The sequence below is a fragment of the Anser cygnoides genome, chromosome 3 (assembly GCF_040182565.1).
Source record: "Anser cygnoides isolate HZ-2024a breed goose chromosome 3, Taihu_goose_T2T_genome, whole genome shotgun sequence".
NCBI classification, from domain to species: Eukaryota; Metazoa; Chordata; class Aves; order Anseriformes; family Anatidae; genus Anser; species Anser cygnoides.
Genome location: NC_089875.1, coordinates 86,971,439 through 87,043,527, shown reverse-complemented (window position 1 = coordinate 87,043,527; position 72,089 = coordinate 86,971,439). Strand labels below are relative to the sequence as shown.

Genomic DNA, 72,089 nt, shown 5'->3' with positions numbered 1-72,089 from the left:
AGTCTCAGCATTTCGAAGTGTACATAATACCCAGCTTTGTTATTTGTCGGCCTTTTAAGTTGGAATTGAAATACAATTAAAATAGCACTTGAGAGAGCCATACATTTTAATTAACGGCCTGCATTGCTGAGAAGTTGGAAAACAAAGAGAGTATTGCCCACTCATAATGAGTAAATCAAGACAGATGCGTTCCCGGCTGTTCATACATCAATATGACGACATAATCTAGTAAACCGAGAAACCCATCCCTGCCGTAGTATCACTTGTTTTGCTTCAGAAATTCAGCCCAAAGGGTGTATATGATAAGTTGAGTGCCATTTGAGCAGGCTTCAGTTTTTAACAATGGGACAAAATGTATCTGAGGGAATGGGGTTCACCTGCGGCTCACCAAAACCAAAAGGGGAGCCCCTGAGAGACGTGGCCCTTCCGGCTCCCCTCCTTGCCCTGCTGCCTCTCCTGCTCATTTCCAGCTCCAGCAGCAGCTTTGCACCAGGACACAAGTGGAGAAGAGCTGCTGTTAGACCTGCTCTGAGTGCACAGAGCACTCGGAAGCCACCATCCTGCAGTAGAGGTGCTGGTAACACCCACACCTCTCAGAGCTCTTGTCTTGAGGTGCTGAATGGTTGGCTCAGACATGTCCATCATGGACTGCGGTGATGCCTACAAGCAATGCGAAAAAGGCTCATGGCATCTTCTACATGAATATTAAGGATGGACATGCAGTAGATGTAAGCAAGATGACCCAAATTAATTTCAAGATGGAAGAGAGATGTGTGAGCCCTGCCAAGTGAAGTCTGGAGTTTGATCCAGTTCAACAGGCTTGTTGGAGCCTGGGCCAGGTAGCACGGACACTGCTTGGGAAACGGCCTGGCTAATCCCTGCTGATCCCAGAAGACAGCTTGGATACAGCATCCCTCTTCCAGAGGGTAGCTGGGTTATATGATATGTATCTATGTGTATATATATATATGTGTGTGTGTGTGTGTCAAAGCCAGGTACCAGGCAGGTTTGCAAGCACAGCTGTGGCCTTTTGTTTATCCTCGAAAGAACAACTGAACTAGGCTGTAGACAGTTGTCCTGTGTCGCGGTGGGCTGCGAGTCCCAAATGGACCTGCCAATCCTATTGCAGAGGTACATTGTCCCCCTGGCAGTCTGCTGGGGGAGGCGCCAACACAGAGCCGCCGTGGCCGGGGACAGCAAGGCTCTGCTTTCAGCTTTTGGTAGAAACCAGCTCAGAGAAGAAACCGCAATGCCCTGGGTGCAAGAAAATGGCCAAAATCTACCAAGAGCAACTACATAGTCCTTGTTTCATAGCCACTGGTTGAGATGCATGAATTCAGAGACACAGAGGCCTATGTGTCCAAACCAAGGAAGTCTTCAGCATGTGTGTGTGCAGTAGGAGATTTGCATGTGCATGGTGGGGGAGGTTGGATCCGACAAAGAGAAATTTGCAGCCTGGATCCTATCACCTTTGTCTTTTCATTAAATATGGCTGTAAAATATTTCTCATCTGGAAAATAATCATTTACCTATTTTATTTTATTTTATTTTATTTTATTTTATTTTATTTTATTTTATTTTATTTTATTTTATTTTATTTTATTTTATTTTATTTTATTTTATTTTCAGCATTTAATAGCTCTTTTTAAATGCATCAGCCAAGGTTTTCCAGCAACTGGCAGCCATAGTAACACGCACCCACTTCAGGGTGCATAATTTATTCTGGAGAGCAGAAGAAGGTGGGTGGCCTTTAATCCACACCTGCATATTCACTGGGGAACCAGCAAAGCTAAAGCACTTATCTTCTGGGAAGTCTGTTTTAGAGTGCAGGTCTCCTCCTGGTTTCATCTCAGCAGAAGCTGGAATATCGTATTGTCACTCGTGCTTGTGCAGTGAAGCCCAAGCAGACCCGTTCCCAGTTTGTTTTCTGAAGTACCTAAAAGCTGGGAGGGGGCAGGTGCACATGAAAGGTTACTAGTGGCTGGATCAAAGGCACCTAATTAGAGGCCTAGAAAGTGTGCTGAAGTGAGGGCAGGGGATTTGGTTGAAACAAAAAGACACTGTGGAATTATTAAAATAACCAACATGCTGTTTTATAAACCATGACGAACCATGTGTTTGCAGTTATGCTGCGCTCTGAACTTTGATTTACTTACTCAGTTGTGGTTTAACTGGGACCTTTTATAGCAAGACAAAGCAAACATAGTGGATCTAGCCCCCATATCTATGATCTATCATTGATGCCAAGGAGAAAATCCCCTTCTCTAATGATCAATGGATCAAGGGAATCTTGAACTTTCCAAGAACCTGAGGTGGAGCTTTAATAAAAATTCAGAATGAAAATAACTTGAGCTTTTGGATCAGGTACATAAGGTAACACACTAAACATATTAAAAATAATAATAATAATTAAAAAAAAATCCCGATCTTTTGTCTTGTCTCCATAGCACTGTGGACACTCAGACCTGACTGCTCCCCACCTCAGAGCACCATCCCAAGGGCCACCTTCAGCACATCAACTGCGTTTATTCTGCCTGTTCTATAGGTGAAAAACAAGAAAAGGAGATGGTATAACTGGTGAAGGAATGGTGAATTCACCCAGCTGGTGCATTAGAGAAGTGGGAAAACTGCATTATCCCAAACTGAAAGGGAATAAATTATTTTCACATGCAGTTACCCTTAACCAAATCTGTTCCTTATCCTGTATTTTTGAACCCAGTCTGCAGGAATATTTGAGGAGGACATTTGTAATGGGACATTACTTGGAACAAGCTAAACATGGAAAAAATAAAAAGCCTTCCCAGAGAAGCTACTGGAGGATCTTCAATGTCAGCATTTTTGGGTTTGAGAACTCTCCTTAAGATCCACACCACATCTTCTAGCAGCAAGTACTTATCGTGCTCCCTTGTCTGTGCTCATAATCAATGTTGGTTATTTTTGCCACCATTATCTCCAGTCCTCTGATGTGTTCTCCCCAGTGGTGTACTCCTTGCAGGAGACTCCAACAACAATATAGCCCATGTACTGGAAATGGAACTCCTACCTGTGAGCAGGAATAAGCTTCAGGCAGGGTCTCTTTTAGGCAGGTGATGTATGAGTGCCAGTGCCTCCCAGGACAGCAGGTGTTGCTGGATTGCTTGAGTGCCTACCACTTAAAGATAAGCTTTTAGGGGGAAAAAAAAAAAAAAAAAAGAGCTTTTCAAGGTTTGAGATCTGGTACAAGATAGAAAGCCAAAGCTAGACCCAAATGGGAGGGTAGTGACCCAAAATATTTAAAAAGACACTCCGTGAAGGAGTGGTGGAGACGAAGCGTCAGGGACTGACCGCAGCCCCCATTCCTGTTCCTCTGCGCTGCTCGGGGGGAGGAGGTGAAAGAGGGCGGATGGGGGAAAGGTGTTTTTAGTTTTGTTTGTTTGTTTGTTTTTGTTTTGTTTCTCACTGCTCTAGTTTGTTAGTAATAGGTAATAAATTTCTCTAATCTCCCTATGCTGAGTCTGTTTTGCCCATCACAATAATTATTGAGTGACCTCCCTGCCCTTATCTCAACCCTTGAGCCCTTTCCATTGTATTTTCTTCCCCTTTCCCATTGAGGACGGGGAGTGTGAAAGCAGTTGTGGTGGAGCTCTGCTGCTCAGCTGAGTAAAAGCACCACACCTCAGCATGCCCTCTTTGATACACCTTCCCTACAGAGCAACTGTCTCCAGGGCTCTGAGCTAGGTGGGCCTTCCACTGGTCTTTCCTAGGGCACCCTGTGGTGTGGCGGTTCCTGTGTTGCTGCAATAAACCTCAGATTTTCTTCTTGCAGTCTCCAAATATGACACCTCTTTTCCTAGATGTTGCATGCCAGTTTGTGTTTATCTCACTTTTGGCTTCCTTTTTACTTCTTGCTAAAAAGGATTTTGGGGTGCCAGTAAGCTTCCTGTCATCCTCTAGGACCTTTGGTCATGGTGCCCACTGTTCTCTGTCTTGGGCGGATGTGATCACACACTTCTGCACACTGTGGGTTAATGGCTAGGACAACAAGGCTCAAGCCACTCCAGGGAAATGGGGACATCCAGGGAAACAAGAAAAAAAGGACTCCAGGATGGCTACAGTGACATCCTCGCGCTGCAAGCCTGGCCTACAGGTCCCATTGCGGGACCATGAACAGCACATAACACCTGAGGTTTCCCCATCGTGGGCCAACTCAAGGAGGGCCTGTCAGCCCAGGTGGCAAACCACTGCCCCCAAAGGCTGTTCGGAACCCCACAACAGACCCTAACGTGAGACCTGACTTCAAGGCATTGGACAGAACAGGTTAAGTGAGAAAAATGCCATTAGATCTTTAAAAACAGTATTGGTGAGCAGCCCTGAGCTGTGTAACAGAAAGAAAACCCAGCACACGGCTCCGATAATCCTGTGATATTTTGAAGAAATCGTGCCCCCTGCTGATTTAATTAGGTTTTTTGTAGCTTCGGCTCTAAACCTGGTGAGAACATTCAAACATACTGATTAGCGTTCAAGGTCAATAACTCAGATGTCCTGCTGGATAGTAAAAATCTTCTCTTTCAACCCTGAAATAAGATGCTTATTATTGATTTTTTGAAAGTAGAAGGCAAAAGATGAATGGCATATCCTTTCAGGGACAGCTTTTTCGAGACCATTCCTAGCATTTTACATGCCCTTTGTAGCATTTAATGGGGAAATAAAAGCCTGGAATAATAATATGAACAGAAATTCATGACTAGGGAATTCTTCAGGTTTATAAAGCCTCCGTGGATGTATGTGACTTAGCTGCATGTTAAAATCACCTCATTTTCTAGGCTGCCTACAAAGGACATTCATCAGTCGTCCATTTAAAATAATCACGAATGATTAGCACAATAAAAATAGATTGCCCATGGAACAGTGATCACTGTTGTTTTATGAGAGGGTTGCTTATACTCCAACATCAACCGTCTCAATGGCCAGCAGTATAAAAAATGCATGTTTTTAGAAAACCTTAGCTGTGTCAAACCTTCTGGCACCGAGGTCACCCCCAAAGCTTCTCCTCTTGAAGGTCAGACAGTGAAAGTGGGAAAAAAAGGGGAAAAAAAAAACCAGTGGTGTACTGTCTGTCATGAGTGACTTGGGGCCCCAACCCCGGCCAGCCCTGACATGCAGCGGGACTGGACGCCAGCTCCTGCTCTGGGGAAGGGGCCACCAAAACCCACCGGGAATATAAATTGTCCCGTTTCCATCTGTCGGCTTGGAGAGGTGGTACAGAGATGTTCGTGCTGGATTTGAGATAGTCCAACGCTTCTGTCACCTCAGATCCTGCCTGCGGGTACCGTGCTGTTTGTTCCCTGCTATTGTTAATGCAACTGTCAGTGACATTTTCTTTCGGCTCTCCTCCTGCAGCCGCTGGAATACAAACCTCCCTTCACTGGAAGGTCATTGAGTACCCTCTAGTGGATATTTTTGGAAAATATATCTCAGCCCTTTATTGGTCTCTCGAGAGTTAGCAGCAGCTCTCTGGAAAACCTTGTATTTATAGTTAAGATACACAGGGGATGGATTACAGTAAGTACAGCGCATACTAAAAGTTGCAAAGACAAGAGCTCCTTCTCTTTAGTGAAATCAAATATGAAGGGCAAACAAGATTAAAAATCAATACTTAGAGAGAAACTGCTTGTTTTTTGAACTGGTAGATATGGTAACACACAAGGGGAAAATACCTGTAAGGCAAGATCAGTCTGCCACTAGCATCCATCTTCAGGTTTTGGAGTAGCTTGGGCTGGCACTGGGCCCTTGACTTACAGTTGCCAAGGACAGGCTGGAAATTATGGCGCCTGGGAGGAGCAGGGACACATCCTCCTCACTCTTTATAAATTGGTGTTATTAATCACCTCTTTTTCTTATTAGCTAATGCATTCAAGCTCTTTGCCTCCCACAAACTGTACGTGGGAGCCTTCACAAACAGCCCAGCTCCCTCCCAGCCGCTCCCTTGCTTCCCCTCCTCAGCAAGACAGGGGGTGAAAACGGGATGAAAAAACACTTGTGTCAAGAGAAAGACAGGGCGATAAGGTAACTTACCAGTCACCATCAGAGGCAAAACCGACTTGACCTGGGGAAAAATAATTTCTTACCACCTAAAATAGATTTAGGAAATGACATTAAAACATTAAAACGTCAACTTTCCTTTCCCCGTTTTCCAGACTCAGCTTCACTACCAAGTGCTCTTCATCTTCCCCCAGAGCAGCGCAGGGGAACAGGGAATGGGGGCTGCGGTCAATCCCTGACGCTTCGTCTCCGCTGCTCCTTCACGGTCCCTCTCTGCCCCTGCTCCACGTGGGGTCCCTCCCACAGGACGCCGTCCTTCAGGAAAACCCTGGGCACACACACAGTCTGCAGTGGGTATCTGCAGCACCCAGCATGCCTCTTCCTTCCAGCGTCCTCCTCCTTCTCTGACCTTGGTTCTCCCTCCATTATTACTCACCCTTCCCATCCTCCTCTGCCCATCCAGTGCTTTCTGCCCTTCCTTAATTACGATGCTGCTGAGGTGCCGCTAGCCTGGTGGATGGGCCTAGCTGTGTGCAGCACAGGGTAGCCCCTGTGGCACTGCCAGCACCCAGACGTCGGGGTCAGCAGCGATTCCAGATTTTCTCCCAGGCCACAGAAGGAAACAGTGACCAGCAGGGACTAGCAGCCACCTGAGGAGGGGCCTTGCACCAGTGATACCCCTCCTGACACAGCCACTTCTTCAGCTCTGCCAGCCGCCGGCCCGTTAAGGCAGCCGTCTCTGACACGCCTCACCGATAATGTTTTTGCTGAAGTGTTGCATGGTGCTGAGCCAGCAGATTTGTGGAAGAACCAATATCTGTCTACACCGAGTGCAGACCTGCAGTCAAGAATCCCATGCCTTGCTCCTCTCCATCCCATCGAGCAGCATCCGTTTCTGTTCCTGCCATTTATGAGCCGAATCCCCCTATCAGCAGTCTCATCATTTTGCCTCGGGTTGATGTCAGACTACACGTCTCACAATTACCAGGCTCATCTTTATGCCCTTTTAACAGTGGCCTGGTGTTAATACTCTGTAAGGCTTCAAGAATTTTCCTTGTACACCTGGATGTATTCTCAATGAAGATAAGTGGGCCGATTATCTCCTAGGCAGACCTTCCAGATCTCCTGAGTATGTAGCAAGAATTAAACATGCTTATGTGATAAATAGTTTTAATATCTTCACTAAAAATTTCTATTATGTCACATATATGATTTTTCTCTCATTTTGCTTGAATTGAATATACCATCCTGCTTCTTTCTAAATATATCACAGAAACATTTAAACATTTACCTTTCTTTACCTCTTCTCCTCCGTCTCCTTCATAGGGTGTTCCTGTGGCTGCTGCCCACTGATTTTCGGGGAAGTCCATCAGATTTTGCCCTTTTGCAAATTCTCATTTCTCTCCTGGAGTACAGGACTTGGTGGCCTGCTGGATATTTAGTAATGATACAGTGCCTCTGATAGTTTAAGAGGTTTCTGGATCCCTCCTGGTCATATATCACTGGTTCACCTCCCTTTTTAATGATGTCTTTTCTTAGGGAGGTTTTGGTTGTGGTTTCTGAGGCTGGACCTCTGACGTTATTCTTATGCCAATCGTTGGTCACCTCTGAAGCTTCAGTTTCTGAATCACACAGTGGTTTTGCTTTCACTGGGAATCACCAGTATTTCCTGCCAGCCGCTCACTGTCCATCATGATTCAACACTGAATATACATTATAGGTACAAGAAGGGCCAGTTGAGCCCCAGATCCTCTGTGTAACCTCCTACCTCTGCTCCTCCACAGCCTGCCCTGTCTAACAGGAGCTGGCACACCTCCTGCCTCCCCGGCCCTGTCCCTGCTTTGCCCAGGCTTCCCAGGGGTGAGCATTAGGTGAGGACACATCTTCAGGAATGGGTAGGGGTTATCTGAGGAGCTTTGCTTTCATTTGGAATCGGCCCCGATCTGAGCAGAAGGCTCCAGAAGGACCTCTCGAGCCAAGTCGTCCCTGACCCTGTGCAAAAATTAGGTATATTAAGTGGGAAGATAGGTGGAAGTATGAAAAAGAGGCTAGAATGGGCTACAGGATGAGATACAAGACATAATTATATTATTGCAAAAAATAATGTTTTTGTTTTGTTTTGTTTTGTTTTTTCCTTTGTTGCAAAAGCCCAGCTGGGTGGTGCCACGGCTTGCTCTCCCCTGTCCCGAGTCAGGGTGCTGCTCTTGCTCGCATGGCAGGGCGCACGGGCAAGTTTCACCTTAGAAAACACGGGGACTTAAAAAGAAAATGCTGAAAGATGGGTGCAAGAGAGGATATGTGATAGAAGTTACTCTTGCAAGGAACAGATTTAATTTCCCAAAGTAAAAGTCTCCAGAAAGTGTGTGACCAGTTTTAGTCTTATATTCCCTAATCCGAGGATTTTCTAGCTGCTTAGAAGCTTCTCCATTAATGCCGCGCTGCAGTGCTACTGCTCAAGGAGTAGCCTGATGACTTTCCTTCTTAGCCCCTTTGATACAAAGGATCTTGAGCTCCCCGGTGAAGTAAGAAGTGATAATACTGCTATTTTAAAAGTGATGAGTCACCTCAGTTTACTAATGATGTGTTCAAAATCTGGATCATTTCTGGATGGTTTTTGGCCAGCGCTCGGAAACACCTACAAGACAGCGTGGGACTGCAGGAAGACTTTTCCTAACCGTCAGCAAATGCTGAAAGTGGTTTCCTAGTGAGCCAATTCACACATAGCCATGGCTTTTCAGACACCTTCTAGGAGTATTTATCTACACTATAGGATTCTTGCGTGGCCTCTCCAGAGAGCAAGCAAGTCCCTGGTTCTGGTGGATCAGAGGACTTTTTTTCCCCTTTGCTTACTCAACAGACTTCATAGAGTTTCCCATGGCATCAACTAACAGGGATGTGCCGGCTGCAGTGATGGACAGGCCGTCTGCTTTATGGAACAAGCAGAAATGTTCATTTCTGCATGATCTCAAGCACAAACTATAGCAAAAATAAATTAATTAATTAAAAAAAAAAAGGCTTAGCCAGCACTTCAAAGAGAGTGAGCTACCACCCAAGGTCGTTTTCATGAGATACCTGCCGCCTTCTTTTGCAAAAGGCTGCTCGAGTGACTCATGTTCTCGTCTACTGACATGCCGGACTTGTTAATAGCGTATCGCTCGCTCTTTGCCTTGGATCCACAGCTTTAAAAGGGCTATTTGGTGAGGGTGGGGGGCATCTGTGGAGCCTTCTTTCGAAAGAGAGGCGTTGGCACCCCATGTCCTGAGCAGTCAGGCTGGCAGTGGGACATCGCCCTCCTCCCTGGCGTTACTCATCGCGCTCGGGCTGGCTTTTCCTGGTGCCTGCTCCCTACGGAGGGCTGGAGTCACGTCCTCCCTCCCCACGGGCGAGAGGTGAGATGCCCAGCCCTCAGCAAGCTGTCAGTTTCCCGGGCGCTTTTGCTGTTTTCCAGTTAGGATGCAAAGATTTAGCGCTGCTCCCAAGGCAGGCTGCAGATTTACCACCCTGGCCGTGGAGGACCTCCAGGTGTAGGCACCCATTTCGTGGCCATGCAGGGAGCTGCAGAAGCACCTATCTTCCATGCCCTCTGCCTTCCCACGCTGCTTCCCTGCTGCCAAATCAGTCACTCACCCTTTGGAGAACCTTTAGGCTCTTCTCCAAAAAGCATTACCTTTTTTTTTTTTTTTTTTTTTTTTAAGTTAGCACAGACGCCTCAAGCCACCGATGCATTCAGCGAAGCTGCTCTGCTGGTTAAGTTCACGTCACGGCTCTTTCATTCCTTTTCCTCTCTTTCCAGAAGTGACAACTTTTCTGTTTGTACTTCCATTGCGTCACTCCCCCCTCCACATCTGCCCTGCATTTTTTTGCCTAACAGCATGTAATTAATCAGCTCAGGTTTGTAATAAAATACGACGCCCATTTAATAGACTGAGTCACCAGCGGAGCAACGCAAAATTAGAACATGGGAAGGATGGTGGAGGAGATAAGGCTCATCTGTCAGCAGGTGAGGGGCCGGCCTGGGTTGCACGATGCTCTCCAGAGGGAACCTGTGTGACACCAAGACCGGATCTGTTTGTGTTTCCTCGTCGCTCGGTGATGCTTTGGCAGGTCTTCCTGCAGGTTGGCCAAGCCCTTCCATAAGCAATGGGAGCGAGTGGAGGATGAGGCTGGGATGTGGGAATCAAGTAAGCAACCCCACTGTAAAAACAGCTGATGGCCAGTGCCGGACTTGACGTGCCTTGAAGTCACACATCAGTATAAACATTTCCCTCGCATGGCTTAGAGATGGTCAAAGCTAACAAGGAGTCATCCTTGTGTGGCCAACAAAGGCTTCACAGCCTACACACCAATAACTAAAGTGATGTATCTGGAAATGCTCCTTGGTAAGACCAGGAAGATTTTGGTTTCTGTACAACGCAGGAGCTGCAGAACAATGCGGGAACAACACAGCAGCAGATTAAGTTCATTTTAACATCAGAAATACATAAAATAGCCTGTATATATGCACCCTAAAGTGTGGTATGTTTCAAAACAAAAGGATTGGCAAAACAAAAAGTGCAATGTAATAGTTTCAAGAATGTGAGTGTCTGGGTGTGTATATATAGATACACATAAAGAAAGTAAACACTTCTCATTTTAAGGTCAACCCAACTGCAGTGTAAATTAAAAGCTTTTTGGGCAAAATCATTTTAGCTCTATTTCATGCAGTTCTGAATATTTCCACGACTGCTCTTCAGCTGTTTGTTAGAAGAAGCTTACCAAGAAACTTTTATGATGCAACCTAATTACATCCCAAATTAAAAAAGCTTTTTTTTTTTTTCTTTTTCTTCTTTTTCCTGTAAGAATTTATTAATAATGAACAAGATGGTGGGCTTTGGGGTTTTCAATCAGTTACATTCCTGTTTCATGCTGCAGAAACTGATTAGGTCTCTTGTTGAAGAGCAGAAACTGCAAAAGCCTTAACGGTGCAAGCCATGGAGCTTCACAGGTATGCTGTGCTGGGTTTGTTCTCTGTGGCTGCAGAAGGAACAAGATCAAAAGGCAGAGTCATCGCCACCCAAGTCCTTGCAAGTCTTATTTCTGGTTGCACACCGAGTATTTCAACCACTTTGTAAATGGTTGGTGTTTTTTTTTTAAATTATAATAAAATTTAATGAAGAGCTAACACAAATTATCTACCCCACTTTTTATTGTTTAATAAATCTCCTCACTTTATAGAGCTGCCAAGAGGGATAACGCTATTGTTAAGACATGACACTACGCTGCAGAGAGGGTGTCTGCTCAAAACTTGTTCAGTCCGCTCATCCTTGCCTGTAGCTGCTGGAAAACACGCACAGCTCCTGCTACTACACAGCACGATAGCCACCCCAGATAAACTATAGGGCTTGTCTTTCAGTCTTCTTTCTCTTAAGGTAAAAACAAAGAAAATCAAAACAACAAACTAAACCAAACACTTGAAAGAGGTCTTCGACTGATGTAGAGAAGCTTTTCGTGATAGGTGGGCACTAGAAAAGTCACTCTAAGGCTGCCCATCAGTTAAATTTTTAAAGCCAAGGAGGTGGAGCTGCAGAAACGCCCTGTCTGTTGATGCCAGAACATTATTTAGCTCTTCCTTAGAAAACACCAGCAGTTGGGAAAGGCTCCAAATTTTCCTAAGAAAACACTGCAGTGATATTCATCATCAAGCTGGGTGTACCTCCACTAAGATATGTCTGTCCCCACATGGCGCAATCTGTTAATAGTTCACAGACTGTACAAAACCTGCCACCTAGAAAATATTTTGCAAGTCAACTGAGTCTCCAGCTGTTGCGATTTTCTCTTTCCCTATGAAATCACCCATAATGGAAATTCAGCACCTGTTATTTTTATTTATTCACTTATTTAAATTGTTGTTCAGTCATTCCAATAAGACCAAAAGTAGCTAGACCTAAGGATGAGACCAGTGGTGAGAATGTCATCATTTTATAAGTGGGTCAAGGTCAAAGACTTTTATGATGTTTAATTCTTTTACCTTCTGCTGGACACAATGACAACTCTGCTGGGTATTTTATCTAAACAATAAAGAGAAACAAGTGCCATCTGGGGCTTTAAAACCCAAGACACTGTTTTTTTTAGAATAAAGAGTATTAGTGAGCAATAATTAAGAAATCTCTTTATTTGGCCACTTCTGCTACTAAAGTAGCAGAGGGCATAAAGAAAACAGTAAGTACCAAGCTCAGTGAGCACAGTTCATGGACTTACCTTGTTCCTCAATACTGAAGAAAGAGATGACACAGTTGTGTTGAGTGTAATGATATTTTGCTTTTTGTGATTATTACCTTTTAAATCAAGAACTTTGGCCACAGGAAAGAGCTGTGTTTTATCCTGAATTCAGATCCAGAATGCACTGCTTATCAGGGCATAAATTTTGCTGGGTAACTTTTGTGTCAAGCACTCTGCTTACAAATAGAGCTTTTCTCAGCAGGGAAGGCACTGTGCAACACAAACTAACAAACTAACAAACAAAATAAGAAGCCCATGGCTTCAAGGTGCTGTGCTGCCAGAATTACTACACCAAAATTTAAATTGAGATCAGAGCCCTAAGTCATCTATCAGGCCAAACCAATGCATTATTTTCAGCGTCCTTGCTTTGTGCATCTGTTCACAACTCAGCACAAGCTCCTGCCCTCCATGGATAGTATGCATCAAGATACGATGTGAAGAAAATAGAAGCAATATTTTCAGCAGATTAAAATACCTACACAAGCCCCAGACAGCTGCTAAAATACCGGACAGAACACCTTACAAGTAAGTAAACAAATTCCTTTTATTTAATGTGTATTGAGCAATGACATGTTGATATTTGCAATGAAGGTCGAGATCCCAGTGCTGCTCCCTGGTAGCTGATGGACAGACCACACGCTCAAAAAGCCAAGGACTCAAGGTGTTGAGAGGATGAGAAATTGTCTGAAGTAGGTGCTAAAAATGATCTAACCCTGCTGTTGCAAGGTAACGTGAGTCTAAATATAAAAAATACAGGCTTGCACCATTTAGCATTCAAACTGTTGTCCAAATGGTTCAGTTACTGACAGTGCAAGGGATTTCATACATCAGCACCTCTCCAGCACTCAGTGGGCTTTAGATGAGGCCTTCCAATTCCAGAAGAGCTGGAGACCTGTGAGACAGATGATTTATGCCAACTGCTTCTTCTTGCTGTGCCGCAGTTGTATTCTGCAGGTCTGGCGCAGCCACAGCCACTGAAGAGAGTCTGAGCTGCAAGTCATGCACATACAATCTCCTACCTGAGCCCTTATCAAAACCATATTTAATAAAATGGTAGAAATCAAGAAATAAAATAAAAATCTTTGCAGTCATTGCAGCACAAAGCAGATTTTTGCTCAGTAAGGAATCTGCCACAGCCAACACTGCACAAGTTCAGAATACACTGCCATCAGGTGTCCTGGGGGCTTACTGAAGTGATTACACCATTATTGCAAAGTCTTTAAAAATACATATATATGTATTAGAAAAAATGAAAGCTTTCAGCTCTGATTTTTCTATTCTTCTCTGAATTTCTAAGTGCAAAGTGAGGTCTACACAGTAAGTGAACTGTTAAGGACTCTGTAACACCAGGGAGTGTCCTTAGCTAGTGAAAATTCTCACTGAACTAAGGGAAAATGTGCCTAGAAAAAAACTGTTGTTTGTGCAAGAAAATATTTGTACTTCTTACCTGAATTTGAAATAAAAAACAAAAGCCAGATTTATATAAAAATCCTTTATTTTTTATTTATTTATTTATTATTAAACTCTGGTCACAGAAAAGAATAGCTCAGTATAAAACCTAACAAAGTTATTTTATAACAGTAAATTCTCCATCTCTCACAGCCACAAGCTCTGGTTAGGAATGCACAGTACACATTGTATGTATCATAAAATACAAAACTGGAGTTTCTCCTTGTATTTTTATTATTAAGCTGGAGGAAAAAGTTAATGAGAGCTAATCCTTTCAGCATACTGAAAACAACTTCTACATCTTACTGTAACCAGAACATCCAGTTTTGCAGTGATGCTCTGAGAGCATTATATGTGAAGCACTGCCACTGCTGAGCCTGCTAAGAGTTATTAGGCTGCTATTAGGCATGTCAGACTGTAAGATAAATCAATTCAAATGCCCCAGTGACATCTCACAGCAGGAAATTATTTCCTGAATACATGCAGCATTCTTCATTCAGTGAGAGAATCACGCAGCAGCAGCACAGAGGCATGCACAGTTGTTCAAGACAGCTAAGGGGGGAAAAGGGAAGCTTTCAGTACAGCAACTACCTGCTACATAAAGCCTCGCTTTCTGAAGAAATCCAACGAGAGGATTTTTTTTTGTTTGTTTGTTTAACTGGAATATTTCCAACACTCTTGGTTTATGTAAGCAACCAAGAACTGGATGGAAAAAAAAAAAAAAAAAAAAAAAAAACTTCACAAGTACTGAATCCAGAACCTCATTTTCTTTAAGCTCTCTTAAGTTGCTAGTAGAAAATATTCAAACACCCCCTGCCAAAGTTGGTGTCTTGAGAGAATGCAGAACTGCCAGAATTTCCTCTTTGGCCCAAAGATTCCTGCTGTCCCTTCTGCCAAATGTGCAGAAACCAGGCTTCTTAGTGGGCTGGATGGACCCAGGTGCTGCTCCCCTCACCCAAGTGATGGAGGCAGTGCATGAAGTGAGGCTGTGGACTTGAATCCCTTCGCTATACAACACCCTGGAACCTATTGTAACATTTTACTCACTTGCAACTATCACACAGTCTTTCTGTGAAGTACACCCCACCTTGGAGTAACTCAAGACATTTATAGAAAAGCAAGCAAGCCATAACAGGAGCTCTGCAAAACTGTTCTTCAGCAGTTACACTGCAATTTTCAACTTCTCAGAGCTTTGTGTTGTTTTAAGGTCTTCAGAAGTTCTGAAAATACTATTGATCAGAGAATCCAGAGTAATATTTATCATTTGTCATGACTTCCAGCACAAGCATTTGTGGTTAAAGATTGCAGTCCCTTATTTTTATTTTTATTTTTATTTTTTATTGTAATTTAAGAGAGCATTTTTTTTAAAGTACTTCAGAATGTACTTATGAACAAGTACACTACTTGCATACTGTTACAGCATCCATAAATAATAAATACGTAGCAGTAAGAGCTGGACAGTAGTCACCGTACTCCTGCAGTACCTAGAGGCAAGGTCAAAGATCAGAGGAGCCACCACTCCACATCCCCTAGCCTTTGTCCTAAGTTAGTTCTTGTATTTGTTAATTTTTCTCTTACAAATATACTCCAAAGAATACCAGCATAAAAGCAGTTTGCTGATGAAATAAATGTACAAGGATACCATCACAGACAGCAGTTCTCAATCTAAAGGTAAGGACAGCCAGCATTTATCTTTGAATCACTTAAAGAACCAAAGATTTCTTCTCATTTAGCAGACTGAAACCTATCTGATAGGGATTTGGCAGGCAGCAGTGAATCCATACCGGCTTGTATTGAAAGGTAAATAGCTTCTTACCTCAAATATCCTCTCTATCGGTCAGTAATTGGTGGCAGTGTTTTAAAACCACGAGGGCAGCACGCACTGACCAGGCTCTGTACAACAGGTACTGCAGCAGTCAAAGCAGCCGCGATCTTGCCCATCAATAAGCAACTTGGTCATCAAGTAAAATGGGATGTCGCACCATGCAAGTACCAGAGGAGTGTGTGTGTGCGTGTTCACTAGGCTATTTGAAATCTTAAGCCTAAAAAGATGTGGAAAGGCATTAGTCCATAGAGAGAAAGTCCTGCCTGGGAGTAAATACCTCACTGGCATTTAAATCTCCAGCATGTGCTCACCCAGCGTCTGTTGTGATGGCGCCGATGACTGGAGCTGAGCAAGCAAGCAATAAAGCCCTTCCCCTAAACCCAAATTTCCTGAAAGAAGCAAATGACACAGTAAAGAAAGCCTAACATGAAAAACGAAAGGTCCAGTCTATCCTATTGAATCACCTGATGAATCTAACTTAATCACACATGCTTATTTTCAATTACTGGTACGGAACAAGTATCATGGAAAAGATGCCTGGGCAGAGTGCCTACCGCCAGCACGTTAATCATCTGATGAGCAAGTCCTGCTCTGTACGCTTTGTACATTTGCTGGGAGGATGCCAGCACAGAATTGAAGCAACAGTTGCAAATGATGTAAAGAACAATTGACCACACCACATCTTGCTATGATGGCAGACTTGCTCCTCTACTACCTGACATGCAGTGTCTGTTTACACTTGGGTGCTAGGAGCGCAACGTGGGTGCAACTCGCTATAAGCTTGATTACAGAGGTGGTAGTTTATGGACTGGCTATGAAGGAACATCGTACACAGCAACACGTAATTGTGAACTCCACCTCCAGTCAAAAGCACTTGAGGTTCCCTGGGATGAGAAGAGACATGGCATTAACACAATGCGGTGTCCAGCAAAAGCTAAACCACGTGGCTTTGTTGTGTCCCTAAGTGTCAATACTTCCGAGACCAACAGATCAGTAGCCTTAAACGCAGGCTGCAGCTTCACTTACCACCACCTTCTTAAAACAGGAGATGGAAGACTGGCTGAGGTTTCACAGCCAGAACCACTATATTCAGGCATTACATCTGCCTCGCGCTTTGCTGACCCTTCCCTCCCTCCTCTCCTGTGTATCCAAAGGAGCCCCAGCGATGCGTTGTGCTGGGAGAGCAGTCGAGGTCCTTTCCAGCCATAACTTCGTTTCTCCCAAACTGGAGATGGCATATAGACCAAAGCTGATGCAGATATATGCACTCTACAGCCAGAATATATTCCAGAAGACTTGTAGGCTAATCAGACATCCTATATTCAGTTAGTCCTGCAAGGGTACTTCAAAGCCACTACACTGATTTGGGGGCAATACCCAAAATTACAAAGTCCCCCAAACCTGAAACTAGGAGGACATACCAGAAAAATGTCTGAAAGTTTTGGGCTATGTGAGAGCCTACACCAACACAACCTGAGCGACGTTGTAAATGAGCAAGTAATTCAAAGATGGGACATTCCATGGGATGCATAAAACCAAACTCAAAACAGCATGAAAAAAGTAACGTTTATTTTTGTTGTTTACAAAAGCATTAACACTTTATGCAAAAGAAGCATCCTGACCCATACATTTCCCTCATCCTCACAGGATATTGGCAGAAAGCAAGATTTTTTCTGTTCTTTAGGGTTAAACATACTCTGCTCATGTAAATTGGAACCAACCACCCCACTGACTGCCATGGAGCTCTGACTGCTCACATTAGCAAAGAGGCCACCTCGTCAGAGCACAACACAAAAAGATGTCCCAGCAGCAACTTGCTCCAAGTACCAAATTTTCATAATCTGTGCTGCTAAGATGAATACACCATCCAGATATTTCATAATCACCCCGCCCTCTTCAGTTTCAGCTGAAACAGATCTGATTTTAAATACTTCACACATTATGACTGAACCCATGCTAACATGATGCAAGGCTCAACTTTATGCACCATGAACAATTTTACTCAAAATTTTATTATTATTTTTTAAAAAGACAGCAAGTGTGCTCAGAAGCTGGTTTAGGAATGAGGTCTTTCAGCACCATAGCTATTTGCTCCTTTCTTACCTGTCTCCCCAGCATCTGAATGTCAAATGCTTACTCTAAAGAAACACAGTCAACCTGAAAAAAATGTGCAGTATTTTTATTTTGCCTTCATATTTTTTCCTGTTCTGGAACTGGAAGTAGGTAATGATCATATAATCCAATAGACCATGCTTTTGAACCTACAGAGAAACTGTTATTTATTTATTTTTAAATAACTGTTCTCTTAAAGTATGTGATTGCAATGACTTCAAAGACTTACCTGGAGAAGATTAGTCACACTGTTTCCCCCAAATGATCCCTACTCGACCACAGCATCATTCCTCAGCTCCTCTGAGTTGAGCTTCCTCCCCTCAGGATCCACACCTGACACCTCAAAATATTTATTACAGTGATAGAAATAGCTGTGGCTTGTCCATCATCCTATGCCTAAAATGACTGACAAGTACTATTAATGTGTGCAAGACCGATACTGAATCTATGGATCAATGAAAATGGCTTCGTTCTGCTGTTCGAGCTGTAGGAACTATTAGCTCCGGCCAACTTCACATCAAGGAAACATCATTTACCTCACACATTGAAAGAGCCTGTTAAGAACCCATATGTGCGTGTATATATATACACACACAGACACATAAACACACATACAATGTATGTAGGCATGTATGTGTATATATACAGAATTTCTATTTATTTTATGCTGAGAAAAGTGCTAAAAGACTCCAACAACTGCCACTGCTAGAGGTGAGGCGAAATGAAATGGTATCACTTATATGGCATCAAATGATTGTATGATTGGTCCAAGAGCTTCAGAACTGTTAGCAAATAACTATTTTTCAACAGCTAAACCCCAAAAGTTCCCAATGGATTGGATTTAACTTTTAAATAATTTTGAAGCATCTAGAAAAAAAAAATCACTCTGAAAAATAGTTTTTTTTATATAATTTAAATTTCAATTCTGTGTACAGCAAAAACATTTTTACACATACACTCTTACTTTTGTGGGAAAATTCTGAAGAGCTTTGGACTAAATGATGACTTTAATGAATCTGGCAGCATCTCACATATGCATCATTACCTCAAATTTTGAAAAAGAAAAAGCTGCATAGTCATAAACAGAAGTATTGCACTCTTGACCATGCCTATAAAAATGCACATTTAGTAAGGCCATTATATTCAAGATTAGAATGGGACTCAAGTCATGAACAATCCAATATATTATAAATAGACCTAGGAAAGCCATATAGCAGAAGATCGACTCAAAAGAGCAGCATTGCAGCAACTGAATACGTGATTTCTTTTTCCCATTAAACTGCTAATCTCAAGCTAGTTTTATCCACATGTCCAGACAACATGATGTGTACCTATGCATGCATTCTCACAATGCATTGTTTAATGTTTCTTTTTAAATTTTTAAAAGGTACCAAGTGACCCAGAATTTGGGGATAGGATTCTACTCAAGTTCTGTCAATAAAGTTCAAGTTTTATCAACTTTAAGCAGCTTCCATGCACGCTAAGGGGGAGAGAAGATTTGACTTCCAATTATTTTAAATATTTGCCAACATGCAAGATATAATTCTTACTTTACAAAATGTAGCAAAGGATATAGTTGAACACGTACTAGAATACTTCTCGGTATGCTCTCTTGGAGCTGGATCACATTAAGATTATGAGTTTATCCAATCTGGTTTACAGCAATAAAGACAGAGCAAACAACCAATTTAAACACAAAACAAGAAATGATACAGGTTTACAAGTTAGCTGCCCACATCCCATGGCAAATAGAGAGAAGCTACCCTTTGATCACAGTGGGGTAAGCTACCCTGAATTTACAGAAGGGTAAGAATCTCCACACCAGACATTACCTCGGAGTAGCGGGTGTGCTGTAAATCTGTTGTCTAACTTGCTTTGTAGCTATTTGCTCCTTTAGCCATTCCAGAGTAACACAGCCAGCCAACATTTTGGCTTGGTTAAATGCAGTGGCATCTGTCCAAAAAAGAAGGATAGACCATGTTCCCTCTTCCCCATGCCACATTAAATAAACAGTTACACAAATGCAAAAAAGCATCATTACAAAGGCTGGAAGAATCACAAGACACAACAGATAGGAAAATTAATGGTCACATGCATTACAGTTCAGCAGAGACATTCTCTAACAATCTTATATTCTGCCACAAAATCCACGTTCATGGATATTACCGATGAACCACTCTTGTAGTTGAATCAACTCCAACAGAACAGAACAGATCACAACCAACCTTTTTCCCTATGACCTGCATTTTAGGTTTAGATAGTTTTCATTACAGTGACAAGAGACAAACCCAAGACACAAAAGATGTTTGTAATGTGCAAAACAGGTCACAACAGGTGAATGGATATTTGAGATGCAAAATCTTAGATGTGCCACACACTTTAATCTCTATACCTAGAGCTCCACGTACATTCTTCCTGCAGTAATGGTATCACTTGCATCGAGCAATGAATGTTTCTGACCAGAGCTGGGAAGAACGCATTTCCACAGCAACAATTCAGCTCCTACAGTGATGAGCAAGGACCCAGAGCTCAGGACATGGTTTCTAATTCAACCTGTCTTTTACTCATTGCATCCTCAGCACCTCAAAACTTCTTAGTTAGATCACATTTCCCTTTCATAAAACTCTTTTTATATTTTCTTCACAAAAGGAGTTAGCCCATTAACGTACCAAGTAAGATGAAAAGCTGTCTAGAAGAGGCTTCTACTTTGTGTAGCAGTTATGACTGAAAAATGATTAGCAGGATCACTTTGTCAATTAGGTTGAGAAGAGCCAAGAATATTTTGGAACTAGAGTTTCAGCAGCTCATCTCTGATATTCACATTAAAATGGTGGCCTATTAGCGATACTTTGTCTGCAAGTGTCTAAACAAATAGAGTATTGATGGGCATCAAGTAGTAGCAGCATTTTCAGCATTTTGTTTGCTGTCTTTTGTACTGTATTACTAAATTCTCTCTCCCCTGGTAAAGTGACTGTCCTCTTAGTATGACTAGCCATACACACTGCACTTCTAAACAGAATTACACGTTGTTTTCTCCCCACCAAATGTCATCTGACAATTTTCAGCATCAGCACTACAGGTTTAATGCAGGTCACAGACAACAAGCAACAGGCCTACTTTAATTGCTTGCTTCACACAATGTATTGTTTCATATTTATAAAATCTTAAAATGTCATCTTCACTTAGCCATACTAGAAATACCACTCCAAAATTTAAGTTTATTTAAGTTTACATTAAATTAGAATATTGATGATTTGACCAAAAAATACCTGAAAAAAAAGTCCCTTTTACTCCCACAGGAAATTAATTTTTCTGCTAAATTCTTAACAGATATGTATATTAGAGGACTCCATATTTCAGAAATCAGTTATTTAATGCTCAATATTCCTTTCAGCTGATGAAGAGGTAGGTATATTTCCACACAAGGAAAAAAAAAAAACAACCAAAAAAACTGTAACAGACACTAAATTAAATCAAGTAATGTCTGAAAAAGTCAAACACTGTTCTGACAGCACATAAACATGATGTGTCTGAAGATACTTTCCAAGGAAGACAAGAAAAGTTGCACATTCTGATTAGATAATACATCATAATTTGAAATTTAATAATTTTCTGGAAAGAAAACACAAGTATCCAAATGCTACTTCCTCTCTCCCTCCCTCCCTCCCCCAAAGAAACGTGGGTGCCAACAAAACTGGTTGTGTCACTGATTGTTTTGACTTTTGGACTGCTAAACATGGAATTAACTGCAATTCTTCCTTACTTTCACCAACACCAGCAGTCTACAAGTTTACACAGAGACCATGTGTGTGATAATTACATAATTACAATAGAAATTCAACTTTAAGTTTTGTTCTTAAAACAATCTTCATAAATAATGAAAATATCTGTGTTCTAGCTCTTCAGTAACCTAAGGTTAATTGGTACAGATAGTGTTTTTTTCTTCCTTTTATAAACCAAACTGTAGGTTCCTCACTGCCAACAACGGTTAAGGCCTGGATCGAGTTACTCTCCTTTTGCTTTTCCCTTTTTCTGCTTTTTTCCATTTTCCACCACTGGATTATTTTCCGCTTTGCTTACTCCATTTGCAACAGCACCATTTGCTATTTTGCCATTCTTTACAGGTTCCTTGGGCAGCTTATATGTCCGATAGTAGAAGTTACCAAACAGGAAAATGAAGGTGACAGCATAGAAAATTACACCCCAGTGCATCCATTTAGGGAAAGGACAATCAATATAAATAGACAAGGCTGTGTGGCCAATAGTCACATGGAACTGCACCTGAAAGACAGAAAATACACAATCAAAAAGGGTTGGATGTATTTTGTGGGTCTGACTGCGCTGATGTATACCAGGGCGTTAAGTTATGAAAACTGATGAAGAGGGAGGTAGGGGGAAACTGTATTTGGCTGTCCTATCATGCATCCCCAGATAGACAGAGACGCTTTCAATTGCAACTAGATTTTCCTATATCAGGTTACTGCTGTACAACAAAGCAGATCTCAAGCTTGTCCTTTAAACTACGGTGGCAATTTCATGGGATTTAGAATAGGATAGCCAGATGTAGTATTACTGCCTGGTAACTGACCGCTTCCATATGTGGGTGTGGAGGAACGGAGTCAATGCCAGCCTAAGGTTGAACTGAAGTCATCTTTAGCACTTTTCCAATGCAATAATAATTTTTAATATGTCACTAAATAATAGTGTTCATTTTGTCAAAATAAAAATCTTTTAAAGCTTACACATGCCGCTGTGCAGTAATAAGAATTTAAGAACTTTTCCCACAACAATGGTTGTATAATTAGGCAATTATTTTAACTGCTTAATTTCACTTAAGAATATACTAATTTTAACTTGAGCTGCGAGTATCAGACAACTAAGAACTTTTGAAAAGGACAACATCTGTTCCAAAGCTCTGCAGAAAGAAATCGACTTAGAGACAATAATTTGAGGTAAATGGAGAAATTTCACTTACCAATTGCAATATGGTCAAGTATCGTTTCCACCACAGGTATTTCTGAAATTTAGGGCCACAGGCAGCTAATCCATAATACATGTACATAATGACATGAATAAATGCATTCATCTGAGCTCCAAAAAAAGCTGTCCAGAAACAGAAGGAAGATTTTCATGTAATTTTGCAAAAAGAAAAAATATCTGTTCTAGTATTTGTGTGATAGCAAACATTATAAAACATAGGGCATGTCCGGCTTCCATCCTTGAAATATTCAATTGTAGAGCATAGACCTGATAGCTGACATGTACTGACACAAACAGCTGTTCGTGCAATTAGTGTGTCACTACTTTCATGGAACTTCTTATGCAAAAGCTTTTCATAAGATTTTGTTGAACAGACATAAGTCACACGGATTACACATTAGTTATTGTAGTATAAATATGATGGCTTTGCTAAGGGAGTATTCAACAGTGTAAAGTATAAAGCAGTTTCAGGTTCTGAACTCAAATCTGTTAAGCTGTAATTAGATGTGTAAGGCTCACAACTCAGCAAGAAATCAAGAAACTCACGTGGCAGTCTGATTAAAGAGGCCAAAAAATAATACAAAACAGTATTTCACTTATGGTTGTAAGATGTTTAAGAGCATTGTAAAATGAGTTTGTCTAAATAGCTCATCTTTAGTTTCTTTATTTATGACTTACAATATCCAGCATTCTTAAACCAATGTATAGCACTTTTACCAGAATGATCGATGCTGGAAACAAAGGCATTTGCTTTCCTTCGCATTAAGATCTCTTTGCTCTCTGTCAAGATTAGCAGCCATTTAACAGGGATAAACTATATCATTGTAAGGTTTTCCTTTTACTACAGAGAGGCTCAAAAGGGTAGTGACGTATATAATGTTAGGAGAAGGTAGACATTAGCTGCTGAAATCATACAACTCAAGATTCCCATGTGGTAAATTATGTGTAGACTCTGTTAGTTAATTTATAATAGATCTGCCTATGTAACCAATATGCTACCTGCTAGTACAAGATATCTATAGTAACTGAGAGCATAAAACCCACATACATTAAGTATCAGTGTGGTTTGACAAAAAAAGTTTGGTGTTTACTGTATGTTACTTTCAGTGCTGTAAGCCTACAAAACATTTTACAAACAGAACAGTTTGTTTTGTTTTTGTTTGTATTGTTTGTTTTTGAGATAAACAGGGCAAAAGATACAATGCAGGAAAGGGGGGATGTAGCAAGAACAATGGAATAAAGTTCTTTGATGCTGGTCTTAAAAATGAAACAGGAAAAAATAGACTGAAATTGAATTATAGACTGGTGTCATTAATAAGTTTTAAAAGTTAATTGACAGATTTATTGGCTCGTCTTCAAAGGAAGGTTTCAGAATTTATATATGTCTCTTTACACAAAAAAGAAAGCAAACCCTAAACTCAGATATAATGCCAAAACAATGTCTCCGTTAACTTCATTACATTCGCACACAGATTGTTGCCCATAATTAGATTTTGCAGTTCTCTGTATCTGCAAAAGTTAAAGTTAAGCAAGACACATTCATCTGCTTCATACAGAACAAGGATAATTTTGAAGACAGAACTTCAGGCTTGCAATTGATGCCCATGAGGAAAAAAATGTTTTGCAATTCATTAGACTATGGGCCCTGGTATCTATCTTTTCCTCCCCCACATTTCTCACAAAGGAAGATTATACATGTTAAAGCCACTGCACTGCTTCAGTACTATTTAAACAACCTTCTGTATGATAATGTTAAGTCTAACAAAACTTTTTTCCATTGATCCTAAACAATTATAATAAGTGTCCCTTACGTTCACTCAAAAGGGTATGGGAGGAAGGGAACTCACCTTGTCCACCTGCAACCCACTTAATACCAATCCACCACAAAGTGAACATGGTGAAATGGTGATAGACATGAAGGAAACTAATTTGGTTAAATTTCTTCCTCAGGATGAAGAATACTGTATCCAAGTATTCAATTCCTTTGGAGACATAATACCACCATAAAGCAGCAGCTATCTGTAATTAAAGAAGAAAAAAAGGTTTTAGTGATTCCAATTTGAATGGAATAAAGTTATCTCCATCCAGCTGCTGCAAGAGAAGAACATCTCTTCCTTCCCCAGCTCCTGGTAAATGTTGAGGTGGAGTCAAACATCTAATGGTATTAGAGTAACAACTAAAACAATACTTCATTCATCTACTCTGAATGTAGTGGAAGTAGTATTCTGAGTATACTGCTCACAAATCACTGCTATAAAAGAGAGTTAACAGAACTAAAAGCTTTATTATCTCTGAACAGTTTACTCATTAAACATAAGGAATGTGTGTCTTCATCCTGTATCTCAGCTTTGCGGCAGCAGACTACCACAGGGCTTCCCATACTAATGAAGCAACGCTTTGATGTGGTCAGAACAATGAGGCAGAAACATTGCCATAAAATGAAAATGCAAAGGCTGAAACTTTACATAAGATTCCTTCACTATCACAGGCATATTGGTATGAAGATAACAAATCAAGACTATAAGCTAGGTAAGGGAAAGATTTCACATCTGTTAGGGCAGTGTTCAGCCTGGAGAAGAGAAGGCTCCAGGGAGACCTCATTGCGGCCTTTCGGTACTTAATGGATGCCTGCAGGAAAGATGGGGAGGGACGCAGTCAGGGAGTGTAGTAACAGGACAACAGGTAACGGATTTAAGCTAAAAGAGGGTAGGTTTATATTAGATATAAGGAGGAAATTTTTTACTCAGAGGGTGGTGAGGCACTGGCACAGGTTGCCCAGAGAAGCTGTGGATGCCCCATCCCTGGAGGTGCTCAAGGCCAGGCTGGATGGGGCTTTGGGCAACCTGGGCTGGTGGGAGGTGTCCCTGCCCATGGCAGGGGGTTGGAACAGATTGTCTTTAAAGGCCCTTCCAACCCAAACCATTCTGTGATTCCACGAATATTCTCTGCAGCTTCTTCCAGTCTACCCAGTCACCCTCTCTGGAAACCAGCACTACCCCAGTGGCTATGCTCCATTCAGGGAACAGAAGAAGTGAGATCAAGGGAGCCACACAAGCTGCAGATATAACCCACCTATCCAACAAAGCAGTGCTACACACCCAAGCATTTTTTCCCTAATCCACCAATTACAGTAGATCTTGCCCAAGATGCAACGTGAACAAGGCTTCCTGCTGAAACCAGAATATTGCTGTACCAGGTTAAGCCCAGAAGCTCTGTGCAGTAATTTGCTAATACTGTGCTACCGGGATAGGTTGTTAGTGGGGATTCCCTTCCAGATCCCAAAGCACAGCAATGAATGTAGTTGCTGGCATTGTAAGTCAACTAGCTTGTTATGCAGGGTGGGACCAGGACATATCCCAGATGGTGACTCACATGTAGAATAAATAACAATAAAAGGCAGGGGGAATGAAAACAGCACCACCAGCAAGGAAAGCAGGCAATGTCACAACACATGCCTATTTGTAAGTTGTTCACTTCATCTTTTCAGACTCATCTGAAGGCAAATCAGACTTTCTTACCTTAACATTATGTGAAGTAACTCTACCACCCCCATGGTCCCCGGGGAAGACAGAAGAGAAAAATTAAGAGAGCAGCAGCTTCCCTTCCCAAATATACACGTTCTGTGAGATTTATGAGTATGGGTGAGCGAGAGAAAGGGGGATCAGGAGACCAAGCAGTACAGAGCAATGCTACAGCCCTGCACGGAGTTTTCCTCCATATCTCCAAAATAGCTAGAAAGGAACATGTCTCTCCTCAAAGTAAGCTTGTCACAGCCATAATTGGAGTGGCAGAAGTTTTAAAAAGCGATTACAGTAGAAGAAAACAACAACAACAAAAACCAACAGCAGCACAGGAGCAGAAGAGTGCCGCAGCTCTGCATTGCAGACTCTGCAGTTTCCCAAAGGGACTGCACAGCTTACTGATGCCAAACCGCAGACTTCTGTATACCCATTACTCAGTACCCTTCTCCCTCGACAGACATAACATAGCCTACTTCAGGTCTCAGGGAGAAGACGCAAATGTTGTCAGTTTTATATAAAAAAAAAAAGATATTGAGTATCTGCCAAAGTTGGAGAGGTGCTTGATGAAAGAGAAGGGACCCCCACAGACCTCGGAGTTCCCAGCCACGCAGCGCAAGCTGCAGGAGCTGTCAGTACACAAGTTATCCAATATCCAGTGCAGCTCTGCTCCTGGGAGAGGGAGCCCTGTGTGTAACACCCACACCAAGGCTTCGTCTCACACCCATGGATTAGCATAACAGTTCGGCATCTTTCACAGATCTTTGCTAAAGCTGCATCTTTTAAATAAATTAAGATAAGCATCTCTTCATCTCATCAGTTGACAGTAGACACTTTGGACTGTGTCCATAAAATGACAAGCCAGGTACAACACTCAGGTTCTTTAGAGGCCCTGCCTGCCGAGAAACTTGCAAAGAATCAATAGGTCAGTTACAAGCAAACTGCCAGAAAAGCTCTAACCAAGCTGCTGTGTATTTTGTTAAAGGAACAGTGGAATAATAAGCCGTACTTGCAAATTTACAGTATGACAGAGCAAAACGTAAGTGGAGAAAAATCCAACAGAACACTTAGATTTTATGCCCAGGATGCTACAGGTTCACTATACGCTTCTGGGAAGTCATTCAATGCACTTTATTCCTCCTCTTTTGAGTTCTGCCTGCCTTGCAGAAAAAAACAATTAGAGCCCAGGGATCAAGATCAACTGAACTTTTGATCAAAATGCTTCCTGTCACTTAAGAATAAAAATAGCCTCCATTTTCTTTTTTTTCCTCTTTCAGGATTATACCTGCCAATTTGTGTTTATATAGATCTTTTGCCTAAAAGCTCTTTTGCCTTCCTCCTTCCTATCATGAAGTTTTACTATCATTTATTCTCACGACTGACGGACTTCAGGTACTGAACTATCTCAGAGCTCCCAATGACTTATGCAGGCATTCTGATCATTAACTTACAGATGCAGAAAAAAATTGAAGCAGGTATTACCTCCTTTGCCCCAAGCCATTTATGCAATCAGCGATGGGGGTAAAAAGAAAGCAGAACAATACACAAACTTCTCCATTAAAGCATCAGAAGTTACGACCTAACCTGTGGTCTTTCGTTGGACACAGCAAGAAAGAAAGATGCAGCTTAAAAGAAAATATGCATTAAAACAGGTGAATTCCTGAAATGAATAATTCTAGTCATGACCATACAATTTCTGGCAGTTTTCATGTCCATCAGCCTAAGTCTGTTAAAACACCAGATGGCACAGAAAGATTACATTACAGCCTAGGATTAAGGGGGTCAAAAAGAGGTCCAATCCCATGACCTCTGCCTGCTGCAGGCTTTTTAAACAGAGGGCTGTTTTAACACGGGGCTCTGTTCCTGCACCCTCCTTCCTCACTTGAGGTTGGAGATGGTTATCCATTAAGGAGTTTGAAGAGACAGGTGCTTTTCAGCAGTTAACAATAACATGAAAAGTTGGGGGTTTTGTTTGCTTCTTAAGAGAACTCACTTTCCCCCCATCCCACTTCACTTATAGAATTTTGTTTATAGGACAACAAGGTTTATTTTATTAATTCAAGTTCCCTTTTCATAGAAATTTTTTATTTTCATAGTAAATTGATATTATTTCATCTGAGGAAACCATTCAAGCTATGGACATACATACAAACAATGCGAGTAAAAGCAGAGCATAATTACAACCACAGCTCAGCTTCGCAATTACAACTGGTACACTTAAAGCTAGGAAGGACTTCACCCCAACTCCTAATTCTCAGCTCTCCAGAAATGCTAATAAAATAGATGAACCTTGTTCCGGGAAACCAGAACACACAAACATAAGCAGATGTGAAAGTGACTATTTACGAATGATAACACGTCTTAATTTAGACAAAGGTGGGAAAGTGTTCACCCTAAATACTGGAGCTTCCAAAGGAGCACTCCGGAGCACGGATTTAAACCTCACCTCTGCACCTATATTATTTTGGCTCTCTAACTATAAACTTAAAACTTCCTCCAAGATGCAGCTCCAGTTCCTTCAAAATCCCTTGTTGGGGATTTTTCCCCGTTTTTCTTTCTTCTCTAGTATGAACAATTATTTTTTTAAAATAACCAATTACAGAACGAACTCCCCAACTTCCTGTCAGCAGCCAGTAAGGCTACCTACTACACCCAGAAGGTAAACAAATTTGAAAGGAGTAAGGTCTTTTTGCAATTGCAGAATCTAATTTTTACCACTTGCTTGCTCCAGTTGTCCATTGCCTATTGTAAGGGAAACCTTGATGGGATTAACAGGTGTAGGTAGGTTTAAAACACTAAGTAAGGGGACGAACTTCTTCACACTGTATTTATTAACTGTCAGTGAATACCAGAAGCTTGACAAAGAAAACATACAGACGAATTCATGGATGGATATCCCCTTTAGAACCAGCACAACAAGTAGACCGTCTCCGACTCAAGAGATCTGTGAGCTGCAGATTGCTGGTGTTGCACTATACAAGGGAAGTGCCACCACATGCCCGGTCTTATACTGCTCCCTTGAAATCATTTGGCTAAGGCCCTGAGACAAGATCTAGGTTGGAGAGGAAAGACTTGCTGCCACCCAGGATAGCTAAGCCTTTGCTTTGTGACTGTTTACCAGGTCTTCGTACTGCCTTCAGGAAAAGAGGATGGTTTCTTGCCCCTCATTTTGAGCAGGACCTTAGGTCAAATGTGGCCGCTACATAACAACTTTGTAGTGGCAGTTTCTGCATAACAGGAAAAGATACGAATGGAAGTTTTGCCAGAACTTCTAAATTTCCATTCAGATCACCATATACAGTTAGTTTTTGCAATTTTCAGTATTTGCTCCAGCTTTCCAACCCCTGCAATGGAGTCATATATGAAGCTGCTGCTCTCCAGACCGTTTTCTACAATGTTTTCTGGGCTCAGTACTGTTTACAATTTCCTTTATCTGACTAATACAAGGCTCATTTACTCACTTTCTACCAAATAAAGTGACTGCATCTGTAACTAAGTCCGTTATTGCAGCATTCCCCTTCTGAGAAACCCTGGTTTCTAAATACTAGACATTTAGTATCTGTATCTATTAAAAGAGTATTCAGGGATGTGATACAAGGTTTATCAATTGTAAACTTGAAACTGCAGGAAGTTGCCCACACTTTGATATTTTAAAATTACTTTTGCAGGTTTATATTAAGAAAAAAACATTGCAAAAGGTATCTTGATTTTTTGTTTGCTGACAACGTATGACAAGCAACACGACCATACCGTCTAAACGCAAAGCATGATACACTGTAAAGCAGGCCAAAAACTTATCCTAGACTCCTCAAAGTACACTTGTAGTACTCCTATTTTCCTGAAGTGAGAATTTACTCAGAGCTACCAGATAATAATTATCAAGATATGGGTCTTGACTGACAACGTACTAAACAGTTACTGCAACACTTGAGAGAACTCAATTTTCCGTGCTTTCCCAACTCTATCAGTTGCAAATTGAGTGTTACAAGTCAGAACTTTAGAAATAAAGATTATTCAGATCCATAAGTTTCCAAAATCTTAAAAAGCTGGGAAGCACGAAGAACATATATTGATAGAGCAACCTATCTTTTCCAGAAAAAAAAAATACAAAAGCCCCATAACCTATGAAGCAGTTGTTATACTTTTATAATTTTTGTTTAAAAAAAAAATCATTAACAGAAGTATTCTAGTGAATGATACAGTAGGTGCACCGTATTGGCAAAGAAGAAAGACAGGTGACTACCGCTGGGTAAATAAAAAAAAAATCTACAGAGCTGTTCTGCAATATCAGCCATCATACAGAAGTTGTAAAAATCAAACCTGCTCTTCTCACTACCAGCCCTGACACTTGCACAGGCTTTTGAGTACCTGTGAACAGCCCCCTTATTGAGAAGTATTTTTAAAAAACGCGTTATAAACATTTGATGTATTTAGACCATAACATGCTTTCGTTGCATTTTCAGGAACGTGTCCTAATCTGTCGAGGATGAAACTTGCAAGGACAGCTGCAAGATTCTCAAGTGTCAGCTCTGCCGGAAGATAAGGTTTAGCACATGAGCTAGTCAACAGCATGACAGAAGTTAACAAGCATCTGCACTTTGATTTTAACTTGAATGCTTTCCAAAAAACACACATTTGAAATCCAAGCTTCTGCAATGAAGTATACTGATAATACATTTGCCAGAAGTCAGCAAGAGTTCATGAAGCCAAACGGGTAAAGGATACAAGAAGTTGCCTTACCAGTATGAGTGAAGTGCAACTTCAGTACCTGCTGACAAATCTTGCTCGCTTTGATCTAGAACTACACCTTTACTGCGGTTACCCTGTATCATAAACTGCAGCATAGGCTTGCAACCTAAGTATGTGTATAAAGCTTATCCTGTAACATACAACCATGGATGAAGTCAAGGATGGTATCTTCAAGACTATCCTCATTTGTAGCAGTCAAATGAAAGTTAATGCAGATATGCTGATGCGTTGTGATTAACTCTGCTATGTGCAAAGCAGTCAAGCCTGAAGCGGTCTGAGAGAATATAACGGGATACTGCCATGGCAGACAGCACAGCTTTGGGAACACCGTTTTCAGACAAGACTTTAAACATCATGTAGTGTCACATATTACATCCACCCACACACAAATACAAAAAAAAAAAATACTCACCCTAACTTCATATACATTATCTGAATAATCCACAGTCTGGCAGACATAGCTGTATCCTCGAGCTCTTGATGACAAAAACAGCTGAAAATATTAAAGTTACACATGAGGAGAAAGGTACTATATGAACCATGTTCAAAGCAGTTATCAGCACGTTTCTTGTTACTTCAAACTTACCTGAACAGAAATACTTAAGTGTCCTTATTAGTCCTGAGAATACTATTGAAGAAAGCCAATATTTAGTTTTATCAACCTGTTAACACAGTGTCTGTTTTCTTGTATAGTAAAAAGAGTACCCATTTTTCCTTGCATACCTTTGACCAGATAATTAGAGCCCTGTACGAATTAGTAAGATTTCCAACATGACCTTAAGCTATTCAAACATGAAGCTTCCCTTAGAGGGCTCTAGATTCAGAGGAAGAAAATACCTAATTGCTTTCACTATGAATGATAGAGATGCAAAAGCCACAATGGATTAGAGTAGAAAGAACTCTCCAATAGACAGGGATTAGATAATTTGGATCTACCATTCTTAGAACAATGTATCTATCAAAATCCAGAAAGGAAAAAAATAAAATCAGAAAAGCTGAACAAACGATGCTGAGCACCCATAAAACATACTGAGAGACACTGCATGAAGAGAAGAGCCCCAGTTTGTGCCAACAGGAATGGCCTAAAGCACACCACGTGCTCCTGTAGGGACGCTCCAAACAAGGCGTGGTGCAAAAACAGGAGAAGATAAACTTGACATTTAAGCAAGCTCCCATTGGAAAAAAGAATGCATGCCTACAGCCGTACAAGGTTCAAATAAGACTTTTGATCTTGACGTTCATAAATGTTATGATCCAAGATTGTTTAAAGCTAGGTAACCCACTCTGTTATGGATCAAAAAGATAGCAGCGGAGCAGGCATAACTCGAAAATTGGGAAGTAAAAGTAAAGAAGGGTGACACAAGACTTCCAAAATAAACATGGGCAGCCACTGACTATTCTTATCCCTAACCTGACTTCCATCTCATTTAGACTGAACTTGAAACTCACACAGAAACTAATAAGTTTCTACTTCAGTCTACTGGGTAATTTCACCAAGGATTTTGCTTGGCAAAGACAATAAATTGACTTCAGGCTGAAGCTACTCCTTCAAAATGAAGAAATACAAGATTTTGTGGTAAAACAGAAGCTATATGCATCTGGGACTTCTGCATGTACTGAGATAAATTTGTTCCTAATCTGAAGTTGAGTCCAATATGTGAGAGTCTTGGATTAAACAACCTGGCAGTGCTTTGTGCAGTTTTTTGTTGTTGTTTTTTAAATTTTAATGCATGTTATCGAAGATGACCAATGCAGTTTGCAATCAGGATGAATATTTAAATATCATTTAAATTTAAAACAAGACCTATGGATCTTATCAAAAGCATTTCAAGTCCAAATTCTGTTCTCAGCAATACCTGGAAACTCTAGCCACGCACAAAAACCAAAGTGTATCATTTTACTCATACCAACCATGTTACTCATGGGAATTACAACAGTGGCACACGGGTACTGTAAACCTCATACAGACTGAAGTAGAATTTCCTTGGCTTAAAGACAACAATTGAACAGTTTCATCAGTCTCGAGAAGAGACGGAGACAAGTCACCTTCTATTACAAGTGTCATATCAATAGCCTGGTTCAAAATCCACTGGATAGGATACCAGAAAATTAGAACCTGTCTGTACCTAAAATTAAGAGCTTTCAGACTATCAGCAGCAAACACATTCAAACACACATTCATTTTATTTTTTTTTTTTTATGAGAACTCAGTAGTTTGGAAATGCTATGCAAATGCATGTATTATCTGACATGCAACAGAGGTATGAACACAAACTGACCCCAAGCCTGGTGTAATTCAGCTTATGGATAATGCATACTGATTTAAATTAAAAAAAAAAAAGTGAAAGAGACAGAAATAGCAAAACCAGCACAGAACTCATTTCAGAGTTTCCGTTTTAATCTGCCAAGATTATATCCATTTCCACAATTATCCTTGGGTGTAGGCATTGAATTGTTTTATCTGTAGCATTTTATTACTTAGTTGATTAGCACAAGGAGACAACTTAGAGAAAATGATGATTAAGATGTGGTGGCTAGGATGAGTTTTACTGAACCGTGTCTTAAAAACAGCGTGAAGCCAGTTAATGATTTTATTACAGCTCTGGGAAGGGTCAATATACAGAAGATTGCCACTTCCCTGGCAAAATACAGGACCACCCAGAAAAGAGTTTTGCCATGCTGTAATTTAAACTGCGTTATCTGTTTGCTTACTCCTGGAAACGGATCTTGCAAATTCATGATCTGAGGCCTTCAAGGAAGAAGACCTTCAACCCATGTGAGCAAAGTCACAGTAACATAAACTACTCCTTATGATGAGCTACATTCTGAACAACTATCCTGGAATAATGATTTCTAAACTGTTAAGTAATCCCACTTAGCTTCTGCTGAAGAGAAGTTTCCACTGCATTGTTACTAACCACTTCTTCTGTACAGACAATCTAACAAAGAAGAAATGCAGCAACACTGAACTTTATTAGAAGTAACATTCAGAACTCTGCAAACAAAATGCTAGAAAACTCAATACTTTTATTTTTAAATAAAGATACAATTCATTTTATTTTTATTCTAAAAATCTAACTTACAAACAAGATACTTTTCTTCAATACAATATACATCTGGGTTTTTAAAAGCGATCAACACATTCAAGAAACTAACAGAGAGCGTGACTTTTATTATAAGTCTGACACCTTTTAAGATCATTAAAAAGAACAGACAAAAAAACAGTTATAAATGTCAAATCCCTATGGATTTCAGGGAGTCTCTCTAGTACTTACACTAATATAAAACTAAAAAATACTATCCTGGACTAGACAGTGCGCAAGTTTTTTTACATACACCCATCCAGTACATTTATTCACAAACACATTGTGCCCAACTACAGAAATATTCATGTCAGAGGCAAATAAAGTGTCAAAAATCTGGGCCAAATCTTCAACAGACACCATAAACACACAAGATTATTTTCCTCTTGCAATCTACAGACACTCAGACTGTAATAGGAATTCCCTCCTGTGAGAGTGCATACACACCTCTTTGAAAATGAAGAAGTTGAGTAGAACCATTCCAAAGTTGTAAACAACCAACAGGAAACGTAACTGGAAGGGCTCTCTTGTCTTCATCCATTTGGGGCCCAGCCAAACAGTGAGGAGATAAATAGTGCTTATAGTCAGTGTTGGAAATGGAGACTGCATCAAGGGCCAATCATCAACACGCTTGTCTGGGGAGGGTGAAGCAAACAGAAGGAGTCAAAAGCCTGAACAAAATAAATTTCATCATCATTTTAGGCATTGCATTTGTTAAATATTCTTTTCTCCTAGAATAGCTGCATCAGCTATTCATATCAGCTACATAACAAAAACACAACATGCTCATTCTTTCTGAGAAGGTCAGAGAAAAATAATTTAAAAGAAAAAATAATCACATTACCTCACAGAGAGATTCACTATGTCAAGCAAGTTCTACAATCCAAAACAATAAAAAAAACTGAATCAAGTGAGCCCAAACCCAGCTCAACCCAGTCATACCCCCAAAAACAATTTTGCTTGCAATGGTCAGAGACTGCAGCAGCAACATAACCAAGTATTCAACACCACTGCAAACGGAAGAAACATAGATTTGGCTAAATACTGATAAAATTAAAAGCTTTTGTTAATTTAAAATTAGGCATTAAAAAGTCTTCAATAGTTTTATGCAGGCTGTATGATGCCAAATACCTTTGCTATTTGATGCATGTCAGTCTGATGTGTTTCAGACAAAACAGTAGCAATGTTACTGAAGAACTACAAGATAAAACAGTTCAGAGGGATGCTTCCAGTTATCCTAAGCTACTATACTTGAGACATAGGTCTTTTTTTTTTTTTTTTAAACAGTCTTCTCAAGTCACTCATTGGATCTAGAGTTACATGTACTCTAGAGCCCAAAATTTGCTATATTAGGTCCTGGATCTATAACCAGAAAGCACTCCTAGCCTGAGCAACCAGAGACGTATAGAGTTAGAAGATGGCTCTGCTACAGTGGAAGGCTGGAAAAGACTGTAGTGATGTCTTCTAACTCAGTGTTTCATTCTGCCCATGGTATGAAGGCTTTACCTATTGCTATAACTAGAGATTAAAGCAACTATTCCGTAACTAGCAAGCCTGCAGACCCCAAGGTCAGTGCAGCAGGAGGGCAGGAGGTGCTCCAGGCAGGCAGCAGCAGTTCCCCTGCGGGCTGTGGAGAGGCCCCTGGTGGAGCAGGCTGTCCCCCTGCAGCCCACGGGTCCCACACGGAGCAGATCTCCACGCTGCAGCCCGTGGAGGAGCCCCCGGTGGAGCAGGTGGATGTGGCCTGGAGGAGGCTGCGGCCCATGGAGAGCCCCCGCAGGAGCAGGCCCCGGGCCGGAGCTGCAGCCCGTGGAGAGGAGCCCACGCAGGAGCAGGGGGTCTGGGGGGAGCTGCCGCCCGTGGGGGACCCGTGCTGGAGCAGTTTGCTCCTGGGGGATGGACCCCGTGGTACGGAGCCGTGTGGGAGCAGTTGTTGAAGAGCTGCTGCCTGTGGGCAGCCCCCGCAGGCTCAGTTCGGGCAGGACGGCATCCCGTGGGAGGGACCCCGCGTGGAGCACGGGCATGAGGTAAGCCGTGAGGTAAGCACAGAACAGCACTGCCATTCCTCCTTCCCTACCTTTTTCTCATTGCCCTGGTTGCTGTTAAGATTGTGAATTAGAACCTTATTTTAGGTGCAGATTTCATGAGACCTCCTGTATTTCTAATAAATCTCACATACTGTGTTCTACAGAAAGACAGCATGCGTGACACTGACTCATCTTGCTTCCTCTTGATTTTACAATACTTAACCTGCAAACAAGATGCCATCAGGCCTAAAAAGAAGTGGAAAAGAAATAAAAAACAGTCTAGCTGCTTCTATTATGACTTAACAGCAGAAGCAAAAAAAACAAGAGAGAGGCAGTGTCCTCTTCATGTGTGGAAACGCAGGCAGTGAAACAGAACTGAAGGAAATGAGAAGAGTCACCTTTTACTCTTCAACAAGTCCCTGAGACTGATACTTCCATCACAATATAACGTACTGTGCATAAAACATGAGAACTGCCGTACAGCATAGCACAGAGTATTGAGACACAGAAGAGCTGTCCCATTTTCCAGACCTCATGGAATACTACTTACAGAAATTGAAATCGCACTGCTGCACTGCAATTAGTACACAGCCCTCTCCCTTATGCTTTAGTTTCCACTTGCTCGTCCAATCGCTCAACAAATCTGAACTTAAAAATAACAGGTAACACCACTTAAAAGACAAAAGCAAAGGAAGAGATCCTTGTCTTCCACTCGGTGTAAAACAGTGGGCAGAAATTCATCTCTGCCGAGCAAGAACAAAGGCGTCACTTCTTAATTAAGAGGCAGCTCTGGGAAAAGCCAAGGTATGACATGCTTTAATCAAACCTGCATCTCATTTCAGACACTGCAGTGCACAAAGTGTTAAGGGCAAGGAAAGCAAGAGGCCCGGTTGCTTTCCTGGCCTCTTTGCACTGCATAAGCAATATAAAAAGGTAGGGACACATCCATGAACCTGGCTTCTGTTTTCTAGCCAGGTGCTGCGTGGGATCCTGGCTACTAAAGCAACAATACTACAGATGTGAAACTGGAAGGAGATTTAAATTCTACCCAGGAGATGAACACTACCACCCACCGCTGAAAACAGGAAAGCGTGACCTATTTCAGATGTCTTTGTATGTCAGGAGACAAAGATTTCACTTATAGGTGAAAGGACAGAGAAGGGAACAATTTTTATTTATTTATTTATTTAAATGAAATCTCTCTTGCAAGTGGGCTTCTTCTGGTGCTTCATCAAAACTGTCAACAGTTATTTCACCTATTTTCCTGGAGAATGCCAGAAGAAATATTTAATTCTCTCACAACATCAGAACAGCTGGCGCTGCACTTCTGTACCTGTATCATAGTTTCAGCCTGTTCCCTTCCCTCCGCACAGGGTTTCTGGTCCATGACCCACTACCAATCAGACACTAGCCTTCTCAACGTATCTGCACGAAAAGCACAGCTTACCGATACAGACTGCACACCTCACTGCCCAGAGAATCCACATGACTGGCATTTTGGTGACTATAATAACTAATAAGGATAATTATAACACTTTGAACGTAAAACACCTGTATGACTACCGTAGGCTTGAGCATTCCCTCGGAATTCGGTTCTGGAGTGTAACCTGATCAAGCAAAACAGAAGCATCACATTTATTTTAAGGGCATTTAGGGCAACCCTGTATCTGATTACCTTTCACTAATAATGTGAAATCAGAAAACATGGAAGTATTCATCCCAGAGGCTGCTAGATTTGGGAAAACAACCAAAAAAAAAAATCGTTTATTATAAGATCCTGCCTGGACAATACAAAGTAGCTTGCTAAGTTTTAGATCAGCTCGGTACATCATTCCTGTTGCACAGAGGGCGTTACAAAAATGAGTGAATTTCAGTTACTGGGTAAGCCTGCTGTTCCACACAGAAAACACATGGTTACACGTGCATCCTTGTTCCAATTTTCTTTTCAGGTAAGCAAGATAAACTCTTTCAAACCAAGACAAATTAAAGCAACCATTTAAGTGACAAGCCTTCCAAGCCACTGAAAAGAATAACTAAAAAAAACATTTGTTTTCACAAAAACAGTGGAATTTTGTGTACTATTATTCACTGGTGCTGATGTCCACAAATGATTTCTGCAAATGACAAGAGAACTGCGATAGCTTAAGGAGACATATAAGTGTATTAAATCCTGCATTATTTTATATACCATCAGTGCATTATTATCTAAAAACAAAACAAGCACGAAATAAAAAGGCCATCTCCCCGAATTAAAAGAATCCCTCCAACCGCTTTGAAGCAAAACAACCAATGCCTTCACCTGATTAGAATTGACAGAGAGTGACTGAATCTTTCAGGGGATTAATGCGTTTGTCTTTCAAATCCTAAGACCCAGATTCTAATTCGATCACAAAATGATTGTTGTCATGGCACAGCCTGTAGTACAGTGCTTTCTTGTAAGGTGGTACTAGTTTTGGACCAAACATATAAAGCAGCACCCAGTTGTAAAGTGAATTCAAAGTAATTTAAGGTGTCTTTTAGTGGCAGAGTCCCAGCAGGAACACGTTATGTAAGGCAAGAACATGAAATCTTTGCATTTTGCCTACCTACGTTTTTGAGTCTCACATTGCAAAGCCAAGACAAGAAGCAGAAGAACATATAAATTTGAAATTGCCCCGAGGCACCTAATCTTGCAGGATTTAATTTTTTATTATGTGGGGCAATTAATGGGGAATATATACAGGAAGTGCTCCAGTTTCTTCCTCCGGTGCAAGGGCAAGAGTAGAACCAGTAAAAAGGACTGAATATCCTTGGTAATGTCTAAAGAGAATACAATGAAGCCCTATTAAAATATGGAAGGCAAAACGATGATGATCTTCAATATGTAAGACTGCACTGATAGTGATCTAGAATGAAAATCATTAAAAACTTCTTTGAAACTCACTAAGTGTTTTTATATGCAAATGCTTCTGTTATACATGATTCAGCATTTCCTTGCCGATAGACAGGAGTTTAGATGGTTACATTCTCTGTTTATTACAGAGCCTACAATTTTTTTTTTCCTTTTATCAAGAAGTACAAGTTTTAAAAATAAGCAAAAAAATGCATCAGACATCCATCGGGAGAAATCCTGAACTGGTGCAATGATGACTATCTCTGCATTTAATATTAGCTTTAAAAGAAATTAATTGAAATACACGACTTTTGAAATTCCATGCATTCACATTTGATTTACAAAAATAGTAAAAAAAAAAATCCATGCAAGTTTTTAGCTTAACATCACACATACTCATTAGCTATAAGGTCACTACTCACTAATTTATCTGGAGAGCCTTTCAAAGTTATTAATAGCTATTGATACTATTCTCAGCGCAAAGACACTTAGAGTGCCAATCCAGCACACCCATCTGTCCAATTACATTCCTAAGGACACTGCAGAAGTGACGGTGACTGTTTAAAAGTGGTTCTCAGCAGTGAGAGTTCTCTGCAGATCACGCTGTTTATTTTAAACAAGAGGCACTCCCAAAGCCCAGTTGCAACTTTAAGAAAGATTTCCTTAAAGAAGCGGAATTTAAACTCTGCGGTATAAGGAAGGCAAACCAGTAGTATCTAATTATTGTCCTACGAACTACACTGTTTTATTAATCTAACTATTTCACTTATCTTGTTAGCTCCAGGAGCACTACAACTGAGAGGTATTACAAAACGAAGACATGCATCATGTAAGAAAACATGCAAGAAACAACTCTGTGCATCTTGTAACGAAACATTTACAAAGCTTTTGTATTTCTTTACAGTATTTTAGTGTTCTCCCCCCATTTTTTTCCCTTTCTGGTTAGCAGTTAATATTCTGTACAGTTTATTTTTCTTTTTGCATATGTGCTACACATCCTGGCTCAGTGCCACAAATAATTACAAGCGAATAGAACTTCACTGTGGCTCTACAGCCACTGCAGACTAGTTCAGTTGAAACTCAAGCATCTACATGGTTCGACCCTAAGCTTTTAAATTAAATGGAGTAAGGTGTCTGAATCACTTAGCAGTACGTTCACTGTTACTGGCTGTAGAGATTCCAAGAGGAGAAGGAAGAAAACAAAAAACAACAAAACCAAACCCACACACCCCAGTCTGCCACAAACCAAAGCCTCAGAGCATACAAATACGATCTTGCAGGTCTTTTCCAACCTTAACAATTCTATGATGCGATACATGGAACAGCCGAGGCTGTAGATGTAAGCTTTAAAATGGCACACAGCTAGCTACCCGGGCTGCACAACCTGGGGCTGGAGGCTCTCAGACATGGACCCCTGCAGAGTTAAAATGAGAAGTGAATCTAATACCAACAGAACTAAAAGTCGTATCTTAATTTATTACAACTTTAATAGAGCATCCATGTGGCTTGAGATGAATTATTCTTTTAAAAGTTCTCCAGTGCTTGAATTAACTTGTCTGTTTTAATACTGATTATTCATTGCACGCATTGCAGTGTAGTCCTCAACCTTCTTTATGGGAAATCCACAATAAAGGATTAAAGCCAGTGCCCAAACAGTACTCCTGTAGCCTGTCTGAATCAGCAAAACGTCTGTATGGGCTCTGAGGAGGGACAGCGCAGGAAAGCAGAAGGACTGGGACACAAGGAGTGTCCAGTCCGTGCTTATTTCTCACCCATTTATCCCTTTATCTCACCCATCATACTTGGCGATGTCTGCAGTTTTGGGGCACTACAGGTATTTCTAAGGAGGCTGGCAGCATCAAAGATACCTGTACTTATCACAGCAACCTAGTATAACCTACAGAACAGAGGCCAATAACCCTCCCTTAACTCATTTGTGTTTTAGCCAAGATACCTTCCTCAGAAGAGTTTCTCACTTGACTACCCAGCAAGTATTCCCAGAAGCAGCGAATCCAGCAGGACACTTATGCTGTAAAATGTTAATTACACCCACTGCATAAATTTGCTCCCTAAGTCCAAAGGCATTGGAATTAAGCAGCCAATTAATCACACTCTTCTCTGGTAGGCTGATGACTCATCTTTTATCATTTCCCCCCCCTCTCCCCCTCATTTGGGTACTTGTAAGCAGCTGTCACTCACTTTTTTTGTTCACTTGAAGGTGTATCTTGCAATCCTTTAATCATTTTCATGGCTCATCTCCGGATCGCCTCCAAACATTTAAGCCTTGCGCCTGTTTGACAGAGGAAACTACCGCCTGCACCAGCCAAGTGCCTGCCGCTATCCCTCTCAGAAGAATTTGGTACTACGGCTACCGGCAAAGCTACGGATCACACGTGCACGATGCTGTACGGACCACGGTTCCAACAAGGCAGCAGAACCTGATTTAAGTCGCTTTTTAGCACAGAACAGTACGAAATTGTTGTATTCACTTTGATCTTTGAGAAGGAACGGGAATATTCGAGTCGAGTATTTTGTCTATACTCAAGCTTTAACCAGCCAAGAACAGACTAATTTGTTTGGGCTGAGAACAAGATGCATCAAAATTTTATGGCAAAGCATTACTGTTTTAGTTTGTTGTTTAATAGCTGTTAAGTTTAAGTTAAGTTTAATAGTTGTTAAGATGTAAGAATTAATAATAATAAAATGAAATTCTCACACACAACAAATAATGAAAGCAATTATTTTGAAACAAAACAAAGCCAACCCCCCCCAGAAAAACAAAACAATTAAAAAGTTTGCAGACGAAGCTGTACAAATCCTGGCCCATCCAGAAACGAGAGGTGCCTGCCCCAAACCAAAAGGGCTACAGACAGGACTGACGGGTACTGCCTACAACCAGCTGTGGCTTTGCCTTTACTTTCGTGGCTTTGTAATTGACTATTTAGCCTTATGTAAAGCTATATACAGCAACATGGGAACCTAACATAAAATCAGAATACCACACAGTTATGAAGAACGTCTCCTGCAGCTATTAAACAGCTGTGTAATATGTGTGTATTTCATAAACTCCCATTAAAGTAACAGGGATGCCTAATCCCAATTTGTTGTTAAAAGGTCAGGTGCATTGTAACAAGCATTTCAGCCTTCTTGGGACTCCCGTAATTCAGCCACTAATATCATATTATCTTTCAAGCCTGTACACAGCAATTACAGGATACACTTGTCTCAAGACAAGGATAGTAATGAAATCAAGCTCAGAAATATGAATTTACTATCAACTCCCAGGGTTTTCAACTCTAAGAAACTGCCTTGTTCAAACTACTTTTTACTTACCTCCTCTGCTGATTACGATTATTTGTGGGGACAGCACAAACACTCTGCTTCAAGGAATAATAGCAACACAAACCTTGCTGAAGCTTACACAAGATGTGCAAGATTATAAGCCCTCAAGGCATGGTGTATTCTTTTGTTTATCAAATCTGACTTTTCCAAACATCACAAAAGCCAGACGGGTGCCCAATAGAGAGATACCTGCGTGCCTTTTCTTAAAGGTTACAAGTTACAGAGCAAACAGATGCAAAGAAAAAAAAAAAAAGGCAAAAAACACGATGTCTCCATATTCCTACGGAAATAAATGTGCTGTGTAAAACACACTTGGAGCAGTTCTCCTTCTGCAGTGTTTTCTTCATTGAAACTTCTACACAAGCTTGAAGTCTTAGCCAGAACTGTATTTCTGAGAGCTCAGACTGAAAGTGTCATTAATTCACAAGAAAATGGTGTCTTTTGGTACCATGAGTATACCTTTAGGAGTAATGGTGAGCAGCAATACAAACACAAGACACATGCAGGTTCAATGTCACAACAACAAATTAGAGCATTGGCCCTTCTAGTACAATTCAGGGCTTTTATAATGCCAAAGGGAATGACCACAGAATTGGTTTTGTCCATAGACAGATTTTTAATCAAATTCCCTCAGCTAGAAGCTAGCATCCTCGTGAAACGTAAAGGATTATTAATAGCCGTTTATTAAAATCTCTGCAAGGCCTTATCCACCGTAGAGAGATGTTACACACTCAGCACTCGCAGGACATGGAGCGCAGCACTGAAATACCTTGCTAAGGTGCTAACACAGCAGAAGGATACCAGCGCTTAACTACACAGCGAGTGTAAACAACCAGTGACATTGTTCTCAAAATACAGAATGATTTGGGACTGCAGATGAATATTTAGAGACACCTAGATGCAGTGACTGGACAGGTACAAAAAATCAGCAATGGCAAACTAAATCTACCTAAAAAATAATACCAGAAAGATACCAGAAAACATTTGCAAGGAGCTGCACATAAATCCCTCTGATAAACTGCCTGCTTTTTTTTCCTGTTTGCACCACCACGAGGACGCTGCTCACCAACTTTGTTTTACAGCAGGATGAACAAGGTCAAAAGCTTGTTTTGAATAAACCTACAAGAGGAGTTATTGAAATGTATTAGCTCTTATCTTCCAAGTTGAGGGGCAGAAGCAAAGTTTACAGTAGCGAGGTACATTAGGTCTTCTGTTAGGCTAAGAAAAGTACATCAGCCTCCAAAGAAAAATAACACTGCAAACCACTTAAAACTTGCTTCCTCAACATGCCTTTGGTATCAGCAAGAATAGCAAATCTAGGGAAAAAAGCCTTCAGATGTTGTTTTTCAAAACACAAACGGAACAAAGTGCTCTCATATCCAAAGATGGCCAGAACAATCACAAACATCTGAATCTTGCACCAAAAATACCAGGCACAAAATCAATTTGGCTGCTAGATAATGCCATATCCAAACAACTGCCACAACTAAGCCTCTGCTTCTACAGTCGTGTTACCTTTCATGGCAGCATATGGCCCCCAAACCTAGGCTTCCCTAATGGTTTCTGAAATAGTTTCTCACTCTTGGTCAAAAATTCATAAATGACATACTGTGATTAGACAAAGTAAAAGAAAATCTGGACTTGGTAGCAAAGCACTTTGGGGCACTCTACGTGTAAGTATTTCTATTGAACACATCTGTTCCAGTAAACTACTAAATGCAGAATGCAAACCCAGAAATACGGTTATGCAGCCTCCTGTTTGCAGCCCAGCTATTCAACTTCGTACCTGTATTTCCTTTTTTTTTTCCTCCCCTCTAGCGTGGTATCTTAAGCCATTTAAAAAGAAGGTATTACAATGCTAATACAGGAATAGAAGGACATCAAGTTGTGTGTAAAGGAATAAGACCTACTGGCTCAACTGACAGGTGAAAGGAACAGGCTATAAGCACCCTCTTCCAGCAATATTCTATGAGCGTTTAGAAAGTAATAGAGCAATCTCCCGTATTTGCTAAAACTAGCAGAGGCAAATGGTTTTGTCATGTGGAAAAAAAAGATAAGAAACTACCATGGTCAATCATGACATCTGAAGCGAAATGTATACAAGAGAGAGTAAAAGACTTTTGAGAGACTGCAGAAAGAGGTGAGAGGAAGAGGAACATGAGATGGAAATAAACCAAGTCGTCAGAACACAAGGGGATGCTGACACGGAGAAGCGTGTGCGGGAGGTGGATGGATGGAGAGGAACCAGTAAGAGTCTCACGGCACAAGCAGACAACGCCACAAAGCAGAGAACTCTCCGGGGCAGGAGTTAAGGATCAAGCCACTGAAGGCAAGTACATGGAGAAAGGAGCTGAGTGGTAGGCACACAAGTGAGTTAATCTGACAAAACCAGGAGCAGTTAATGCCCCAGGCATACCGTTATCTTGCAACGAACGCAAGCCGAATTGAGGCAGCTTAATCCCCCTCGCCTTCCATAAAAGAAAGGTAAACTACCTCACGTTTATCACGAAATCCAAGCACACTGAACGGGAGCTAATACGAAGCACATGGTGCACTCAGTCTACCTCTGGGCTTGCCCTGCAGACACTTATTGCTTTACCTGCTGCCTTGGCTGCAGTCCTCACAACCCCCACAGGGCTGCCGCAAATGCTCAGCAGGCCTGACTTCACACCTTCATTTACATCCCTTAAAATGCCACAAGACCTCGAAGGCCATATGCTCAGAAGCACTCCAGTCTTGACAAAGTTGAGCACAGCTGTACCCATGTCACACCTGAGATCCTGAAACTACGTACCCCCACCCACATCTTCCTAAAGCTCACACACAAAACAGAAGCGAGTCCCTTATGAAGTGCTGTGGTAGCTTCGACTCTGATTTAAAATACAGCCCCAAAGCCCTGCTTGCTGTCAGAGTCCTTGCAAGCACGCTGTCCCAGCTTCTGCGCTCCAGGTACACACCGCACACACTGAGACCCTTTAAAAGTATAGCCAGTTCCTTTTAGCTAAACGAACTGTTATTTAGCCCCCTTTTCTCATACCACTCACATTTAACCCCCTTTACCCCAGCCCAAAAGCTCTTCAGCACACACCACCACCTTTCCCCCCTTATTCTTGCATCCTTGCAAGTTCTTCCCAAAGTTTTCTCAATGCCTGCTTGCAGCCTTTTCAGTCATCCACCTTTCATCTAAGTGCTTCCTTAATCCTTTCCATGTGAATCCAGTAACTCCAAAAACCTGTCTGGACTGGCAAAAAGTGGAGTCTTGCCTCACCCATGTCTCATGGCTCCTGGTCTACAAGCCCTTAAAAGGAACCACAAACCACATTTCCCACCTCTTCCTCTACTGGTTGTCCTTAAGTTTCCTTTGCCAGCCTTTCGTGGTTACACAGGACAGTTTATCTGCGTTCAGTACAACCTCTTCTGGACTGCCACAGCTTTACCCACACCCCTGATACATCCCCTTCAGCCCTGAGCGCAGCATAAACCCAGAACGATTGCCACAGTCCACTCCTGCTCAAGTTTCTCCAGCTAGAGACAGCCACCTGCAAACAACAGTTTGATTCCCAGGCTCGATCAATAGATGTTACCCCGCAATGAACGGCTGTACTTCATGCCACGGGTATTGCAACTGCTCAAGAGCTTTTCCCCTCCTGTTGCAGTATGTGGCTCCTGGACCACCTGCTGATTTGCTCCTCACTAATGGCACATAGCTTCAGCTGGGAAATGTGATCTGCCAAGAACTCCACAACAGTAATTTACGGTGTGCTGCAATTTTAAATATCCAGTCACTCGGATCAGCTGCAGTGGGTGCTACAGCTATGCAATCAGCTTGGTTAAATTATGTAGAAAGCAGTTTCCCCAACCTTTTTCAAGAAAACTGCTTTAATAGTATCCATAACATCCTACTTCCTTCAGAGATTTCGAGACATGATATCTACACATGAAAAGGGATCTTCTTCTCCTACCCAGTTTTCACGATCGGATCATCCCTGCCTTTTTCCATTTTGTCCTTGCCTTTCTTTTTGCTTCAAGAATATGCTAATGAATGTTCAAACAGAAGTTTGTATCACTCTTGCTGGTGCTGAAGGCTTTTTTCTTGTTTCACCCCTTTGCTGGAGCTGAGAGTTGCAGGTTACCCACAACTCTTCCTTCCTCGTTTAGGAAAGGGATGTCTGTCACTTGCACCTCAGCTTTGCTGTGGCTTTCACGGTGTCAGCTTTGCTTCTGGCTATGTCCTCAGGCTCCAGCTCTTGAGGCTTGGTGATCCAAGATCTCTAAACAGAGACTTCCACTTCAGGAATGCACTTTTCTGAAATACATTTCCTAAACGTCTTTTAAAGACCTCCAGGGATGGTGACTCCACCACCTCCCTGGGCAGCCCGTTCCAATGCTTAATAACCCTTTCGGTAAAGAAGTACTTCCTAACATCCAACCTAAAACTCCCCTGTCGCAACTTTAGCCCATTCCCCCTCGTCCTGTCACTAGGCACGTGGGAGAATAGACCAACCCCCACCTCTCTACAGCCTCCTTTCAGGTAACTGTAGAGAGCGATGAGGTCGCCCCTGAGCCTCCTCTTCTCCAGGCTGAACAAGCCCAGCTCCCTCAGCCGCTCCTCGTAAGACTTGTTCTCCAGACCCCTCACCAGCTTGGTCGCCCTTCTCTGGACTCGCTCGAGCACGTCCATGTCCTTCCTGTAGCGAGGGGCCCAAAACTGAACACAGTACTCGAGGTGCGGCCTCACCAGAGCCGAGTACAGGGGCACAATCACTTCCCTCGACCTGCTGGCCACACTGCTTCTTATACAGGCCAGGATGCCGTTGGCCTCCACTAGCTGTCTTTTGAGTTCTGCAATCTGATATCTTCTGATGATGAAACGTTGATAGAACTTCCTTCAAACACCCAGCAAATTATCTTTGATACCAACAGCTGTTTTTTCTACACCAAGAAAGTCCCTCCTCTGAGAGGCAGGGAAGTAGGATGCTTAATGAAATACGCTAAGCAAATCGGGATGCTCCTATTCCTTGGTTTGCTTGGCAGTACACTCACATGTTCTAGCCTTTAACATTCTTTACTTCTGCAATCAATTTCTCCAAGTGCTGCTTCTGCCACAAGACAGCCAAACCCAATTACACCAGCCTCTCCAGTTTCTGGTGTGGGTCTTCCTGTCTAATCCTTACCTTTTACACGTTCACAGATTGAATGAAAAAAAAAAATTATTCCCTTGAAAAGAAAACCGTATCTGCAAATCAAGTATTGCCCCAAATCACTGAGTCTGATGCTCAGCCAGCACTCCAAAAACTTAAGAGTGGATTCTGCTTTACAAACAGACTCAAGAGTCTTCATCTCACCCTTCATTCTCTCTCTCCCTCTTCGGCTTCTGAAGATTTTTCATTGGGATACTTTTTGCTTCCAGCTTTGGCACGAATCTTCCAACGCTACAAGGCAGTGCTTGCGCTAACATAATCCCACTGTCTGCCAACCACACCAATCACTTTTCTCCAAGTATAAAAATTCAGGATCCTTTGGCCATGTTCAGTTTCTCCACAATGTGAAGAATGAGGGAAGATGAAGAAATGTGTTTTCTTCCAGTTCTGTTCCCTGGGCTGAAAAAAGAAACTAAGCTTGAACTTCCTGAGCATTCCTAACATAAATGGGTAGTCCCAAGATCTTTCTGGCAAAGATTGTTATGGCAATTTGAGTTCCCGTGGAAGCTGCTCCACCTGATCACCATTAATGCAAGCAGCTGTTAAGTTTTCCCCATTTCCCATCCTCATTGCCTTGCACTTCAGACCCAACTTGACGTCATTCCTGCACAAGATGCTACTTAGAGGACTATTCTACTGCTGAAGTGAAAGTTTGCATCTTCTGCCTCTCCTTCTTGATGGAAAACGCCCGTAACCTTACTGACTGCAACAGCTGTAAATAGGTGCTGTCCCAAAGCAGTCCCACACAGCCAGGGACAGCCCTGCCTCCTTTTCACTTTCAGCTCCAAGAACAATCATTCTCGCCCAAAGTCTATAAATCCTGTTCTTCAGCTCAATCCGTTCACAGTAGTTCTTCTGTCTTCTTGATAAAGGGTTTCACGCATCTCCCTTTCAGGCAGTCTCCTACTCCTCTCCCTAAATGTCAGTGGTCTCTTCACCCACGTTTTGAGGATGTCCACATTCTGGACTTTGTCCTGAGTTATTCACCTTAATAGTTCTCTTGGACTCAGCCTGGAACCTCCCTCTAAGTCATCTGCTCACTCATCTAATCATACCTTTAATCCTTCCTGCCCAGGTCTAACCCCAACCAGCGAGCTGAGCCAAAAGAAAGAAGATGCCCTGCCCTATCCTTTACACGTTGCTGCTCCCATGCCCTTACCTATAATGGTATGGAATTTCCTAGATCATCTTTCCTGATAATAATTGTTCCCCCAACCACCTTTTTTGCCTCTTGATAACTGCCAAAACCATGTTTTTGCCCTTTCGACCTCTCTTTGAAGTTTATGGCTTCCCAACCCATCTTCAGCCTTCTCAGGCAAATATACAGCGACGATGGATTTTAGGCTTTCATGACGGGGGTCTAAAAAGACAGTCAAGGAAGGAGAGGAGAGGGGAAAAAAAGTATTTCAAACAAATTAACAGGGAAAAACACATATTAAGCATTGCTAAGGCTGAAAATATATATTAATAATATATATGGGGAAAAAAGAGTATCGTTACCATTTCCAAATGCAAGACTGAAAAAACTGACCACAGAAAAACAAACAAACAGCATCTTCTTTGGACAGCATGCTTAGTATTAAAAGTTGTGACATCATTCAAAAAAAATCCAGTTAGGCTTATCAAATATCTAGCCTTTTGGGGTACTTTTTGACCTCAGAAAGGGTTGGTTGCTTTCTAAATGTCATAAAGCAGGGGGGGAAAGACCAAGTCTATAATGCATAAAAATAAAGTGGCACAAGACTGGGTGGGACACTCTGGCACAGTTGCATGCAGTCCCATCACAGGAGTCTGGGATAACAGAAGAAAACACCTGCTGGCAGGACAATCCAGCTGCACACTGACAACAGGGCTGAAGACAGACCTGGGCATCCAACAGAAAGTGGAAGCAAAAACTGGAGAATAAATAACTTTGGTTTTATATGAATGGGAAGTTTTTGTGTAGGAGTAGTAGTGGGAATAAAATTTCTTCACATTTTATTGTGTAATTTTGCTGTGTAGTAGTGTTTCAGTATGATTTATTGTGTAATGGTATTGCATGGCATCATTTGTTGAGCAACTTTGCTGCGTGGTATAGTTTTTTATTTAATGATATTGAAAGTTAAGCAATGGTCTTGCATGCCATAATTTGTGTTGTCTGTTGAGCAACATCACTGCTGTTCTTGACACAAAGGTGAATTGCATGAATTCACACAACAGTGATGAATTCATGACTTTAACATATATTCACTCAAAGATGACAAATAGAGACAATGTCTTGTTCTGAATGAAGACACGTGCAGAAAAGCAGCAACCTGAGCAAGTATAGAAGCCGAACTTTGGGCATTAAAATGTGATTTTACTACACGGTATTGCAGCATTGCCTCGTAATGGCACTTTTTTATCTGGAGCTACATTGTAACTACGTTGTGTGGATATTGCCTTTCATATATCCATACCTGACCAAAAGAACTACAGGAGGACCTTGTTTCTACACAAGACTGGGCATAAACAAGAATGGTAACACAAGTATGATGTGACTTAGCCTCTGTTCAAAACTGTCCTTGCAGGGAGTCACTGAAATTCGGAACCTGAAACTCTCAGCACCTTACGCAAAAGGTGATTGATGCACTTCATAGCGGAACCCTACGTTAACAGCAACACCACTGAACTTGGAGCAATAGTTTAGCACAGGATCAGCAAGGACTTGAGCATATTCTAGATACCATCACAATGGCATCCTATTGGCTTAAGGCTCTCCAAAGCAGTGGAAGATGAAACAAAAGTTCACTCAGTGTATAGTATTAATGTAAGCTACTTATCTTTACATTCCTTACATAAATTTCCTTTTTCAACCCTCGTTCTTGGATTTTTTTTGGGGGGGGGTTGTTGGTTTTTTTTTTGGGGGGGGGGTGTTTTTGTTGACAACAAACGTAGTCTGTAGCTGAACTTAAATAACACACTTGAAGTTCAGAAAACACAACAAAAACTTGAAATCTTTTTCAGACAAAGCAAGTAATCTATAAGGATGTCAACTTTGGACCGACATCTATTTCTATACCCATCAAAAACTGCTACTGCCTGGCTGAGCAGCATCTCTCCTGCATTACCTGGGAACCTCCAAACAGCTGTATGCAACACGAGGCAAAGAGAGAGAGCAGGCACGGGCAGATTACAGCGTACTGCTGCTGCAAGCACTTTCATTTGATCTTACAGCCTGGCAGGCTGCACACTGAGAAGGAGATAGATGCACGTAGGCTTAATAATTTTTAAAATACAGCAAAACTCAGAGGATAGCTGGGAAGGCTTTTCATGGGGAAAAAAAAAAAAAAAAGAAAAGTGAGCCCCTCCATCTATAACATAAGATTAATTTCTTATCTGACAGATGGCAGAACGGAGGGGGGCGGGAAAGCAAGGACTGCTGGTGCAGTAGCAAGCTTCCAGCCTGAATCTAGGCCCCACGTTTTCGGTTATCAGACTGCCACAAGACACGTCCATAGCTGCATTCACTCCAGAGTGCTCCACGTATGCCTAGGTTTAAACGAAATAGCCCTCATCACTGCGCAGCCAGCTATAAAACGATGGAAACATCCCGAGATGCGCTATTGTTCTTCTGTCAGCTGCCCAGGCCTGCTCACAGCTGTGACTGTGACAGCAGAGGCTCTACCCCACTCGTTTTATTTGGCCAACTAGGATAGCTGCTGGCACACACCGACACTTCCGCGGCTACTGGTCAGTGCAGCAGATTGCTATCGCATTTGCCGTCCCAGCACCACCAGCCGCTTCTCACACCGCTCCACATCCCGAGACCATTTTCTCTTCCTTCAGCATCCTCCGTGTCGGGTGTCAGCGCAAAACCCGAGCGTATCGAGACCGGCAGACCTCGGACCGAGCCCCGGCGCGCTTAATATTTGACATTCACCCATCCGCATCGCCGCTAGCAGCCATCTCCTCGCGCAGCTCGCCGAACTCCACCATTTGCCAAACGCCAGGCCGCTGCCAGCGGGCTCAGGGCCCGGCTCGCCCCCGCCAGCCGGCTCCCCACCGGCTGTGGCGACCGAGGGGAGCCGGGCGACGCTCCGGGAACGCGGCAGTGCAGGGGGCAGAAGCGGCACCCTGCACCCCGGGGGTCCGCCGGTGCCCCCCACACAGCGAGGAGGGGTCCCCCCCCCGGCCCGCCCGCCCGCCCGCCCGGCGTCGCCCTGGCAACGGAGCCATTTTGAGCGCGGCGCCGCTGCCCCCGCGGCCGGGGGGCGCCGGGCACGGTGATGGCGACGGGGCTCGGGGGGGCGGCCGGTGCCCGGGGCCGCCCGGTGGCGTTACCTCGGATGCTCCAGGTCCAGCGGTAGAACTCGAGGGTGTCGTTCAGCACGCTGGACACCAGGCCGGCGGCGCGGGGGGGCTCGGCGGCGGCGGCACCCATGGCGAGCAGCGGAGCCGGCAGAACCTCTCTCGGTTGCGTGCGTCCGTGGCTTTGCGCCGGGGCTGCTGCGGCCGCTGCCCTTGTAGAGCCGGGGATGTGATTTAAATCTCTATCTCTCGGTATCTTCCCTCCAGACTCCGCCTCGCTCCCGTCAGCGGCTCCCGCGCCCCGCGGGCAGGGAGGAGGGCGAGGAGGCGGGCGGCGGGCGGGGGGGCGCAGGCGCGGGGCCGGCAGCGGCGGCCTCCCGCTGACGGGAGCAGGTGCGGGCCGTGTGCGGGTTCGAGGAGAAGCGCCCGAATTCCTCCTTTTGCCTTTTATGTTATCATATAAATAAAAAAAAATAACGTAATAGGGAAGAAATATTTCAGTCTCCTGTTATTTTCTCTCTCGTGGCTTTCCCTTGTCGCACGGTGCCCACAGACGGGCTGAGGCACTCACGTATTCGCTTCACCTCAGGTATTTTATACTGAGGCGGCAGCCCTTCGGCTGTCTTCCCCAAGAAACCTCATCTCCCGCTGCCTCCCCTCCCAGCACTGATAAAAGCAGACCCCTCCGCCTTCCTCTCCCGCTGCTGGCAGTCTTTCCCTGACCAGCAGCACATCCACTCTTCTCCATCCACCAATAACGTGTATCTCGCACCTGCATGCCCTCGTCCATCACCTCAAGAGATTTTATGGTAATTTCGTGGCACAGAGGGGTTTCCCCACCCAGGCTGTCGCTGAAGGCTGCAGGAGAAGGAGCCTCCATGGCAAAGGCAGCAATAGGTGAGGCTGCATGTGCTGTGGGTGAAATCCTGCTTCATCAGGATCAACCCAAACAAGCCCTCTGCCTGATGTGGGTGCGCCAGCTGTTCCTGACACCCTTTGCTTCTTTTCTCCTCCTCCTAGCTTGCCTCTTTCTCCCCTATGATCCACACAGTGTGGATAGCTGAAATACACATTTGGGGATGGTTTCCTCACAGGGACAGGAGGGGAGCCTGTCTGCCCGTCTTGCGAGCTTTCCTTCTGGCACACAGCAGATGAGATGTATCCACCTCTCCCTCCCCCAGCACACTGGTACCATGCGTTAGTTGTCACTTGGTCCTCGTGAGCACAGCTAGCACTCCTCCTGCTGGGTGAGTCACTTGCCACTTGGCTCCTGGACTGCCTTGGCAGCTCTGATCCCAGCCCTACAGACAAGAGAGGCACACTGGCCATTGCTGGTTACTCTGCGGCGAGCAGAGCCGCCGTACCTGCAGCTTGGAAACCAGCCGTTTGGGAGCAGGGATTACCAACACCGGGAAAAGAAGGAGGAGCCACCTCATCCTCTGGAGGTCTGGATGGAGAGGGTGGTCCAGTTTATCCCAATGCTGCAGAAAAGCTGGAGCCGAAGCAAGGTTGCCATATGCTAATGGATGGATGGGTACTTGTTCTCTCATGTGGGAAGAGTCAATCAAAACTCTGCATTAATCGTACTGACTTCGATTGCATTCTGTTCTGATGACGCTGATCATTGCAGAAGGTCTGGTGAGAGCCCTGCACTGGATCTGTCACCAAGTAGGGCGCAGTGAACACCAACCTGCTTCCCGAGTTGCAGGCAGACAGCACAGTGTTAGTTGTGGTTCCTGTGCCTCCTTCAGGTGAAACCACTGCAGCGTGTCATTGTGCAGTTAGAAACTTCATGTGTGTGTTTGGCATCATCTAAAGCAAGGATTTTGATTTTTGTTAATGTTATCTCTTAAATTGAAAGGAAACCAGAAAAACAAGCTATACACTTCAGATTGGTGTATAGCCATTTGTCTTAGCCAAATCCAGACAGGCTTGATTGAACATGACAAAAGATCACAGTCCCTTACCATTCCTGGTGTCAGGCAAGATGTGGAATAAGCAGAGCACCACTAACACACAGAATAAAGATCCACAGCCTAACAAGGAACAAAAAGGAATAAAACAGCAATATACATAAGCCAAATAAGATAAGCAATATTAATACGTATTCATAATAATTATTATTTATACTATAGCATAGATATGCTTAATTCTTTATTAGAATGATTATATACTTATTCCATGGAAGACTTTTTTGCACAGTTAACACCAATAATAATTATTGTATATGAAATATCTATATGATCCATTTTAATGTTTCATCTATTTCAGTTTAAATACCTTTTCTTTGACCTCAATAAATTCCTTTATATTGGTAATGTGGTTGTACATACATAACTTTACAGAGCAATTAAGCCTTGAAAAGCCTTGAAAAGAGCAGCAGAGTTGCAGAGTATGGACAACAGGGAGGAGATGAGCAGTCTAAGAGCAACTTCTCTTGTTCTTGAAGAATTGACATTGTCTTAAAAAATGTGATTAAATTTATGATAAACTATTATCAATTTAACTTTCAACCTGCAAACAAACAGAAATGGTTTTTAAATTAGGTGTAGGTCTACGGGCTTCCAAACACATCCCAGCTAGTTTCCTGTCTTTGTGCACCCAGCAGGATGTGCTGGCTCTAAGAAAATTGAGAACCAAGTCTTCTACTTAAAGAGAGGAGAAGGAGGAAGGCATCCAAAATAAAAGCATCCAAAAGCATCCAAGGAAATCTGCAAAAAGGTAGTCAGAAAAAGATGACTTTTAAATATCATTAATTACCAAGATCTGAAATCTACTACTTTTTAACCTAGGTAATCCACATGCTCCTAAATCCTGACATCTCAGATGGGCAAATTTATTCTCAGAAAAGGCAGGCCCATTGCAGGTAACCCCAGAGGAATGCAGGAAATCCCAGCTAAGCTCTGGCCACTTGTCCAGTGCTGCAGGGTGCTTGTGCTGGCAGCGGGTGAGCCAGAGTGCTTCAGGAAAGGTGCAAAAGGTAACAGGAAGTTGTGGGATATCTAGCCCCAAGGAAGGTCTCCTCCCAGCTCCTATTAGAGGTTTTCTTATACCCCATGACACAAACAATTTGTCTTCCTTCCAGACCTGTTTGTAAAAAAACAATGTGGTATCTCATCTCAGAACTTTCAAGCCATTTTCTCATTCTTCATGACCAAAATAAATAGCAGTATAAATGTTCCCTGGGGAGAAACACCAAGAACATCTGAGGAGGAACAACCCCAGAAAGCAGTTCATGCTGGGGGCCACCCAGCTGGAAAGCAGCTCTGCAGAAAAGGACCTGGGAGTCCTGATGGACACCAAGTTGAACATGAGCCAGCTATGTGCCCTTGCCACAAAGAAAGCTAATGGCATCCTGGGCTGCATTAGGGAAAGTATTTCCCGCAGGTCAAGGGAGGTGCTACTTACTCTCTACTCATTGCTGGTAAGGTCAGACCTGCAGTGCTGGGTCCAGTTCTGGGCTCCCCAGTATGAGAGAATACCACGGAAGAAATATGGACAGACTGGAGACAGTCCAGCAAAGGGCCACGAAGATGATGAAGGGACTGGAGCACCTCTGCTGTGAGGAGAGGCTGAGAGCTGGGACTGTTCAGCCTGGAGAAGAGGAGGCTCAGGGGGGACATACGTACCTGAAGGGAAGCTGTAAAGAGGATGGAGCCAGGATCTTTTCAGTGTTGCCCAGTGCCAGGGAAAGAGGCAGTAGGCACAGACTGAAACATGAGAGGTTCCCTCTGGACATCAGGAAGCACTTCTGTGCTGTGCGGATGATGGAGCACTGGCACAGGTTGCCCAGAGAGCCTGTGGTGCCTCCTGCCTTGGAGATGTTCAGAAGCCACCTGGATGTAGTCCTGGGCAGCCTGCTCTGGGTGTCCCTGCTTGAGCAGGGGCTGGAGCAGGTGGCCTCCAGAGGGGCCTGCCAACCCCAGCCATTCTGGGATTCTGTTACAAAGTCCAGGTGATCAGTGCAGTTAGCAATGCACGTGAAAAGCATTTACTCATGAATTTCAGTAAAGTGTGTTCTACTATAATATTTGATGAATGAGACAATGCTTCTGCAATTACTGAAAACACTTGGGGTTTGCTTCAGGCTAGTAATGAGACTGCTGTGAGGGGAAAGTGACATTTAGGGTATGCGGAATAACATTTGTGAGGTGTATTAGGGAGAAAGCAGCTGGAGCTTTGTATATTGCCACTAGCGATCTCCTCCGGACAGCTCATCAAAAGATATAAATAGGAGTAAAGGAACTTTGCTCACCTACAAAGAGCATTATGACAACCAAGAACTTTCCTGGTGGGGAAGCCATTAGAGGACTTGAATCAATTTTGACAGATCTACATATTAGGGCATGTGGTAAGAGACAACCAACTCACTTATTAATAAAAAGGGGTAAAAATTATTGTATATGTTAAGCATGACCAACTTAAAATTGTTCAGAAGACCTTAATTTTAGAAAATATGTGTTTTAAATATTTTAGATACTGAACTAGCATATTTTTCATTTGATTTCATATATGCTTTAAGAGGGAAAATGCTGAAATAAATCAGCAAACTAGTTCCTAGCATATGAAATTTCTTTACACAGCCCATCAAATTTGTATGGTCCTTGCATCAAAGCTTTCTAGCTGATACGCATTATGAAGATGGCTAGTTGTGCCAAAATAGCTTGTCTGATCTTTGAATCAACAAGTACAGGCTTAAGTATGTGCATATGCAATAGTAAAACTGCTACCTGCTTCAGTGCAGAGGCTGGTTTAATGCACTTTTATGCTATACAAGCTTAAAAGAGTCTGTTTTCAAACAACCATATTTTTTTAAAAAAGCATTAATACCAACAATGTGTCTTTCAGCACTAATTAATTTTTTTTATTACGTAACATATTGTTACATCTGTAATTTGAGGTGGGGTAACTAAGGGATTACACAGCTCTGTCACAGAGAGTCTTCAGTAGGACCTGAAACAGATCCAGCTCTTTGTCTTCTGAACAGTCTGCTAGATGCCATCTGTCCTCCCATACGTTTTACTGCATCAAAACAGATTTTTCCAAAACAAGTATTTTGGAGCGAAGTATCAGAAAGTATCCAGAGATGTCAGTCCTCAGTGACGACTGTGGCCAAAATGAACCTTTAATGTAAGTTCCCACTAGGTTTGACATAACTTGAATATACCTGCAGCAGTGTTGCATTTTATTTCCAGTCCGTACCAACTGCAAGTTTTAAACCTCAACCATTTTTGCTGGAGCTCTATCTAAACTCAGAATTTAAATATATTTAATATCATGGCTTAAATACTGAAGGGCCAGATCCAACAGAGGGAATTCCTAGTGATGTAAATACAACTTTTGTTTCCAGAGGATTTTAGTTACATATGGACATTTCTTCTCCACCTTTCTGCACAGAGAGGAGGAGACCAGGGAAGCAGTAAACAGCTTCCTCCCAAGTTACATCAGGTTGTGTTCCCAAGTAAACGTAGCTACAGCTCAATTCCAGATCATCATGTTTACAGGTTTTAAATCGTAGAGCTAACCCTGTTTTCTGCAAGTCTGGTCAGTGAGCAGAAGTATCGGCCCGCAGTGCTGAGCTGCATTCTACCCCAGCTGCTGCTGTGCCTACTGGTCCCGAAAAGGAGCCATTAGCCTGGTGTTTCCCATTCCGAAAGATTTATTTATAATGATTTCCTTTGTGGGAGATTTCACCCTAACCAAAGCTAATTTGTAATGCACAGTGTATCAGATTTGCTGTATACTTGGCAGGTGCAAGTTCATAGCTTTATCTGCATTTCAGCTTCCTTTTAAAAATAAGTGTTCCACGGGCACAAGGATGATAAAAACCTGTATGCGTACCATCTCCTATTCACCCTACTGATACTTTTCGTACATGGTTTCTCATACTTTTACACAGCTAAGATTTTTATCTGCAGTGATATCTGTCACAGCTTCTATCATTTGCGAGGTGTGGCAAGCACGCTTTTGCAATGAGGGATTCGTATGTGTACATGCCGGAGAGTGGCAATGCCAAACTATCAGCTGATGTTTTGAGGGCACGGTGTTGAAACGACACCAACATGTATAGTCAGATCTGCAGCACCTTGCTAACTACCAAATCCAACCTTTTCCATAGGTGTGTGTCACTGCTGCTGCACCCACTTCACTGGGTGTGTCAGCCACCTGAAGGCGGGTGGCTGTTTGTAGGGATGATTTTGCATCTTTGCTTCTGTGCTAGTAGTGGCCTGAAATGTAGGGCATAGTCCCCTGCAGAAGCCGCTTACAGCGATGTCGTTAGGTGGAGGGGTGCTGGTTGCTCAAGCTGTGCGCTATTTCACAGTCTCTGCTGTAACTATGTGAGCATAGGTGGCAGCGAGGGTGCTGGGCATACCTTTATCTGTGTGATGCGAGGGGAACAAAGCTGTGGTAAAGGAGTTACATAAAGGATGTGTCAGCCTCTGGGCCTCTGAACCTGTGCAACCTGGCGCACATTCAACCTTTCACTCTGCCACTGGGATATTCTGCAGATCCGTATGATCTTGATGGAGAGCCCGACTGCCAGTCCTCATTAGAGGCTTGCTGTGCCCTATCCCCAGAAGATCATGCGGAAGTATTCGCCACAGGGTTATAAATTTTATAAACAATAGTTTAGTCATATAACACCCTAGTGAGATAAGTGGGGATTATTATTAACTTCAGTTTATGTATAGTGCAATCAAGCCTCGAGAAAAGCAATGCCAGCTCTTTGGAATGGAATTAAAAAAAAAATATGTTGGGATCTCCCTGATGTTAGCTCAATGCTGTTCGGTCACTCATATAAACTCACGGGCCTTTCCAGTGCCTTATTCAGGTACGATCAGCTGCGGCTTCAGTCCCAGTACCCTATTTCAAAAGAACCTGAAGACCCACGAGGTAGTTCTAGGCAAGCCAGACACATGTAAAACATTACATTTCCTCCACTGTATAGTGAAATCACAAATTTCCCATAAAAGTTCAAGAGTTTTCTTGAACATTTTTCAAGCAGTGGCAGCTCTGCATTAAAGCATTTTAGTTGGCAGGGTTCTGATCATAAAATGTTTGTAGTAGATGGATGTGTGCATAACAACATTGGGAACATTTTTGTAAAAAAAAAAAAAAAGAAACATTTTTGTATGAAACAAGCTGAAAAAGCTAATACTAAAAACAGGAGAATATTCAGTTGTTGTATATTGGAAAGAAAACAGAAAAAAACCAGCTGTTATCTTGTAAAAGAGCTTGAAATTATCTTCTACAGCCCCCTCTCCATGCCAAGCCCAAGTTGCCACACAGCCATCTCTCTGGCCTGGGGACAGGCAGGGAAATCCCCAGCAAAGGCTGCTGTGCAAGTGTGCCGTGCTTCCTTGCTTGGGTTTGTAGTGCCCGTCCCAGGGTGTTGCGGTGCTGGGCTTGGTGCTAGCCTGTGAGCCATCCATTCTCATTGCAAGAGGCAATTAATATCCAGGAAGATTTTACGAAGGTTGTAAAGCCCTGGTGGGAATGAAGTCACTTGTCCGCGAGGTAGGAGTCACGGCTCTACCCGGTAGCTAAATAGACTTCCAGAAGGGAAGGTAACACCCTAAACTGTTGGGATTACAAAAAGGCAGCTATTACACATGGACAGGGGCACATGATATATTTACTTTATCTGCTGTGGACTGTGGTGATCTCCAGTCAACCCTCTGTCTAGTCACAAACCTTTATTTTGCCTTAAGTCTTGTCTCAAAGTTTTAGGTTGTATCTGTGTACCAGAGCAGGATACTTAAAAATAAAACCTGGAAAGTCTTACACTGGAAGAGGATCTAATATTAAAGTATGCCCAAATGACAAAGATCAACCAGATAACTGCCCAAAAATAGAACAGATGCGATCGTGGACACAGAAGAATACATCTGAATTCGTATTCACAGAACCACAAACTCACAGATTATTTGAGGTTGACCGGGCCCACTGGAGGCCACCTGCTCCAACCCCTGCTCAAGCAGGGCCACCCAGAGCAGGCTGCCCAGGGCCATGTCCAGGTGGCTTTTGGAGATCTCTAGGGAGGGACGACTACCTCAAGAATTCACAAAGGAACACTTGTACCAGACGCTCAGCTTGTATACACGAATATGACTGTGTGGACTTTGGTAGAGTGTTTGTGGATACGTATTTTATGTCATATGCAGACAGAAGCACCAACAGAAATAAAATACTTGCCTTTTCATTAAGAAAGTGGCAAGTGAACACGTGAGGGAAGCCAAAGATGCTGCTGTAAAGAGCACAATAAAATGGTTATAATTGTATTAACATACTCTGAGGAGCAGTTTATTAATACATGTCAAAATAAATAAATAAACTTATTGAATAATATAAATTTGTTATTTCTTCCTGGCTGATTCTAATAGTGAGAGAATTGGGCTTGCCTGGTCTATTCCTAAGTAAGTCATAGGATGTGGAGATGGGAAGCAAAAGAAGCAAGTAGCAGAATAATAACTCTATAATAATTTCTGGTGGGTTAGTTCCCAGGGGCTGGTGCTCTGAAAGACACAGGAGCCCAGGAGAGCTGCTTGATATTCACAGGCAACCTCCTCAAAGCTCAGGAAACATCCACTGGTCTGGATGCTCATTTGGAAGAAGCAGAGGAAGACTGAGGCTAGACAGGTGACCCAGCCTTTATTGTCAGTCTGTTCCCACGCTTCCCATGTGTTTGGTGGAGTACAACCAATATCTGAGGAAGAGCGAGCTGGGTATCCCTTAAGCAACCTGAACACAAAGCCAAGCAGGATGCACGGCTGATATCATGCACCATGACACAGCACTGTGCCAGAGAATACAGGGACTCCAAGTGTGTAATAACACAAGCACAATTTAAGACATGTCATCTAACTGTGATCGTGGTGAGAGAATCTTTCAGACAGCATCGCCCTCTCCTGCTCCTCCATCCTCTGCCAAGTGACTGCAGAGACGTTTCAGAGAAGAGGAAGTGGTGAGGAAATGCAATCATTCTGCGGTTAACAAAGCCAGGCACCCATCCCTGGGAGGGCTGGACTCCTTAAGTAGCTTGTTAAATGCCACGTTTCTGAGAAGGAACCAACCAGTGAATGTGTGACAATAGGGAGAGATGGCTCCTGGTGGAGCCTGTAGGAGCAGCACACCCACCATTATCTTAGCCCAGAAGTGGGGGATTGGAAACAATCACAGACTGCCAGCTTTTAGTTGAAAGGAACGTTCTTTTAATTAGGATACACATTTTAGATGGACCTCTCAAATCTTAAATATTGATAACTTTATCGCTACAAATGCAAGGCTTTTCTTTGTCTCTTCAGACGCTTGCAATGATCGGAAGTTCCTGTGGCCACAGAAGCAAATCGCAAAATCATAGAATAGTTTGGGTTGGAAGGAGCCTTAAAGATCATCTAGTTACACCCCTCATGTCACACCCAGAAAGCCAAGGAGTAAAAGCTGGGGAAATACAGGCCAGCTGGCTCTACTTCATTCCTTGGGAAGATTATGGAGCAAATCCTTCTGTAAGCCAAGTCCAGGCACATGAGGAAGGAGAAGGTGATTGGGAAAAACCAGCACGGATTTGCCAAGTACAAATTGTGTATGACCAACCTAATTGCTCTCTACAATGACTGGATTTGTGGCTGAATGCAGAACTGTGGATTTCATTTGCCGTCAATTTGGCAAGCTTTTGGTCTCCGGCAGCATCTTTGTAGCTAAATCGCAGCAATATGGACTGGCTGGGTGAATTATGAAGAAAGTTTTCAAAAACTGTGGAGCAACTGGCTGAAAATGTCACGGTGGCTGTTTATGGGTGGTACTCCTTGGGCATTAATATTGGGACAGCACTGTTTAACATCTACATTAATGGCTTTGACAGTGGAGCAACGTGCAACCTTCACAGTTTCACAGAGGATATCCAGCTGGGAGGAGCAGTCATTGTACTGGATGTTAGGGCTGTTAGAGGTACCTTGACATGCTGGAGAAATGGGCTGGCAAAACCTGTATGAAATTCAACCAGGGAAAAGGCAGTCCTGCATCTGGGATGGAATAATGCCTTGCAACAGCACAGGGTGGGGACTGGGCCAGAAAGCACCTCTGCAGAAACAGACCTGTGGGTCCTTCTGGACAGCAAGCTGAACATGAGTCTGCAGTGAAGAAGGTCAGCCACATTCTGGGCTGCAATAGCGAGAGTGAAGCCAGCAGGACAAGGGAGGTTCTTCTTTCCTCTGTCTGACTCTTGTGACACAGCACCTGCAGCGCGGTGTCCAGTGTTGGGCTCCCCATACAAGAAACATGTGGACATACTGGTGTGACCACCGTAGGAGGACCACCAAGATGGCCAGGGACTGGAGCATGTGATGTAGAGGGACAGAAGGAGCTGTGTTTGCTTGTCCCAGAGAAGAGACAGCTTTGAGAAGAACTTATCGCTGTCTACAGGTACCTTCTGGGAAAGTGCAAAGAAGTCAGAGCCGGAGTCCCTTCAGAGATGCACAGAAAAAACATTAAAGGCAATGGGCAGAAGTTGCAGCTGGGAAAAAAGATATTGTGAACCCAACCTGAGCAACCCAACCAGAGCCTGAGCAATCTGTGTCAAAGTCATCCCAGCTTTGAGCAGAAGTTTGGACTAAACAGTCTTACGGCATCCCTTCCAACATAAATTCTTCTGTGATTCACCTTCAACTCCACAAGTTACATCTTCTCTTCTTTAACTCCAGATGCTAATTTTAATCAAGTTTAGTAAACTTCAGTGCTCCAATCTGAGCAGCCCAAGGGCGAGCGAGGGTTGTTACTATTTCTCACATCATCCCTTGTGTACATTTGTACAACTTTCTGTATGTATTGTTAATACTTTTAAACTTGTTTTTAAGAATATAGCCTAAGGAAGTGCTAGGTAATGTATGACAATGCTGCTCTGAAGTAAATGTAAGTGTACCCTTGCCAGCACGATAGCTTCATTTTATTCTTTTTATCTGTACCTCATTTATTTCACTTTAAATTTCTGAGTTTCCACATGGCAGCATCTGATACAGTCACAAGCATGGGACTGTTCGTGCTGGATGGTTCAGAAGGAATTTGATAACAAACTGTCTGTACATGCCATTTAAGTCAACAGCTAACAAAATGGATTGGAAGCTGTAACTCCTAGAACAATCGTAAATGTTGTACTTCTTGTAAGAATGTAAAAGCATTAAAGCAAAGGTAGGCTGTGTCTGGTGGAAACAAGCAGCAGAATAGAAGGTAACAACAAAAGAAGCTAATCAACAGTAATTCTGCATTAGAATTTCCCAGCTGCTAGCAATTGGTGACTATTTGATCCATCTTTGAAATGAGTTTTATGGGTATCCTTGAACAACAACAGTTCAATAAGCCTTATTTCAGCACCAAAGAGCCCTGTCTGAAACTGTCCGAAGAAATTTAAAAAATAAAATAAAAAATAAGCACGGAATATGTCAATATGTCAATATGGTAGCACAACCTTCTGGGGAAGGAAAATTTCTTTGGTGTTTTAAGAAATCTTTTAGCATGTCAGGGAAGCTATGGATGACTCAATCTGTCTCTGTTTTCCAAAAGCCTTTGAAGAGATCGGTTGTTAAAGAGGAAAAAAAAAATGTTGCTGTAATGTGAAATAATAACATGCATCAGACACTGAGTGAGAAAAAAAAAAAATGAACAGTTAACTCTGCCCATGAAAATAGCCACCATATAGCCAAAAGTTAATAGAAGTACATAAGGTATATGGTACCAGCATGCTCTAGCAAGGGTATCTTTAGGTAGAGGGCCCAGGGATGTATTCAAAGTTCACAGAGGCTATTTAACTACATAAGAAAATCATACTTCTGAATGTTTCTGAATAAAAATTAAAAAAACAAACAAACAAACAAATAACTTCTATTTAACTTTCTGCAGCAAAGCAAAAGGAAAGAGTGATATCTTTTATCTCTGTGCCATATGACCATCTTCATTTCTTTAATATTTTGAATGAAGTACTTATGAGCTCTGTCAATAATTACTGGCACTGTTACTCATCGTATTTTTTCTTGTCTGAATGCCTAGTGACAACTTTTAACTACCTGTTATGCTACAGATCACTTTACTGTCAGTAACCTCTTCTCTGTGCAGGTATTCATGTTTTCATTTTGTAATGTCTTCACTTTTTTCGATTAAATAAAGAATTAATCTTGGTTAAACTGTTATTGTCAGGCATATATTCCGGATGTTTTATCACTCGCCAAATTTTTTGCATGTTTTCAGTACTTTTTTTTTTTTAGAAATGTGATTGTCAAATCTGGCCACAGTGCTTTAGAAATAGTCTTAATACTTACACCCAAATGGCTCTCCATTTGCAGTTACCCCTTCACCTCTGTCACAACTAGTTGTTAATCCATATACTTTAAATTAAGTACTTTTTAAATCTCTATTTCTTTCATAAACTTGTGCAATTCAAACATCTACAGTAGCTTTATTTTATACATTAGTGCCACTACCTTTGTCAGTCAAACTTCTGATCTTCAAATAAGAAACCTATCTGAGGAAATCTGTATTTCATAATACTAGGCTGATGGACGTTAATTGCTTATGTATTGTATTTTCTTTCTGATAGGATCCTTTGTCTGCCTTTTTAACTGAGTCTTGAATATGTGTCATGTTAATGAATTACAAATTTCTGAAATCAACCAGTGTAACATTTGACATTTTTTTTTTCTAAAGAACTTGAAATTTATGAGCTCTTCAAGATTGGAGAAAAATCAACTTCTATTTTTCAGAGAGTTCTTTGACCAACTATTTTAATACTTTAATGCTCTTCGAGAGTGTTACTCCATTCCTATGTTTATTCGCTTTTTTAATATTACCAATATAATTAAAGATCTTTGCACAGTTAATTATAATATTACTTCCAGTGTTTCAAGTGTGAGAGCTTCACTTATCAGCTTGTGAAGTGTGGCCAGACAGGATGCAAGTTGCATTCTGTTCCATGTGTATTGCATTTAATGTGTCAGAAATGACAGTAAAGATTTTGTATAGTAAGTAAAATTGAAATCCATTCATAGTTGTATTAACTACATATATATATATATTTATTATTTTTTTTTTCTGGTAGGAGAAAAATATCCTAGAATACAGGTTACAATGTCCTGAGATGTACTCCCAGTATATGACATATATGCTATCTCATAGTATCTCACGCAGTATTTATGATCTCTTAATATTAATAACTCCACATTCGCTCACGTTTTTGAATTCTACAGCTTCCTACAGTGAAGGAATAAATCTGATTGTTCAGGTGTGATAATAATCACAAATACACTAATATCGTGGGAATTACAGTACTGAAAGTAATAATAGCAGTAGTAAAAATACAGCCAGGATATTCCTCATGATCATAGCAGAATGTCTGCAAGACTGCATCACTCAGAGAATCAAACACTGGACCATATATAGCATATAAAGCAACTCTTATTGCCACTTTAGTTCAGATTCCCCATGAATGTATAGTTTGTTTTTTTTTTTTCCTTGCACGACGATATGAAATTACAGAGTTTCATTCAGTATTTCCTAAAATATGAGTAGTCAGTATGTTGAGTACATGTATGAATAGAATTTGATTCCTGAGTGGACTATATCCAATATATTACAACTATGGATTATAGGAGGTTTAAAAATATTTTATTAATTCCAAATAATAATAGTTTATCTATAATGCCATAGCAACCAGAAACTCTGGAACTTGTATGCTAGATATCACACCTATGGCAAGGGCACAGCCCTTGCTATAAAGAACTTGGAACACAGGTTTGGGTAAAAATATCTTATTCACTAATCTGATATTGACAGTTTCAAAATACTCTGAGTTTCTTGCAGGAAAAATATTTTGACCATAGGAAGGGAGACTAGGGAAAATGGCAGGGTAGCGACTGCCAAGAAAATATTCCTGAATAGGAATATTATAGTGACCTACAATAATGATTCACTGATCTTACACCTGTACCCAAGGTGTTTCCTCCTCCTTCACCTATTTCTACTCCTCCTTTTCTTCTTCCAAACATGAGCTCACTTTGATGTCAAGTCTAAATAGATTCCTGCAACGTATTCAATTTCTGTGGTTAGGGCTTGTCATGCATTCAGCGAAGAAACCTGAGCTCATGCCTCCAGGACGTAGAGTTTCCATGTAGATTCTCCTGTGTCGGGTCTGTACACTAACAGCACAGCGTAATAATAACCCACGTGTGCAATGCTAGAGCTGGGTGTACGTCTGTACAGTTTTTGTAAGGTGGCTGTCCAGCTTGACTTAAAGGATATGGAGAATTATGGTGGTTAGGATGCGTAACGTTTTTTTAATAGCTGATAAATCAGCCATATCATTCTTATGAATAAATAATACCTAACAGTAGTTGATAGCACAAAACAGTAAGTCTGTGATTAATCTCATTTTGTGCACATGGGAACCGGATATCTTGTAAGAACTAGTTTAGGCTCCACAGCCAAAGGGGAGAAATAGATTCTTTGAAAGGAAGAGGCATCCTGTTACCCTTAGGTAAAACAAGTCATTGCCTGAGGTTTTCTGCCTCTACCAACAATGTAAAGAGCCTAGAAGGATGACCAAGCTGAGATACCGAAATTTTAGACGGCTAATGAAAATGAATCCCACCTTTATCTGTATTTTAGATAAACTTTACCCATTCTAAGCCAGTGTGTATATTCTCTTTTTGTATGCATTCAAGGAGAATGTGCTGTCCTATTACGAATAAGAAAAATACTTTCCACTAACCTATCTCATTCACCCTGGGATATCCTCTGTGTGCCTTATAAACATTAATTAATGTGGCTTCATAACAATCTCATGCAGAAAGAATTGCCCCCAATTTAGCGATGAAGAAATGCATCCATAACATGTTTAAATAAAACCAGAAAACCAGGGGCATAAGTGTAAATACCGGAGGATGCCTCACAATCATAGCCCAAAGATAAGCTAATAACAAGGTGTGGCTCCCGAATCAATACAAACAGTGTAATACGGTGCTCGCTTCCGCCCTATTCACAGTAAATAGGTTGAGGTGTGGTGTGTGCAGGGTAGTTCCCGATGTGTTCACATCAGTCGTACATTAAGCTCGGTGTACATCTAGCCAGACTGACGAAGGACAGAAGAGCAGGGCAAGGGTCAAATACCTGTTCCACATGCTCAAGACGTTTGTGTATCCATACAAATCACATAACTGGATTCTGCAGGACCCAGCTTTCACCAAAGAAATGCAATGTATTCGTCTTTTAATTTTCCTTTTAAAAGAATACAGAGCATTAAATCATGCTGGGTGATTTCAAGCCTATAGACAACACTGACTACATTGTGTATTGGTAAATGGCACAAGTCCAGGAAGGTTTACATGTACTGAGGCCAACTGGCAGGCATGTGCCCTGGTGGCCTGCAGAGAAGAGGGGCTACATGCGGGCTGCCTCTTGGGAATGGTCCCAGGAGAGTCCTAGCCCCTGGACACACATTGGGAACCACTGCGTAGAAGGCTAAAAGTGTGTCAGGGAGCATTTTAGCAGCTGGTTGGTGTAGGTGATTTCAGTTCCGGATTGTGGAACATTCCCAGCCATAAATTCAGTAATAATTGCACAGGCACCCACTGATGCCAGCCTTTGTTCACACCTTCAGCAGGCTTCACGTCACGACTTCCGAGGGATCTTAAATATGGATTTGCTGCATATTTTTGCCCAAATCACCCCTCACCCCTCCCCACTCCTGGCTTTGCCCCCTACTGCCGTTCTTGCCCAACGCCTCTTAAGTGCATGTCTAAACCTATCATCAGTGTGTGCTGGCAAGCTTCTCTGGAGCTGCAGGACAAATTGTGCGCTGAGATTACCTTCTTGTTTTGCCATATGAAAGCAGCAAAGACACGGATACTTCAAATGCTGTTGAAACAGTCTCACAGTATTATTCACACAATTCCATTCATGTTTATGCTCTCCCGACTTTTTTTTTTTTAATGTCAGTCTCCTATGTACCAGATAACTTCCCGATACATAGACATTTGTACAATGTTTAAGTCTCCATTTCCATATGGCCCTCTCCATTGCTACCCAGTTCATCTCAGCTATGCCTGCCAACAAAATGGCAAGTCACCTTTCCCGACACAATCTGGGTCACGGTACGGTTTGGGTTAACCGGTGGTGTGAGCAACCAGCAGCCAGCTCCTTCAGACACCATTGCCTACGATGACGTAACTTTGAACACAGGCTCTCTCATCCTTTTCCTGGAGGATACAGGAGAAAGTAACAGAGAGGTCGTATGATAATGGCAAAGAGGAAGAAGAAGAGACCACAATGACCATGGGCCACATGGATGGGGACATGGGTGCCCTGGAAGATTTTCTAATTAATTTTACAAGCACTGGAATAAGCAAAAAAGTTATGGACACATCTTAGACTATGGTCTACAGGCAGACAAAGGTATACTGATCCTCTTTACTATTGTCATGGGTGAATTGTAACAGAACAGGAAGATGTTCCCAAATTTTGCTGCAGTATCCAGTTTTCCACGTTGGGTTTATAGTAATAAACTATAAATAAATAAATAATCCATTCTACAGCTATGGATTATATTTGATTTCTGTAAAGATGGGAGGAACAGTATTTCTCTTGCACCACTTCTTTTTTCCTATATCAAGTAATCTATAGAGAATGACAAGGAAGTGATTTAAACACACATCTAGGGACTTATATCTTTGCAATTAGCAGAAATATATGGGTTATAGGTCTGGTAAGTGAGAGTACCCATCTTTTTTTTTTTTTTTTTCTCTCTCTCACAGTGTTTTTTTTTTTTGTTTGTTTGTTTGTTTGTTTTTGTAGCTCTATCCCAACAGTAGATTAACTAACACTGAAAAATTGTCCCAAATTCATAGACTGTGGATCCTAATACAGTTACATTCTTTGGCTTGTGTCATTTTTTAGCAAGCATTTCTGATTGAAATGGACGGGAAAAGGTGCACGAAACACTTTGCCTTTTGAAATTCCCCTCATAGTTTGGCTTCTTGTTGGGCTTGCATTAATTTTCCCTTTAGCTGGCAAGTGACACTTCAGAACGTTTCATTTGGGTGGGATTGGAGGTAGTCAATGAGATGCTAGTGAGTGCATGTTTCCAATGGCAACCTCCACAACTAACGTATTACAGTCCACAATACATTGAGTCGCCAGGTAATAAAGAAATCTCCTTTGCATTAACAGGTGGAATTACACGTATCTTTTCCATACTTTGTCTTTTTTTTCAGTCTTCAAAAATATTATACTACAGGACTTAATGAGTATGAAGCAATAGTGAAACCAACTCCGGTAACGAGACCATGATGCCTTACTATGTTGTATTATTATTCTACCAAGCAATTCCTCCTTTGTTTTCTCAGTTACTAGAAGTTTTTAGTAGTTAATAAAAAATGAATAATAATAATAATAATAAATTAAGGTAGTTTTGTTTGTTTATTTTGTCTTTGTTTATTTTGGCCTTGACAGCTTTTGCTTGAAAGACTTCTAAATGCATATTATTTCAGGTGGGAATAAATGCATGTCATGTTGACAAAAAAGTCCTAAAAAGCTTTTGCTTTTGCTTAGATAAGAGGATGACATTTCATCACTTTTCTGTTAAAAATATTTTCAGTTGTTCTGCACTTACTTCTGGTTTTGCACATACTTTTGATTTTATTAATACGTTGGCTGAGTACCCTAAAAATGGGGATTACAAGCTTGGAAAATGAAGGAGAAGCAGGTTGTTGCACCCAAAACTTACATCGTAGTAAGAGGCTCTTAAAACTCTGTAAAACCAAAAGTATCTGATGCACCAAAGCAAATCGGTCCATAACAGGAAAGTGGATCTGCATAACGCAGCAGTGCACACACACTACATGACCCACGGTCGCCTGGCATTCCTTCATTCCTAAGCCACGTCAACCTGCAATAAAGGATGTGGGAGCAGGAGGCATCCCTCATTTTCCCCAGTTGCCTCCCCTTAGCCTCGGAGAGAAGAGACATGATTTCTGTCTGTGCCAGATCTTCAAGCTGAGAGTTTCTTGGGATAATGCATGTGAACAGAGCCTGGCATTATCTTCTCAGCTAATGAGATGGTAACATAAGGAGTAGGTAGGTGTTCGGTATGTCAGCTGCAGCATACTGCAATGATACGGCCAGGACAGCATCCAGGTGTTTCCCTACAAAGCAACAGCCTTCACATTTTTCCATCATACAGCAATCACCAGGCATCACGGTCAGAGCAGGTCAATGGGATTCCTTACAGCAATGGTGAAATCACTTGCTTTATTGACTATCTTGTCAGTAGGAGAGTAAAGTCTTGGTTGTCCCAAAAGGCAAACATCAGATTTCTTCAACAATGTGAAAATATATACCTGTGCCAATACTTCTATATAAACATATGCATATGCATACACACACATATGCATGTTGAATATAACTTGAGAATGATAGAACAGCTGCCTCAGTAATTTGTTTTTTATAGGTTCTGCTGATGGGCAACTAACATGCATGTGAGTGCCCCTGGTGATCTTAGTAATGCTTGGGAAGTCCAGTTTCAGACAGCTGCTATTTCAGATATATTTGAAGAATTGTCTTATTATCTTGAGGTGTCATTTCAATGACATTTTACTTACTCAATATGGTGTTATGTTAACAAAAGAATTAGAAAAAGGGATAGGAGCAAAAAAAATATGGCTGTAGAGCTAGTTATTGATGCAAACGAGAAGGCTGATATAGAGGAGGAAATGTGTGGACCTCTCTGGGAAAGATTATGTGCATTGGAAGGCTGATGAGAATTCAGAGTGGAAAAGGGAGAAAAGGTGAACTAATGGTTAAGGAACTGGACCAGGCTCCAGGATCACAAGCTTTTTTATAGACATGTACATGTTGTATTCCTGAAGCAAGGCAAAAGTTGTCCTATTAACACTCCCATTTCAGTGACTTGCAGAATCTTGCTAAACAGCCAAAAGCATTTGCATAAGCTAAGTGTCACCGATGTTGAGTCTCCTCAGAGTTATTCACCTGTCACCAGAGCTGTGCCCTGGTGAGCTATTCAGTCATCAAACAGGTAAGGCACAGGTAAATCCAACTGTAGCTTCTGAGTCCAATACACCTTTAATAGATGTATGTTTAAAAGACACTGCAAAAGAATATTCCATTTGTTCCTCTGGAACTATTCTTGAGTTCTTCAAGCTCCCTGAGTAATTCTGTAACATAGCTTACTTTCTTCTTTATGTTTGTGCCTTATGATAAAAAAATTTGATTAATTATTCAGCAAATACAATGCATAAGTCTTGCAATAGTTCAACATTGTTCAGCAAAATGGACACTTCCAAGAAACCTACCTTTCAGAAATGTCATTTTAAAGTAATCTTTAGCAAGTTCACATTTTACCATTTTAACAGATTGACTAGAGATGGGACTAAGTTGCCTACTGGTGGGAAATGGATTGTGATGCAAAAGAGTTCCCCAAAATATTCACGTCAAATGATTTATACCTGCTATATAACTGTAAAATCTGGTCACTCAGCATATGCCAAGACATTCGGAAACAAAAAAATAAAATAAACATGGCAATGCATTTTATAGCTTCAGAGAAATTTATTTAGAACAAAATCCACTCCATAGTAGAAGCCGCACTGTGAAGAAATCAGAGTAAGGTACATACACAAAAAAACGAGTTGTCAGTGACAAAAATGGACATAATTCCATGGTAACTTCATTAGAACAAAAAGTAGATTCAAATACTGTTGAGTAGGAGTTCCAAAATGCTCAGTGTTTAGTGAAACCTCTTCTCCTTCTGGTAAAATGGAATGGTGTTTTGCTAGATGGTTTTTCTGACCTATCCTTCATGGGCTATGGGTTTTCAATTCCAGTGTAATTTTGATATTCATGCCTCAACAGAGACCAGAGCTACCTCAGCCGGATCGGTATTCTTTAGGTGAACAGCACCAAGCATGCTGACCTGTACAGACAGTACTTTTTGCCATCTCACATTGCTTTTGGCCTTCAAACTCACTGTCAGGACATCTGAAATTAATTATTTCACATAATTTTAAGTCATACAGGACTGTGAAATGAACGTTTGTGATGACTCATTGCATTGCATTGTATTACCCTTGTATGTAGCCAAATATATTTTTTGACTAAAACATACTTTCGGAAGAAATAAATTTGATTCAAAGATGATTATTCACCACTTCTCTTGAAGGTTTTATTTTTCAGTGGTAATGCTCAGTGTTATGTTGTTGTGGTTTAACCCGGCTGGCAGCTAAACACCACACAGCCGTTCACTCACCCTCCCCCCTCCCTCTCTGGGATGGGGGAGAGAAACGGGAAAGTGAAGTCGGTGAGTTGAGATACAGACAGTTTATTAAGA

The 72,089-nt window shown here is 41.9% G+C and overlaps 1 protein-coding gene across 2 annotated transcripts; it reads right to left on the bottom strand.

Annotated features, from left to right (window-relative positions):
* Nucleotides 1-17,104: 17,104 nt before the first annotated feature.
* Nucleotides 17,105-52,044, bottom strand: ELOVL4 (ELOVL fatty acid elongase 4). Of its 2 annotated transcripts, none has more exons than XM_066994622.1 (6): nt 51,740-52,044; nt 34,443-34,630; nt 31,325-31,405; nt 24,493-24,664; nt 22,641-22,768; nt 17,105-21,946 (listed from the first exon to the last, which is right to left on the bottom strand). In XM_066994622.1, the coding sequence occupies exons 1-6, from the start codon at nt 51,837-51,839 to the stop codon at nt 21,671-21,673; spliced, it is 945 nt and encodes a 314-aa protein (XP_066850723.1). In that variant the 5' UTR covers nt 51,840-52,044; the 3' UTR covers nt 17,105-21,670. The 2 variants fall into 2 exon arrangements, with proteins under 2 accessions (XP_066850723.1, XP_013056052.1); XM_013200598.3 differs by lacking the exon at nt 51,740-52,044 and adding an exon at nt 51,339-51,535.
* Between the last annotated feature and the right edge of the window lie 20,045 nt (nt 52,045-72,089).

Excerpts from the sequence above, each read along its gene's own strand:
- ELOVL4 (XM_066994622.1), bottom strand. The coding sequence starts at position 51,839 with ATGGGTGCCGCCGCCGCCGAGCCCCCCCGCGCCGCCGGCCTGGTGTCC. Across the intron at positions 31,406-34,442 it reads ACTTCTTCATTTTCAAAGAG|CTGTTTTTGTCATCAAGAGC; the intron begins GTGTGTATGCAC and ends TAATATTTTCAG. Across the intron at positions 21,947-22,640 it reads ACTTGACCATATTGCAATTG|GTGCAGTTCCATGTGACTAT; the intron begins GTAAGTGAAATT and ends TCTGTCTTTCAG.